This window comes from Spinacia oleracea, chromosome 4, assembly GCF_020520425.1.
Source record: "Spinacia oleracea cultivar Varoflay chromosome 4, BTI_SOV_V1, whole genome shotgun sequence".
NCBI classification, from domain to species: Eukaryota; Viridiplantae; Streptophyta; class Magnoliopsida; order Caryophyllales; family Amaranthaceae; genus Spinacia; species Spinacia oleracea.
Genome location: NC_079490.1, coordinates 179,511,388 through 179,575,852, shown reverse-complemented (window position 1 = coordinate 179,575,852; position 64,465 = coordinate 179,511,388). Strand labels below are relative to the sequence as shown.

General features: G+C 35.2%; 4 protein-coding genes and 1 long non-coding RNA gene across 14 annotated transcripts; 3 read left to right on the top strand and 2 right to left on the bottom strand.

Annotated features, from left to right (window-relative positions):
* The first annotated feature begins 6,855 nt into the window (after positions 1 to 6,855).
* LOC110788012 (L-galactose dehydrogenase) lies at positions 6,856 to 9,789 on the top strand. The gene is made up of 5 exons (XM_021992645.2): positions 6,856 to 7,149; positions 7,672 to 7,900; positions 7,983 to 8,282; positions 8,429 to 8,557; positions 9,461 to 9,789. The coding sequence occupies exons 1-5, from the start codon at positions 6,863 to 6,865 to the stop codon at positions 9,590 to 9,592; spliced, it is 1,077 nt and encodes a 358-aa protein (XP_021848337.2). The 5' UTR covers positions 6,856 to 6,862; the 3' UTR covers positions 9,593 to 9,789.
* Positions 9,790 to 10,979: 1,190 nt separating this feature from the next.
* Positions 10,980 to 22,072, bottom strand: LOC110788011 (probable protein S-acyltransferase 23). Of its 2 annotated transcripts, none has more exons than XM_021992643.2 (13): positions 21,595 to 22,072; positions 21,111 to 21,251; positions 19,773 to 19,885; positions 17,894 to 17,973; positions 16,670 to 16,833; positions 16,069 to 16,207; positions 15,882 to 15,981; positions 15,322 to 15,379; positions 14,807 to 14,884; positions 14,590 to 14,688; positions 13,172 to 13,250; positions 12,919 to 13,067; positions 10,980 to 11,437 (listed from the first exon to the last, which is right to left on the bottom strand). In XM_021992643.2, the coding sequence occupies exons 1-13, from the start codon at positions 21,841 to 21,843 to the stop codon at positions 11,249 to 11,251; spliced, it is 1,638 nt and encodes a 545-aa protein (XP_021848335.2). In that variant the 5' UTR covers positions 21,844 to 22,072; the 3' UTR covers positions 10,980 to 11,248. The 2 variants fall into 2 exon arrangements, 1 of the variants encoding a protein (XP_021848335.2); XR_008932521.1 differs by having other exon boundaries at positions 11,300 to 11,437; positions 13,168 to 13,250; positions 21,595 to 22,060.
* A 4,780-nt stretch (positions 22,073 to 26,852) lies between these two features.
* On the top strand, positions 26,853 to 30,870 carry LOC130472377 (uncharacterized). Of its 7 annotated transcripts, none has more exons than XR_008932517.1 (5): positions 26,853 to 27,311; positions 28,249 to 28,445; positions 28,599 to 28,738; positions 28,916 to 30,333; positions 30,412 to 30,870. It is a non-coding gene; the product is annotated as an uncharacterized lncRNA (long non-coding RNA). The 7 variants fall into 7 exon arrangements; XR_008932515.1 differs by having other exon boundaries at positions 26,855 to 27,311; positions 28,599 to 30,097; positions 30,218 to 30,333; XR_008932519.1 differs by having other exon boundaries at positions 26,855 to 27,124; positions 28,599 to 30,333.
* Positions 30,871 to 37,450: 6,580 nt separating this feature from the next.
* On the top strand, positions 37,451 to 43,258 carry LOC110788009 (nucleobase-ascorbate transporter 1). Of its 2 annotated transcripts, none has more exons than XM_056843102.1 (14): positions 37,451 to 37,839; positions 39,101 to 39,198; positions 39,626 to 39,802; positions 40,060 to 40,160; positions 40,268 to 40,343; positions 40,521 to 40,580; positions 40,664 to 40,842; positions 40,932 to 41,028; positions 41,238 to 41,324; positions 41,772 to 41,830; positions 41,924 to 42,015; positions 42,176 to 42,253; positions 42,341 to 42,495; positions 42,597 to 43,258. In XM_056843102.1, exons 1-14 carry the CDS (start codon positions 37,764 to 37,766, stop codon positions 42,807 to 42,809), a joined length of 1,548 nt encoding a protein of 515 aa, XP_056699080.1. In that variant the 5' UTR covers positions 37,451 to 37,763; the 3' UTR covers positions 42,810 to 43,258. The 2 variants fall into 2 exon arrangements, with proteins under 2 accessions (XP_056699080.1, XP_021848334.1); XM_021992642.2 differs by having other exon boundaries at positions 37,452 to 37,839; positions 40,655 to 40,842.
* Positions 43,259 to 43,548: 290 nt separating this feature from the next.
* LOC110788008 (probable sphingolipid transporter spinster homolog 2) lies at positions 43,549 to 52,816 on the bottom strand. 2 transcript variants are annotated; one of them, XM_021992640.2, is made up of 17 exons: positions 52,669 to 52,816; positions 52,314 to 52,506; positions 51,697 to 51,825; positions 50,783 to 50,884; positions 50,429 to 50,533; positions 50,273 to 50,348; positions 49,791 to 49,865; positions 48,904 to 49,006; positions 48,761 to 48,823; positions 47,667 to 47,730; positions 46,706 to 46,785; positions 46,197 to 46,273; positions 45,915 to 46,028; positions 45,632 to 45,751; positions 45,323 to 45,451; positions 44,872 to 44,950; positions 43,549 to 44,170 (listed from the first exon to the last, which is right to left on the bottom strand). In XM_021992640.2, the coding sequence occupies exons 2-17, from the start codon at positions 52,487 to 52,489 to the stop codon at positions 44,058 to 44,060; spliced, it is 1,605 nt and encodes a 534-aa protein (XP_021848332.2). In that variant the 5' UTR covers positions 52,490 to 52,506; positions 52,669 to 52,816; the 3' UTR covers positions 43,549 to 44,057. The 2 variants fall into 2 exon arrangements, with proteins under 2 accessions (XP_021848332.2, XP_021848333.2); XM_021992641.2 differs by having other exon boundaries at positions 52,314 to 52,509; positions 52,669 to 52,683.
* Positions 52,817 to 64,465: the final 11,649 nt, after the last annotated feature.

The window sequence follows — 64,465 nt, the reverse complement described above, 5'->3', positions numbered from 1 at the left end:
TGTTCTTTGGGTGAATTCGGGACAAAAAGGGGATATTTGAAGCGATTTCGATCTCACCCCCAATTCATCAATGGCAGATTCACCTCAAATTACTCAGAAACACAAGGCTCCATGAGGGTTCGATCTCACCCCCAATTCATCAACAGCCATTGATCTTCTTCCAGTGATTTGGTGGTGCAAGTGGTGCGAAGTCCGACGAATCCACCATTGTCGCCGACGAAGGTTGAAGGCTGGCCAATTCCGCAAACTCCAAGAAGAGGAAGGAACCCGAGAAGTTGCAGAAGGTTGAAGAAGTGGGTCCTGTTTGGTGGGTTGAAACCTCCAAGAACATCTCCCTTCATTTTCAATTCGATCCAGATGGTCAATTCTCTGCTAATCTCTCTTTTTCTCTTTCTCTTGGTTTCGCGTTTGTAATTGTGGTTGCAAATTTGCAGGGAATAAAAAATTTAGGGGTACTTGAGATGCAAATTGCTTTTATTATTTTGTATATTTATTGAGATTGGTGGGATTATTGGAAATTTGAAGTTTAGTTTTTGAGAATGAGATTTTTGGGTTGTGTTACTTTGAGATGAATTTTTGTGGAAATTTAATTCAATTTAACATGATAATTTGATTTTGTCTATTTTTCCTTCCTTTTAATGATAGATTCCAGAAATGAATTTGTTGTCTACAGATCCCTTAATATTGATATTGTGGATTGTGGATTAAGCCTAATTAGTAATTTACTTGTGAGTTATCAGGAGTTCGTATTAATGTTTGTTTATTCAGAGGTTTAATTGGTTATTTTGAGGCCTCTAAACATGGAGGATCTGAGGCAAGCAAAGAATCAAGTAATGAATTGTAAAATCCAAGAATATGAACTTGAAAATTTATTTCAAACACTATATAAAATGTTAAATCTTACAACTTTGCACTCCTGTACTGCAGTTTCTGATAGTTTTGCTTATGAGGGTGCAGTACTGAACGAACTAAAGCAGTGGAAGGAGCTCTATGGAGAAGGAGGGTCAAGAAATGAGCAACTTACTTACTTCTTATAGGAAGGTGGTATGGAGAAGGCGGGTCAAGAAAGAAGGATCAGTTGTAAGAGAACTCTGAGTCCTCTTTGGCAATAGATACATATCATAAGGCACTGAAGGAAGCTTATGTAATTTGTATTTCTTGTTAAACATTTTTGGCGGGCGAGTGGGAAAAATCGAGTTTTAGATATAGATGCAACGAGGGCTTACATATATCTACTTATACCGTATTCTGTATTAAGAGTTTGCTCATGTTGTATAAGAAAAATAAAGCCTAATTTAACTTACAATTAATTTATGTACTACCAGTTACTGTGGCAGTAGCCATTTGTATATTATGTCTTATTTAACTTACAATTAATACTTGTTCTATCTCTTCTAAGTACTTGAATTTGAAACTGAGTGTCTAATGGTTAATTAAAGTTGGTTTGCATTGCAAACTTCTTCTGTTTATTAATGGAAATTTGTTACAAACTGCTCTACTTCATTGTTACTTTGCTAGGAAAATTAGAAATGCAAAATAGCCGTTAGATTCAAATTCTGCAGTTTAAAAGCAGTTTGGGTATTTGGTGCAAACAACTTTATAAATAGGTGTATACTATGCAAAAACTTTATATGTAGGTGTATTTTATGAATTTTAAACATGACTTAACGGAGGACTAACGGAAAGTCATAATAGGGATATTTGGTGAACAGTTTTGAAAAAATAGGGGTATTCTATGAATTTTGAAACGCGCAGAGGTATTTGGTGCATTATTGCAAACCTCAGGGGCATTTCATGAAAAAACCGTTTATTTTTCTAACTTAAGATTGAACCATGTAAATATTTAGTTTAGTTCTCTCAATTTTTAGGGTTCTTCATTAGTCTTAGTTTTTGAGAGAAAAAGTGAGGAAAATTCAATGAAAAATTAGGGCTTTTCAATTTCAAGGGGTGACAACTTGTTTTGGAAACCAACCATCAATCAATGAGCATTTCTTACTCTTCTCTCTTCATTTATTGTTTTATTTATTGCTTTATTAGTTTAATTGTTTTTGCTTAATTTCACGTTCATGTTTTAATTAGTTATTTCAATCTTTAGATTAGTGACTAGAATCATGCTTTTATTTGTTAAAGTATTCAAATTTATTGTTTTTATGTTTATGGAGTAGTTTATTGGTTAGGGTTAGGGTGAAGCTTGGAATTAGTTAGGGTTTTTGAAGTGAATTCATGAAGATGTTGTGATTAAATTGAGATTTGGTAATTAGGATTTCCATGACTAGTTGAATTGGTAGTTGCAAATGCTAGTTCTACTAGGATTGATTGGAGTGCTTCATGTTAATTTGGCAAGAGATTGTGAATTAGTGTGAGCATGTAGATGAACTAGTTCTAATCGGTAGTCACTTAGTCTAGGGGTCATGCGAAAGCTCTCCCACGGATTAGGCAACTCAATGCATTCTATCCGAGAGGTGGTGAATGCAACATTTTCGGTTCTTCCCCTAATTGTCATGTCTTTGCAATATCAAAGTGTTTGGACCTTCGTCCTTCCCTAATAAACCCAAGCCGAACCCCAATTCCCCTAGCTCTTTCCCTATTGTTTAACTTGTTAATTAGCGTAGAATTGTTAGATAGTATAATCCAATTTACTCTCCTTTTCTAAGCTAGCTTGATCTTGTTAAACTCGTTCTCACCGTTCTCTTGGGACGATCCCGAACTTACCGCTATAATCAATATAGTTGGTTAGTTAGGTGTTCTTATAAATTTTGTTTGATTAGGTGGTTTTCGTATAACGACGCGAAAATCGCTTGTCAGTAGTCTCAACTATGGACGTTCATCTTTGAAAGGTCCCAAGTACGGATTATTACTGGCTGGTCCCAACTAGGGGGGTGTTGACTTTGCGTGGACCTTTCCCAAAAATGACCGGTTTGGTAAGTAAATACTGATGACGTGTCATGTTGTTAAAAAAATTAGGTGCCACTTAACAATCGACCCGTTTAATAAAAACCCGCCCATTTAATAAAACCCACCCTCTTAAAATACCCACCCACCCCTTTAAATTAGAACCCAGACCCCCACTTCTTCTTCTTCTTCCAAATTCGACATGTTGTTGCTGCCAACTGCTCTGTTCTCTCTTTCCTCTTCTTCCCTAGCTTCTCTAAATTCTTTTAGTCTTTTCACTCATTTTCGACCATTGCTGCTGCTTCTCTGTTCTTTCCTTTCTCTAATTTTTTTTGTCTTTTCACTCATTTTATGTCTGTAATTTTGATTTTGTTGATTTGTTTGATTTGTTGGGTTCGTTTGATTTGTTGATTTGTTAGGTTCGTTTGATTTGTTTTATATGCTGGGTTCGTTTGATTTGTTTTATATGCTGGGTTCGTTTGATTTGTTTGATTTGTTGGGTTCGTTTGATTTTTTGATTCGTTGGGTTCGTTTGATTTGTTTGATTTGCTGGGTTCGTTTGATTTGTTGGGTTCATTGAATTTGTTGGGATCATTTAATTTTGATTTGTTGATTTGTTGGGTTCGTTTGATTTGTTGGTGGGCTGTGAATTGGCGAAGTAGAGGAGAAGCAGAAGACGAGAGGATGTGAAGTAGGAGAGCAGCAGAAGACGAGAGAATGTGCACGAGAAGCTTTGAAGCACGGGAGTTGCTCCCATGGTGAATTAAAGCGAAGACGGTCGAAGGAGGACGAAGAGAAGTGGCATTCTATTATTTGTTAATTATTTTTATTTTCTCTTTCTTTTCTCCTTTTTAATTTTTTTTTAAATTTTTTTTTATTTTCCTTTACTTTTTATTTTCTCTCTCATATTAAGTGAAGGGTTGGATGGGTGAGTAATGAAGGTAGGTAAAGAAGGTGGGTGAGTTGGAGAAATAATTTGGGGAAAAAAAAGATAAATTAAAAAAAGGAAAAACTTTGACTTATACAACCGGTCACCAGTAAAAAGGCCCACGCAAAGTCAACACCCCTCTTAGTTGGGACCAGCCAGTAATAATCCGTACTTGGGACCTTTAAAAGATGAACGTTCATAGTTAAGACTGTCTTTATCAATTTTTCCTAAAGTTTTTACCACTAAACTATTTCATATTTCATGTTATCATTAACAAAAAATATATAATTAAATATAAACGTTATTAATATAGTAATCCGAGGCATTGCATGGACATAAAAGCTAGATATTTGATCATAAAGGGTAATGGACTCTTATGCCCCTTGAAAGGATAGTTTTAATTAAAATTCTCTGAATTGCTCCATATATTACACCGTCAACAAATGATGACATGACACAATAAGAATTTGTGATTTGTCATCATGAATTTGATAATTTGACCTAATTATACTACTTCGTACGGAGTTTTATATTCCCTCTATTCTTAAATATTTTCCCCTTTTTTTTGACATATTTGCCAATGCACATTTTATATATCGTTAATATCTCTAATTTTGTGTTATTCAAAATTATAAAATTTTCATATTGTTAAAGTACTAATTGAGACGAATCAAACAAGACCTCGTATGACAATATTCTTTGTTATATGAAGTATATTGGAAAGAATTTTAAAGATTCTCTTCCACTATGAATTAAATAGTGTCAATATTCCAAATGAGAAGAATATTAAAAAATGGAGGGAGTAGTTTCCAATTTCTACCCCCGTAGCTAGCTGATTCTGTGTGATAGTGTCCGCTCTAGCTCACGCAAGGATGATGATTGACAATCAATACACACATACTAGTAGATAATACGAAATGGGCTTAATTAGGCAATCCAATAAGGAGGAATAGAGTTCGGTACACTTAAAAGCTCAACGAAGATTCCACACTAAACTAATTGGTAATAATGGAAGTAACTCCTCAAACTTATATAAGTTGTTATTTTCTCTTCTCTTTTTGTCCAATGTGAGACTACTCACGTGTGGATGGTGCAGGTGTGTGCACGATTAGCACCGTGTACCGGGAACAAAACGACATAAGAAATATACAAAACGCGCGTGTTTCATTACCGAGAAAAAAAAACAATTTCCCTTGAACAAAAGAACATTGAAGGCTTTGTTCTTTTCAGCTTTGTTTTTTGCGTTTTTATTTGATTCCCTGTTCTTTTTTCTCTTTTTGCGGGTATATATATACTGATGAATTTTATGTTTTTGAATTCAAACTGTGAAGGGGAGAGTAAAAGTGTGAACTAGGTTTTCTAAATTGGTTTTTAGAGAGAGAAATTAATGGGAAATTCGCAAATATTCGTTGATTTTTTTGCTTCAACATCAAATTCAATTGATTCTTCTTCAAATTGATAATCGGATTTTGGAAGGTAATTTTTCAATTTTGTAATAATAATTGCATGTTTTTGATGATTTTGATTTTGTGACATCGTTTTTTTTTTATGATTTTGATTATTTTGATTTTGTAATAATCGTGTGTTTGATGATTTTAATGAACTTGATTATGTAATAACAAGTTGATTTCATTGATTTTGAAGATTATAATTATATAATTACGCTTTTTTTTTTTACAGAAAAGCACAATTTAACGTATTTAAAGAACATATGGAAAAGAACAATTTTATTATAGTAGAAAAATAGACCATTTGTGTTTCATAATTTGTTCTTTTACTTTATTGTGTTATTTTTCGTGTTGTTTTCTATTTATTTTTTTGTTCTTTTGATTGTGTTTTTTTCTTTAATTATATATGTTAACTTATAATTTTTCAGATATTATGAATAATGTGCTTGATAATTCAAAACAAAATGATGCTAATGATGATCCAGAATCATATGTTGTTGTGGGTCAAGGTACTTGACTGGTTCTTTTAGTCTCTCTATTTGTTTCTTTAGTCTTTCAATTTGTTCTTTTTATAATATTCTGTTAAAAAAACAATTAAATAAATAAAACAAAAACACGTGCACAGTTCTCATGATGCACTCTTTAAGAATTTTTCGTTTCTCCTTCTCTGTTCTTCTTTCATTTTAATTCCTATGTTCTTTTATTTTATTTTATTTATTCTTTTCTTCTTTTTTTTCATTTTTTCATTTTCATTTTTTTTTCTTCTTGTTCCTTTTGTTTTATAAGTATAGAGAAAAACATTGCTTTTGTTCTTTTTATAAATTAGTATTTTAGTTTTTTTTTTAAAATAAAAATTAACAATATTTCAATAGTTGATTTTTTTTTTGTTGTTCTTTTGCATTTTTTCACATGATTTTCTTTTTAAAAAAGCGTTGTTCTTTTATCTGTTTATCAGGAGGGATTTAACATTGTGTTTCAACACTCCTCCTAAAAGTATTATATCCTCATTGAGAATGAACATCCAATTAATTTGTTTCATAAAACATAATTCATGTCCATCCTAATTCCAATAATAAAAAAAAACATGTAGGGGTAAAATCGATTATAAATCAATATAGAATAATATTTTAGAATTAACTGCTATTTCAAGAAAGAAGAATTTCCACAATAATATTTTAGAGTTGATTCATACGAGTCCAACCTAAAATAACCTTGAGTTTTGGATGTACGTACTTCTCAGGCTGGACTTGCATGTATTGTCAAATACAATTATACAAAGTGAGATGTTTTACCATCTTAACCAATTATGTATTATTCTCTTTATTACACATATAAATCGGAGTTCGAAGTATGTAACATGTAACATCAAATTGCATATATAGTTTATACTAACATTTTAAGTACTGCGACCACACTATAATATTCAAACTTCAAAGTAGTAACATGGGATATCGATCGGACCAAACACTAGGTCACTAGTTTATTTGTTTATTTGTTCTAAATATATGTCTTGCTCAGGAAACTGAGTTAGGCCCGACCTATTGTTATCTTTTGTCTTTATTTAAGGAAACTAACTTCAGATAAAGGGATTAGGATGAATGTAGCCCGGGAACTTAACTTCCTCCACCGTTACTATTTCCAACTCAAATATCCTTCATCATCCCCCAAAACTTCTCTTCCAAAAACCCAGATTTTAGCAACGATGAACACCCATCAAAAATTAGAGCGCCGAGAATTGGGAAACACTGGCCTTAACCTCAGTTGTGTGGGTTTCGGCGCCTCTCCTCTTGGCAACGTTTTCGGTGATGTTTCTGAGGAACAATCCATTGCCACTGTTATTGAAGCTTTTAATCAGGGTATCAACTTCTTTGACACTTCTCCGTAAGTTCATCATCTTCCTCAAATTTGATGACCCCTTTATGTATTTCTCCCCAATTTTATTGTTATTTAGATGTGTATTTTGTGGAATTTAATTTGTTACTGTATTTTAATTGTTGTTGTACAAAAATTGAATTATTTGTGACCCATTTTGGGTTAGATCAGTATTTGTTATACTGAAATCTAATGAATTATCTATATCCACGATTTTATCAAATGCTCACTGTGAATTGTCCCGCATTGGAGACTATTAGAGTGATCGCAGAGTTACTCCTCATATAGCCAATTGATTTAGGGATGGAAGGAGTTACAAGTGTTCCTACTTGCATTGCGGCCAACCCCATTTTCCAAAGTTAACATTATATACTGTAAAAGTGTAAAGATGCTGCCTTTGTCATTTGAATGGATTGATTTTGGATTTGGATTTGATTGGTCACGATGACGTTTGGGACTTTGTTGTTGTTGTTGTTGTTGTTGTTGTTGTGATGTTGTGTTGTGAGAATTTATTTTGTGGATTTTGTTTAGGTACTATGGTGCCACATTGTCGGAGAAAGTGCTTGGGAAGTGTTTGAAAGCACTTGGTGCATCTAGAGATGAATACATTGTTGCAACGAAATGCGGCCGTTATGCCGAAGGCTTTGATTTTAGTGCTGAAAGAGTGACTAAGAGCATTGATGAAAGCCTAGAAAGGTTGCAACTTGAGTATGTTGATATACTACAATGTCATGATATTGAATTTGGTTCTCTTGATCAGGTTCACTTACTCTTTCGTTTGCTAAATTGCTTGGTTTGCGGATGTTATCTACATTCTCTTCATGCTTGTTTGCCTCTTGCAGATTGTCAATGAGACTATTCCCGCCCTGCAGAAAATTAAGGAATCAGGGAAGACTAGATTCATTGGTATAACTGGACTTCCATTGGAAGTGTACACGTATGTTCTTGACCGTGTTCCCCCTGGGACAATTGATGTTGTTCTGTCATATTGCCACTATTGTATCAATGACTCAACCTTGGAAGACATGCTACCGTATTTCAAGAGCAAAGGCGTTGGTGTGATCAATGCTTCTCCACTTTCAATGGGGCTTCATACAGAAAATGGCCCCCCAGAGTGGCATCCAGCTTCATCTGAGATTAAGGTATGAAGTATATCTTTTTCATCAATAATTGATGAGAAACTGTAATTATGCCATAGCAATATTTGTAGCTTTCGAATTTGGTTGTGTTTGTTGTCATTGAAATTTTCCATTAATTGTGCTTTCTTGTTTTTTTTTCCTGCTTGCAGGCTGCATGCAAAGCTGCTGCAGATTACTGTAAGAAGAATGGGAAGAATATCTCAAAATTAGCTCTGCAGTACAGCTTGTCAAACAAAGACATTTCCACTACTCTTGTTGGCATGAACTCTGTTAAGCAGGTCAGTGATCTTATATCTGCCTTATTGCTCTTATCTTTTTCTTAACTAGAGAAGTTTCCTACATTTGTAGTGTTGATCTATAAATCATTAAACACCCTCGAATCTCCTAATTGTTTCTCAAACTCTTGGAACATTTAGACTAAGGTTCTGATAATTGTTTAGAAATTGTATCTACTCACATTCTGCTTGAAGGAGTTCAATTTCATCATTATCATTATCATTACCCATTGCCTCAAAGAGGCTCCCGCAAGAAGCGGGGTAAGGGGGGACGGGTTTACGCAACCTAACCCCTGCAATTGCAGAGAGGTTGTTTCCAATTGACCCAAAAGCGACGGGACGACAACTGGAAGACCATCTTCTACTTCATGGAAAGAAGGCGAAGAGGTTTTAAAAGCCATTTTGATTTAGTCCATTACATCCCACAGCCAAAAGAACATATGAATCTTTGGCTCCATCGGAAATGGACATGTTGAAGAAGTTCAATTTATAGCAAAGAATTTGTCAAGAATCGTCTAGCATATAGTGCGTGTTTTGTGTAATTCCTTGAGAATTTTTCAGGAAGCACATACACATTCCACAAAAACCACTGGAGGGGAGCTGAGTGAGTATTACTTCTGACCTTATCATAGGAAAGGAGGTATTCGGTTTCTCAGACATACTGGTAGCTTTCTGTTTTCCAAGTAACTTGAGTATTGAGTCTGTTGAAAAAAAACTAATCTTATAGACTTTGTACATCACAACCAATTTAGATGTCCTAAAATATCAATATGGTCTGTAAATTTTACGAGTAAAGACACTTCAGAAGAATACAGAGTAGCTCACATGATGATATTCTCTTTGAGTTTTAACATTTCAGGAAAATGTCGTTCAGATTTTAACTTCGATTTCCTTGAAACATTTCAGGTGGAGGAAAATGTTGGTGCCGCTTTAGAACTTGAAACTGCAGGAAAGGATGAGAAAACATTTGCAGAAATTGAGAACATCCTAAAGCCTATAAAGAATCAAAGTTGGCCTAGTGGTATACAACAAACCTGAGACGTTTTGCAGGTACTAGATGTGTTCTTTTTTACCGCCATCCAAAACGAAGGCAATGTGTAAATCTATAGACTATAGTGAAAATATTTCATGTAAAAGTTCATGTTTGAACTGGAGACAACTGTTGTGGCTTTCTGAGCTCATATGTATGTAACTACATACCCAAGCAATTTCAAGAGGCTGTTTGGATTCTTTGATGTCTTTGGTGTCAGGTGTAGCCGTATAGCTCATGATCTATACTTGGGCAGTAATCTTTTGTTTTTGCTTTCGTTTTCATTTGTAGATATTTTTTTCATTGAGAATTTGATTCTACCATAATGGAATTACATAACTCGGGCATGAACTATATCCAGGATTACACGATTTGATCTTAACCCAAAACGAAAGTGATGTGCAATTTGAACTGAACTGAATAACTATTAACTAGTATGCTGTATGCCATATCTATTTCAAGGGTTTCACAACTACTGTAGTACCGACTAACTGGGGTTGGCGTGAGTAGTTAAGGATCTCTTGCTCCTTAATCAAGGTTTCGGCTTCGAACCTTCCAATGGTCAATGTGGCTAATACTAGCCCACGCCGAAAAGTTCACTGGTTGAAAATGTTAGTTTATTTGTTGTGACATGACGCAGAAAGGCTCCATACATTCCGTCCCCGGTCCCTGAAAGGCTCTTAGGAGTTCTCAAGTCGTCTTCACTTTCGATCTTTGTGTTTTTGGAGAGTTGAGATTTTCCTTTTAAGTCATCTCCCAAGTATAATTTACTGTCTTTCTCAGGAATATCTTTAATTTGGTATACTACACATGGACATCAGGCAACTCTGTATTTTCCATGAGCAATTTTCCAGTCTGTGCTTCATACTTTCATTATTATTCCTTGAAACAAGAAGCATGAACCTTGATTATACCCGAAAAGGCATCGAGTGACGGGGTTTGAATCAATTTCACCTTGAGTACCCAACGTGTATGAGAAAAGTAAAATGAGTAATATAGGCTACACAGTGCACAGACGAGTGGGCGATACAAGGATATATTTGGGTTAGATGGCTTAGACCCTTCTCGATCCTTGGGCGATGTGCCAACACAGCATGAAAAAATAAGGTTTTTGAGCTGGAACTTGTGTGCATAGTGGACTAGTGGTACACTGCACTTTCCTCTTAGCAGCTAAAGCCTGTTTTAAGCTTTGATCTTTTATCAAGAATATATCCTTTTGGTCTGGCAAAATGAAGAGAGTATAATAAATCACCAATTACAGTACAAGGGAATGTAGTGAAGCAAAGACCTGTACCGTCATAAAAAAACTCCCAGCACCCGTTTTTGTACTTGCTTTACAGCTTACAAGTTATACAACCCCCCGGCTCTTCCCCACCCAAAACGACAAAAAAATACTTGTAGAATCAAATTTCATGCTACCTTTTTTTTTTTGATAGGAATCAAATTTCATGCTACCTCTTGGATGACATGATTGTAAACTAAACTGTACAATGGATCAACTGTAGGGAAAAAAAAAGAAGCAATTGAATGAATCATGAGAAAGTTGCAGGAGATGAATATGCAGCGATATCTTGGTTAGCGCAAACAAGTATCTTATGCAGGAATGGTATAGTGCTTGGTGAATCACCAATTGATTTCCCTATGACACTCACCGGCGAGTTGTTTTACCGAGAAATTGCTTGCAATGGAAGCCATGCAATCTCATTATCATCGGTGTAGCCTTGACTAAGAAAATCACCACAGTTCTTTCTGCATCCATGATTGTAGGGATTACGGAACTTGTCATTCGGACCACGAAGATACGAATAGCGCGAGGCATTTGCCAATTCGTTTGTGGTGATATTCCGAGCTATCTGCAGAGAGAGGGAAAGGATGTTCATGATATATATATTAGCACCAACAAATATATTTTTTTTAGTCCATAAATGTTTAGTTGATTCAATACCAAACACAGCACTAAATGGTAGAAGTAAAAGAACTGATAAAATCTCAACATCAATATAAAGAAGAAATCACACCTTTACATGTACTTAACATCAACGAAATAAATACTGATGATACATTACCGCACTTCTTGGCATACAAAAATCACTTGAAAGAATTATTTCACCTCTGTTTTTTTAACTTTCTGAAACAATATTCCAATAATCCTATCAAACATCACATATTTACAAGGTACTCTCTTAAAAATTACTTTGTAATCGATAATCAGGTTTTTGACTTGTAATACTCCCTCCGTACCTTATGTTCTACTTACTGCCAACTCTTGCTTCTAGGAAAATTAGAAAAAACTTGAATAGGTGAAAAAACAAAATGTGGACAAGAGTAAAAGAAATGTAGTAACAACTAACTAGATGGGTGGGTGGGTGGGTGGGTGGGTGTAAGAAAAATGTGGATAATGTAAGAGAGAGTGTGTGGCGGCAGTGTGGGAATGTATAAATAATATGGGGTAAATGGAAATGTAAAAGATGTTTGTAAAAAATAGAATAAAGTAGAAGTGAATAAAACATTATGAAACACAACGGAAAGTGACCATAACATTAAGGAACGGAGGGAGTATATGCAATTATCCTTCAAAGCTATATATACTCAGCAGATCCAATAATGTGAACAATAATTACAAGTAAATATTCAGGCCTCCATAACCTCTGACAACTTTCTTTTCATATTATGATCAGCTAAAAGGTATACCCGGAATTCCGAAAAGGTCCACATTTCCAAATGTCTGGATGGTCTACTCACCAAAATTACACTTAATTCACCACAGCATTCCAATTTCCAGGATACTGCCCTGAGGACAGATACTAGATAGCCTCTTCCTTTGTTTATGAGAAAGTGAGCGAGTCTTCAAGGCTCACAGTTCTTTTTTTTTTGGAGGAACCCATAAAAGGGAGATTAAATTATTAAATCGGAAGTAACATCATCCATCTCACTATTTGGAAACTCATCCTCACACAATCGTTGCCCAATTTCCAAAGGTTGGAAATGAGCTAAATTATGAGCAGCCTTGTTCCCACTACGTTTAACAAAAGACTAAACATTATGAAAATCTGCAATATCCTCCAAAATAAGATGTAGAGTACTAGTGCCCCTCTTGCCTTCTCGTAGCCCAGTAATGACAGCCAAGCAATCACTTTTCAAAATAAGAAGGCTCACAGTTTTAGATCAGTAATGAGAAAGATTGCACGTCTTTGTCAAATTGAGAACAAAGAAAAGGACACTACTAATATCATACATTTCTAAGGCCACCTAATTGGGTCAACAGTTTGCAATCCACAAGTTCTTAAGTATATTTTTTAACAACTTGCTTAGGAATTTTACGACTTCACCATACCTGGCTTGCTTGTGCGACTCCCAGAGTTGTCGCAGATACGAATATTAGAAAATTCATCACTGAAAAGACAATGACGCCAGGATGATGAGCTATCACATAATGCATCCATGTTTCACTAGTTGGAATTGCTGGTAAAGCAGTCCAAATTCCTGTAATACTAACATACATCTGTAATCCATTTCAAAGGAGTGTTGTAACATCATAATGTAAGACATAGAAAGATCAAAGCTCATTATATTAGCAACTCACATACTTAGAACAGCTATTACTCCACTAATAGACGATGTTGCCGTTCCAAGACACAGAAAAACAAAGAAATCCCATTTGTTCCTCTGCAACACACACACAGACAACAATAAATCAAAATGCAGAAGATTGGGCAAAAGAAAAGAGAACCCCATATGCACTTGTCAAATTGCAGGAAATGGTAAAAACCAAAGCATAAAAAAAGGTACTTGAAAAGAGGACTAAAGCGCCTTCCTCGCCCTTTTGAAACATTACACTTAATTTCCTATACAGGTTCCCACACAATCAAACAAGGCCATGCATTCCAAATTTCCAATGAGAGCATATTTTAAAGTTATGGCACTGAACTGAGGTATATAATATTTAGTAAAATAACCATCAAAAAAATATATCTATTAAAATAAATTTGCGCACACAACTCATTCTTCTGTAGGAAGCATGAATGTAAATTGTGCCATCCTGCATTTACACCATAAGATTCTAAGTCTGAAACAGGTGCAAAGAGAGGCCAATAACTGAAAGTACGATGGAACTTCGATCAGAAATGACATTAAGATAATGGAGTACCCCGTAACTTATGTAAGAACAGATGAGAGTAATGAATTTATGTTACTCGGACTCCTCATTTTACCTCAAGTACCCGTGCCAGATCCTCGACACTCGAACATGGGTATAGACACTCCGACAATTCACTTTGGTCTCAGATCATGGAAATTTTCAAAAATTAACCGAGTCGGACACTTGGACACCGAGTCCCTACGAACATAATTATGGATCGCAACTCAAAACACAAGAAACAGTAGTGAGGAACACCTTTTCTAATATCAGGATACTTGAGCATTAACTAAATTGTTTCTTTCTCCTGTACAGGTGTTCTTTCTTTTAATCGATCATGACTTCTGACATTATGCATAAGTTATCTCTGACCCGTTCCAAACTTTGAATTATATATTCCCCTCCTCTCCCTCAACAAATAGTAACATCCTAATTGGGAAAAGAGAACCCTTCACATCAAAAGATCCTTATTTGAACATGAGCTGAAGGAGAAAAGTGAGCAAGTGTACCCAATCAGATGACTCTATAGCAATGACAACTTGCTGCACCTTTTCCATTTAAGAAAGTGAGCAGTTACCTTCTCCGACAACTTTATATGGAGGACATAGATTGATCCACTACGTTTAATCAAAATAGCAACTTTGGCTATCCTAAAACACCAGGGCTTGACATTAGCTAACAGTGACAGTTCAACGACTGTTTGAACGAATCATTACGAAGTCAATATTGAAACAAATGTGTTACCCAATGACTCACAACTTTTCAAGACTTTTTCAACCAGAACACGTAACAGGTGAGCATAAAACAATAACAGTGTCCAATGCCTCAAATAATCAAACTAAAATTGACAAAACCAGCATCTGTACTGACCTTTCCCACACAATTCGAAATCCAAGGGCAATGGTGATCAAATTGTTCAATACAGTGTTTACATGTAGGGCAGTGCTTTGAGCGGAGTGGTCTAATTATCTGTTGAATAAAATGAGACACTGGACGTATTAGCAGAAACTTAACAAACAAAATAAAATCAAATCAAATTCCATAGTTATCAAACTTAAGTATATATGTAAAGAACGCTGGAATTTACCTTGCATGTTGGACAAAGCTGAGACCAGTTCCCTGTCCAAACAGAAGAATCGTTCATATCAAGATTCAATAAAGGATCCTGAACATTACCAAAGAAAAAAAGAAAATAGGTGTCAGAAGCCTACACGACACAACTAAAGTAACATGCAAAAACTGTTATGGATAAGGCCTCAAAGGCAAGCCACTGCAACCACACACAAAAAAAAATACATCAATACTTTTATACCAAGAAGCGATAGAGAATAAGATGAAATTTGATGTAACTCTATTTAAATGCACAGTATGTGGTCATTAAAACACATATTTTCTTCACCTCATTAAGTACCGGTTCATTTCGGAAAGATTCTAGGAAATTAAAATTACGTTTCTCCGGTGCCTTTTTTCACTTGAATTTTTTTGCTTTGACAGAAAGATATTGTACTTTTTCAAGGACTTCAGTTTTTGTAATAAATCGAACTTCTACAATTATTTGAAGAAAATGACCGTTTTGGAATTGTATAAAAACAGGTACCGTACCTGTACTTTCCTAAGATCACCAGAATCATCAGATCTTTTGATGTAACCTGGATCTTTACTGCAACAACAAAGGAACTATCAAATACCAATTTTATTTTATTTTTTAAAAAAAGAGTATAACAAAAACGGTAACATAATCTGCCGCATATCTAGCAAACACCCAGCAAAGTCATTTTTTCCAAGGCAAAGACATCATCTATCAGGAAGCTACCGCTTCACCCCTACTCCTTTTTTCAAGAGCATTTGTGTTTAGTAATATTTCAAGCCAAAACAAAGGAAGTTGCTAGATTCTTGAAGACTCTCAAACTTCTCAAGTTTTGTGCTAAGAAAACAGTCCAATTACATGGCCATGCCATTAGCAAAGCTTGCTGAACTCAAGTAAGCAATACTGGCATACAGATAGTAATCTGTAAGCAAGAAACATGGACAATAAATTGCAGCCTAACCATTTCGATTAAAGAGTAAAATTAAAACCTTCTTAACTATATTCCATTCATCTTTAAAAGTATTAAAACCGTAAACCCAAAAAAAAGGTCAAATTTTATGGAGCAAGATTATACCTGCTACAACGATAAAACATTATCAATGCGCCAATACATAGAGATACTGCAGTCCATCCCCAAAGTGCAACAGCAGCAGTCACTTTGGCAAGACTTGGATCTAGCATGATTTATTAATAGTCAGACATAATAAGCAAGACCATCTTGAACTCGATTAGTGCGGGAGAAAAAGATGGATAATACCCACCTAAGAGAACTGAGTTTATGAAAAGGATTGTCAGACAGAAGATGGTGCAAAACAAGAACGGGGCATAGCCAACTCCATTTATCTTTCCAGCACAAGATGTACCTTTTAGACGCTTGCTATGAGCCTTCTGAATATTAGACTGAATACAAACAACAAAAATATCACCACATTAACAGAACAGTCATCAATAAATTCTAGTAATTCTACAAAAGAAAAGTGGTATTTTTCCAATTGACAAGTTTCTCAGAGAAAGATGCAATTATTTGTTTTACCTTCTGTCGGCCCTAAACATAATTAATAAAAAAAGCAAGGGGAAATCATAATGGACATTAGTAAGATTTCTGTTATCAGGAAATGAGGGAAATGAACACTACGGCCATCTTAGCCCTCTCAATGACTCGTGTGGTTTCAATTTTGACAAAAATAACTGGCCACATCAAACAGAATATGAAATCTTTTCTAGAAGCCTATTACGAAGGATAACAGGAAAGAGAGAAGGGCGCAGGGGGGGGGGGGGGGGGATAACAGCAACACAATTGCTTTAGCTCTACAAATACAGTGACAGACACGTTTGTAAAATTGTTATTAGTCTTATACTTACAAGCAAAAGGGCGACATGCCGATGCCCTTTATCTAATGCCAGCTGAACTGGGGTAAATCCAGCTCTATCTTTCACCATTAATTCTTCTTTTGTGCCAGCATGCACAAGTATACTGCATGCCTCAACGTGTCCTCTTAAAACAGCCCAATGCAAAGGGGTGCAACCTGACAACGCAAAGAGTTAAGGTCATGAAATTAGACATTATAAAGTCCACAGAAATTATACAAAAAAGACGACTAAGAACTGACAGTTTTCTTTTACGTATGGTTGTAAGATCATTATCATCTTTTTCATCACATAAATAGGAAAGTTTATTAGTGTTGAGAACCAGATGGCAGAGGGAAGAACAATGGAGAGGATGGGGCACTTTTGGAAAGATATACAACGTAAATGTAAAATAGAAAAGAATCAGAAAACCAGAAAATAGTGAAGCTTCCTTTTCTTTACAAGAATAGTTTATGTAGACAAGACACTAAAGGGGTGTAAAGACATGAAAGGGTTAGGGCAAAAAAGTATTCAAATTTTAAGCTCTTTTTGATGCTTATATAAGAAAAGACATAAACTATTCTAAAGGTCATGTCATACAATTTCAAATGCACATCCCAAGAACAAGCCATTGATTTTTAAAGATAGCCCTCTTGAAAAATTAGGGCATGCCAGAAGGCCAAGAAGCAAAATTTTCAAGATTGACAGCTATGCCAATATCCTCCTCAAGGAAGTTCACTGACACCTAACAATTACACAGCTACACTAATAGATTTTTTAGAGAGATATTCATCAGAATTTACAACTAATTGAGTTCCACAAATGTCTACAGTTACACAAGATAACCAACTAAATTGCACTTTCACCAGTGAGTACAATATTATTAGGCATCTATATAGCGAGAAAAATGTAGAACACTAATGTCTCTCTGAAGTCCGACTATTTCTCTTCTTCAAAAGAAGTTGCACCACTACAGCTACAACAAATGCTACGTACATCTAAGTGATCTCCTACTATCCAGTGACTTATTCCAGTCTAATAAGCGTCTTGTTAGAGGTACTAGACTAATTAAATAGTGATATATGTAAAACAGAAACCATTACATATAAGTACTGATATAAAAAACGGGAGGCATTTGTACTCCATATAGTACGACTAATCTAACACGAGTTAAGGGTAGGACGACATTCAAGCTGCAAAAGAAAGAACAAAAACAGGTTCTGAATGAGAAAGACATACCTTCTTTATCTTGCCTCCCTTGGTTGGCATCTCTAAATAAAAGTAATCTGATTGTATCCGCAAATCCCTTATAACCAGCCCTGGTAAAAGGATATCTTATCAGATTACTAGTTGTAACCTTGAGTAAAATTGAAGGATTGTTAAAACACAATAGTCAGTGCAATATTAAAGAAAGATGGATCATGGAAACCAAAAAAAAAAATCTAAAGCAAGCTAGATCAAATGAAACGCCACTCCAGCTCCCCTTAATGTAGAAAAATGATATTAAGGCAACAATCACTCAATCAAACTCACCAGAAGTTGAACTAAAGCTGGGCAGTAGCTATGACAAGACACAGAAGCCACAGAACCCACTTGACTCACCAGATAACAGCTTAAGTGAAATAGAAGAAGTTGAACTAAAACTGGGAAGTAGCTATGACAAGACATAGAAGCCAAAGGACCCACTTGACTCACCGTATAACAGCTTCAGTGAAATAGAATTTTACTAAAGGGACAACAAGGGAATTTCTGGCATACACAAAAGGACATTAGCAAATTTCTTGCCCCCAAACCCATAGATGGATGAACCAAAACAAGTGTCTAACAACCATAAAACCGCATGTCCGCATGCATTGAGTACTTTTAGCATCTATGAAATTGAAGAAAACGTATTAAAGAAGTTGTACGTTTTTTAACCCTACCTTATCACTAATATTAATATACTTCCCAAAAATCTGAAAATGCCCATGAGAATCAAAACTCCGAGTCTCCAACCCTTAAAAACTAGCTCCATCAGTCCATCGCCTCCAGGCTTTACCAAACCCCAAAGAACTTCACCCATTAACCATAATTTTCTCGAAATTTCAACTTCCAAGACATTGTTGCATTATGTGGGGGCCATGACATATACTCCCTCCGTCCCTAAAGATTGCCCCATTTGACTTTTCACGATCTCCAAGACACGACTTAAAACATAAATATCTATAATTCTACATGGGTAAAAATTATAAAAGTTGATATTCCAAAATTATATAGTGAAACGAATCTAACAAGACCCCACATGACTATATTATTTCGTATAGGCTAATGAGAATTCATGGTCAAAGTTTTCAAAGTTTGACACAAAGAATTGCAATGGAGCAATCTTTTAGGGATTGGGGGAGTACACCCATAAATCCATTAAAGAGAACTTCAGGGGCAGTGACAAACTTAATGGCCTAGAATCAGATGTTTACTTTACTGTTATTTTGTTGGAGAAAATAAGCTATTAAATTTCTTTACTGATTAGAAGATAAATGAAATAGTCTTTTGAAAAGTAAAAGAACGCATAAGAGCCTGTCAGAGTCTCGGCAATTGTACTGGTAAAGCTGCATGCGACCCAACTCTACCCAAGGCTTCTTATAACCGGTAAGGATATTGCACGGTGAACATATTGGATCCTCTCAATTAATAATCAAACTACGGACCATATGAGCCATAAAATTAAGCAAATCTAGAGTGTTAGTCTTACAGATATCTCTCAACAGTTCAAAATTTCCAACATCAAAACTGACAGCAACAAATTTGACCTTGGGTATGTTAAGCATTTTGAGGGGGGTTTTCCTTTTGGAAAAGTGTATAGAATACGTATGTAGGCGAATATCTATATAATTTCTTCCATGTAAAGAATGCTGGAGGCAACATCACCCTCCCGGCCCCTGCCAAACCACCACTTATATGTCTGGTTCCTGCAGAGAGCTTAATCTGATATACATCTCTGACGTTGATGTTGATGTTGATGTTGATGATGTATAGAGTAAACAAATAGGAAGTAAAGTTAAAAGCCACTGTACATTGGTATATCATGCAAATCATCAAAAGTATACTCACAATTATACATCTCAAAGCTCAAACTCACCAATGCAGTGGGCTCCTTCCATCATTATCTGGTGCATCAAAGTCTGCATTGTATTTCGCAATCATGTGGTTCAAGAAGGCTGTTTGTCCATATTGAGCAGCAACATGAACTGCCTGTGAAACATAGATAGCTTCGTAAGTTAGGCTCAAACAGAATAGGACAGTTGATTCATCATGGAACGAAACTTGAGAATATATATTTTGACGACATGAAATCATCAAGGTAATACGTAGCATAAAGAAGGCAGTAGAGGGAAAGGATCATGGTTGACTATCACGGGAGATAAAATTTTGGTTCGTGATTGTTGAGCCCGTGATTGGGATTAAGGCTTTGATATTGTAGTTGTATTGTTGTTTGAAATCATCAAGACTACGAAGAAGTATAGGAAGAAGCCTTTACAAACAAGAAACAACATGTAGGAGCCAAGAAGAAGAAAGATCAATACATATGCATTCTACAATCGCTCATCATGGCATAAGGTTATTGTGAATGCTTAGACTTTTTATAAACAGCAGACCGTTTAATACTAGAACTAAACACTCTTGCCTCGGTGAGCACCTTCACAGTCAGGATTTAGTGATTACAAATCCACTCTTTTATGCAAATAAATATTGAAATTCCGCTAAGATTAGAAATCCTATAAAGAAGTTCAATCATACAAGTGTACACCAGCGTTGCTGCAAAAAGAAGAAAGAAAACTCCGAAGTAGCCCAATGGTAAAAGGTCTAAATGGAGGTGCTAAGACCATTAATTTATGTTCATTTTCTCTTTTTCTGTCTACTGTTAAGCTTTTCAAGGAACCCCCAAGAAAACTGAAGACCTATTTAATTCCACGCTGTAAGTCTTCATGACTGAACTTTCAGGGAAATCTAGGATTCACAATTCCCCATTCTTGAGACCCTGAATTTAATTTTGCATACACATTTCCTTCAACAAATCTAAAGAAAATCCAAGAATACAAGGCAGCAAGTCCAAATATACCTAACATGCTTTCCTATACCGAAGTGAATAATATTTCCATTGAAAACACTTAGAGGGTCTCGAAAAGCAGGCAAAAGGAAATTATCGACGGTCAAAACAGGATTTCGTAACGTATACCATGACATGCATAAGACTCAGATGCAGAGACCTAGCTATGTAAATTTAGATTTTTTTTTTCTAAAGAAGAACTGCCTCATTCTGGACGCAGTTCAACTTAAACCCACAAAAATCCTACTCAAAGTGCCAAATGGCACTCATGAAAATGTTGCTCACAAAAAATGTGTACAGTGGCAATTGGCACTCATGAAAATGTTGCTCACAAAATATGTTTACAAACAAATCTGCAAAAACAATTACCCTATACCCATTAGCATCTGAAGCTTCAACGCGTGCTCCATTCTGCAACAACAGGTCCGCAACCACAGTAGAACCTCTAACGGCAGCCCAATGCAAAGCAGTTTGCTGGCTGAGGTCGGTGGCATTTACATCGCCGCCATGCTTTAATCACACGAAAAAGAGTGATAATCAGGAGTAAGCTCATCAAGAGGCACCCCATTTGCAATAGATATGTAATAAAACAAGCTCGGCTCCAGTTCTACTTCCAAAAATTAACAATTACATTATGTAACCCTGAATCAACACGATCTAAATTAATCAAAATCACAATCAACGCAAATATCCAATCCCAAATTTTACATAAACTCATAAATAATCATCAGAATAAAGCAAATTTTAGTTACAGACACAAAACAGAAAGGGGCGGCAAATTTAAATTCTAGGTATAAATTTCAGCTTCAATCACAAAATAAGCGAAAAAATGACAAAATTAAGCTAAAAGTACCTCAATAATATACTGAACAATATGGGGAAAATTATTGAGAGAAGCCCATTGCAAAGCGTAGTAACCATTAGCGTCGGGAAGGGAGAGAGAAGCGCCGTCTTCTTCGACGAATTTGCGGAGTTTAAGCAAGTCGCCATGAACTGAAGCTGTAAAAACATCACTGATAACAATCACTGGGTGTTGTTGCTGCTGTTGATAGTTGTGATTCGATGGGATTGAATCTGAAACAACTTCGATTTCTGATGCCATTTTGGCTTTTCTCACATTTGAATTGGGATTAGGTTTGAATGCATCGAAAATTAAATTAGGGATTTGAGTTTTCTGGGGAGTTCAATTGGGAATTTGGGATTTAGCGGGTCGGTTGGTTAGTTAGAAGGTCCTGGGAAATGTCGGCGAGTACAAATGGCGCAGCCAAAATGGAGAAGTGATGGATCATGGATGAATGAATAATGATTTAGTTTTGGACTTTGGGGGGAACAAAAAAAGGTTGTCAAATAATAAACGATTTTATTTGAAATTTTCGAATTTGGTAGGTTTCCTCCGTTTCTTTTTGTTTGTTACGTTTGTACTTTTACACGTTTATTAACGTATAATAAAGATTCTTTTTCTTTTTCATTAAAAAAATAAAACCAAGTAAAACCTCAATCCACTAATCACTACAACAACCAATAAGATTGTTTATAAAAGGAAAGATTCTCTCACGTAATAAACATTGTGAAACACCATAAAAGAAATACGTAACAAATTAAACAAAAAGAAACGGAGGGAGTAGTAGTGTAGTACTTGCGTATTGAGGTGTAAGGTGAATTGAGAAAAGTTCAAAGGTTAATTCAGTACAGTTTAAATTTGTCGGATTGGATCGGAGTTGAAAAAGTTTATATTTGACTCGTACTCAACTTCTCAAGTTTAATTGTTTTTGGATTGGACTTGGACTCAATCTTTTGGAGTCCGAAAATTCAATAGTCCAAAGTTTTAAATTTATTTATATATAAACTAGGTCAGGTCCCGTGCAATACACGATGTTATTAAATAATTTGTTTATTTTAAATTTTACACTAATTATTAAAAAGAAATTTTTCATTAAGTAAAAAAATCAGATTTTGTCAAGTGTTAATGGGAAAATAAGAGAAATTACCATTTATTTAAATGATAAAGTGATTAGTACAAATTACTATATTAGAAGTTTAAAATTTTAACAAAAATATTTAAGATGGAAAAAAAGAAGAAAGAAGCTTATCACTATCAGCAATTACCCGTTAATCGTTCTTAGAATAATATTTTTTACCGTCCTCGATATCCATATCTTTGGATCAAGCATCAACATCTGATATGGTACCCATATTCGTCCAGGTACCCTATTTTATAAACCGACTATGTGTAGGGGTGTTCATCGGTCCAAACCCGGACTAGACCGGGCCGAAGACCGAAATTATGATAATTCAAGACCCAAAGACCGGACCGATTATGCTTGGACCGAACCTGGACCAGACCGAAAAATCGGTCCAAAACCCGGACCGGACCGATTTGGACAGGTTGTAGACCTATTTCTATATATTTATTTTTTAAAAAAATTATGATAAAAGAGAAAAAATATATATAAAAAACTAGTTGTTTGAGGCCTTACTTGGAAGCTAAAATAAAATATATCACAATATAGTAATATTTACTACATATTAAAGGAGAGAGTTAAATTTTAAATAGGTTATATTATATTTTATTAAAGAAAAATCGGTCCGGTCCAAAATCGCGCTTTGGACCGGACCGGACAGGACCGAAGACCGGAGATTGATATTTTCTCGACCCGAAGACCGGACCGATTGCCTTCGGTCCGCTCCGATCCGGTCTGGGTCGATCCGGTCCGGTCCGGTCCATTTTTTCGGTCCGGACCAATTTTTGCACACCCCTAACTATGTGATCGAGTTTCGGATTTTAAATAATTTTGATGTTCCCGCTTTTTAATACTTATTAAATGCATACAATATAATAAAACACAATACAAAATCTCTCAAAATTTGGAATCATACCCGAACCTGACTAGAAGTAAAAGTGACCCGAAATTACCTGATTCGAATGCGATTTAAACGACCTGTTTTCTATATTAAACAAAAAGGAATGATAAAATTCTTTAAAAAAGAAAGAAAAAAGGAAAAAAATACCAAGGATTCACCAGGATGTGACACGTGTCATTCCTGGTGTGTCTTTTAGTATATAGTAATAGATAGATAGATTGTCGGGCTGGATCGGACTTGAAAAAGTTTAGATCGGACTCGTACTCAACTTCTCAAGATTAATTTTTTTTTGATTGGACTTGGACTCAACCTTTTGGAGTCCAAAGTTTAAAATTTTATTTATATATAAACTAGGTTAGGTCCCGTGCAACGCACGATGTTATTAAATAATTTGTTTATTTTTAATTTTACACTAATTTATCAAAAAGAATTTTTTCATCAAGTAAAAAAATCATATTTTGTCAAGTGTTAATGGGAACATTAGAGAAAATTACCATTTATTTGAATGATAAAGTGATTAGTACAAATTACTATTTTAGAAGTTTAAGATTTCAACAAAAATATTTAAGATGGAAAAAAAGAAGAAAGAAGCTTATCACTTATCAGCAATTACCCGTTAATCGTTCTTAGAATAATATTTTTTACCGTCCTCGATATCCATATTTTTGGATCAAGCATCAACATCTGATTTGGTACTCATATTCGTCCAGGTACCCTATTTTATAAACCAACTATATGACCGAGTTTCGGATTTTAAATAATTTTGTTGTGCCCGCTTTTTAATACTTATTAAATGCATACAATATAATAAAACACAATACAAAATCTCTCAAAATTTTGAATCATACCCGAACCCGACCAGAAGTAAAAGTGACCCGAAATTACCTGATTCGAATGCGATTTAAACGACATGTTTTCTATATTAAACAAAAAGGAATGATAAAATTCTTTAAAAAATAAAGATAAAAAAGGGAAAAAAATTACCAAGGATTCACCATGATATGACACGTGTCATTCCTGGTGTGTCTTTTAGTGTATAGTAATAGATTGTCGGACGGGATCGGACTTGAAAAAGTTAAGATCGGACTCGTACTCAACTTCTCAAGTTTAATTGTTTTTGGATTGGACTTGGACTCAACTTATGGAATGTCAACCTTTGGGATAAGTATAAGGAATGTTTTATTAAGGTTCTCTAGGAAATCCATGCCGTTTACAACATCAAGCACTAGTTTAATCACATTAGAACTCACCAAATCCCAATATATTTGATATAAAAAAGTGGTTGAAATCTGTCTGGTCCGGGTGATTTGAAGGCTTCCATATCTTTGATCGCACAAACCACTTCGCAACTAGCATATGGTCTGGTCAACAATATTTTATCTCTTAGCTCGACAGAACTGGGAAGCACCTCAGGCATGACATTAGTGCTTCTTAAATTAGGATGTTCTTCTGTAAATAATCCTTGCTAATATCTCACTACCAAACTTTTGACTTCATCGATCTGTTTCTTTGACCCAACTACCATCATTCTATTGTATGCATTTTAATACGATTGTGATTATGTCGAATAATGGCGGATAGGTGAAAGAACTTGGTATTACGATCCCCGTCTTTAATGGCTTCTAACCGAGATTTTTGGAATCGAATCATCTATTCCTCGTGTAAAACATCATCAAGCTCACGTCTTAATTTGCTTTCAAGTTTAATTAATCCTCTATCCCATCGAACGGTTATACACCTTCAATTCTTGCCTATAACTCAGACTTTTTTCGAAGAACATTATGAAATTCCTCTTTATTCCATCTCTTTAATTTCAAAGTAATTCCTCTTGAAAGGGAACTACAGGTATGTTCTGGATCCAAACTCATCGAAGGTTTGGTGGCTTAACCATGTCTCTTGGAATCGAAATGGCCTTGTCGAGGTTGGAACTGGCGCAAACCCACTTGAGCTTACTATAATAGGGAAATGACCCGATTTGCTTTTAGGTAAATGTATCATTGCCCCTTCTTCGAATCGTAATATTCATTATTCATTGCTCAAAAATCTATCCAGCCGAGTCGAGTCGAGTCGTACGTGTCATAGACCATGTGTGGTTAGGTCCCAATAACATGAGGTCAATAAGACAATTAGTTTCGATCCAACTCGCAAAGTTCCTACATCTACGTTGCATTGTTGCCCCTCTTATGCCAATTCTTTCCTCCATATTGATGGTGTCATTAAAGTCCCCTCCAATTAACCAAGGCCCAATAAATTCTTTTAACCTCTTCCGGGGCATCCCATAATTTTCTACGCAATACCGAGTACGAGCTTGCATAGACGGCAAAAAAAGATCCATGGAGTTGTACCATTTTTTTATATCTCGACTGTGATATGTTTTGTCGGGCAACCAATACTTTGACCATGATATCCTCCTCCTTCTAAAACAACCAAATACCCCCACTAAATCCTTAGGCATCTTCACGAAATTGGCCAAAAATCCTATCCGATCACACACTTTTTGAGTCGTTTAACCACTAATATGAGTTTCTACAAGCGCTAGCACCATAGGCTTATTGATTCTCACTAACTCGCGTATCATACTCGTGTTATTGAATGAAAGAGGAAATTACGTAAATAGCTTTTTGTGGAAAATATTAATGCATGAAAGAGGAAAATAAAAAGTATTATTTCCTTGAATTCAAGAGTTCGACCACCGTCAAATTATATAGAAAGCTAATTGCGTAATTGTATGCTAGATTATAGGTAACGTCTAATCTTCTATATAATTAATAAGCTTCACTAATTAACGTTATTTCTATATGTTGCTCTATTATCCTACTATATGATTGATTCCACATTTACCAAAGTAAGGATTCAGGACATGATCATATAGTAGTGCAAAAATCAAGTGACACACTACTTTATATTATTAATTATTTTCTTAACTTTGGTATTACATTCTTGCAAAATTTAAGAGTTTTCTATAGAGAGATCAACGGTGGAAAAATTTTTTAGAGGAACTTTGTGAACAATTTTTCTCACCCCGTTATTTAAGGTTATTAGATTTTATAACACAATTGGCATTAATTTTTATTTTTGCACGTATCGCATTCTTATAAGAGTAGTTAATAATGAAAGCTAGTGACAATAGTCGTTTTCCTAAAAATCCTAACACTTATAAAGCTTCATACTTTGATTACTATTCACCCAATAGTGTAATTACGTGCATTCCCCTCATTTCCTTCTTTGTTTTTAGAACTTATAAGTTTCACGTTCTAATTTGAATTGAATAAATTTCATCAAATTTTCATATTCATTCTTAAATGTTGTTTCAACATTTTTATTTCATTTATCATGTTTTTTTCCGCGTAAAAAATCAATTTTTTTTATTATGTTAGGTACCTGAGGTGTTAATTTCTATTGTTGATGATTACAATGGATTCATATTGATTATTGGAGAGAAAAATACAGGGGCAGCAAGAGGGTGTTATATGTTTGGCAAAATAGAAGATGTTGAACAGACTACATAACAGGAATGAGACGTTAGTTACCTTTGTCCATTTGGTCATTGCTTTGAGGTCCTTATTGATAATATCAAAGACTTCGCTCCTATTATATATACTCCAACTGTAGGACTGGTATGTCAAAATTATTGCACATGGAATGTATTTCATCGCCAAGGATAAGAGAGGGATGATGTCCATGATTTATAACTGACCTATTGAACATGTATGTCCTTTACTGAATTCATTGTCTATCAACTATTAGTTCTGAAAATGTGTTGTTAAAGAGGAAGTTAGAGGTTTTGGTTTAGAGGTTTTGGTTGATAGAGTTAATTATTATGATCATATTAGCTTCATACAGAGGAGATTTATTAATGGTAAATTTTTTGTGCAATTTATCCATTGTTAAGATGGAAACCCTTGTAGTTGTAGCACATCACAAGGTACTAATACTAAAGTTGTAGAGGAAAGGGTAGGCAAACATGTGTTTCATCACATTATGGAGGTTTTAGGGACATCAATAGTTCAATAGCAGGGCTTCTAACTCTTGGACAAACTTACTTTATAAGCCTCTTAAGGGTTGTGACTAAGAACTTTCTTTGAGAGACAACTCATAGAGCTGGCATGAATCTCATACATCACTATTTGTTCAAGGCCAAGACATGTTCCTGTTTTCTTGTGCATAATTGAGTAGGCGGGAGTTACTTTCACGAGAGGGCCAGCTAAAACAAAGATATAAATAGAAATATGCAGCTACTGATTCTTAGTCTTCCTTGTAACAAAGTGTGTATGAATTCATCACTATTTATAATTTTCAGTCATTGTCTTTGTATTGTATTTCTTTTTTTAACTTTTTCTTATTATTCTCTATTTTTTAATACTTTAATCTCATTATTACTCCTTATGGTGTTAGTTCTATTGCATGTTTTAAATTGAGGGAAATAATTTTGGGTAAGAAAAGTACAGGTTTTCACATTTGACCATTGTGTAGCATAATTACGAAGGCGGCTATATATTAACATAGTGTCATATTGAAATAGAACATATGTCAATTGAGGCAGGTGTTTTTGGGTTCTTAATTTTAATAGTTTGATAAGATGTTCGGAATTTCATGCCCCCGAGACTGCATACCCCTTGTTCTAAGACTTGTATAAAATGTACAGGCTTGTGTAAACGTCGGTGAGGAGTAGCTCGGTCCTTATTAAGCTTGAAGGGGACACCGTCAGGGGAAGGTGTGTCTTTCTCGGAGCTGTTGACTGGTCCTCTTTTAGTCCTCAATAATTTTAGGTTAATTAGGCAGAAGAGGAGAAGACGACTTAAGCTAGCGAATCATTGAGAATAAGACAACTTTTGTCTCAGTGTATGCCTTGCTTCATGTAGTAATTATGACAATTTCATCATTATGAGAATTCCATTTCGTTGTATATGTTATTTTTGTTTGAATTTATAGTGTCTATTTGACAAGTTCATCGAACCTAACCACATTTCTTTGTATCTGTTATCATGCTTACAGGGTGCCATATGGCTAGGAAGATTAATCTCTTGTTGGAACTGCAAAAGGATAGGTTTATGCCTATATATTACATAGCTGCACCTACTAATAATATGAGTCTGTAGAAAGCTCGATCATTTGAGAGGTCCTCGAGTAATATGGTAATTTATTTCTGCTGACCACTTTTTCCTGCTTCCTACACTAAACTGATGGGTTAAACTTGTGTTGGAGCATATTCGAGACTTGTATTTTAATCATTAGTTGTTTCTTTTTTATGTACTAATACAGCTGTTAAATCATTACTCCATTAAGATAGATTTATCCTATTGCTCTAACAGGATGTTGATTTGGTCTACTTTACTCTTGAATGAAAAGAACTCCTGGATTAAATTTTCTTTTTCCGCAAGCACTTCAACTCTACTGAACTGAATGTCTGAGTTACTCGGGCAGTGTTATGTTTTTCCCTTTTCCTTATGGTATTGGCAATAGTGGTTTTGTAGGGTGGGTGGGCAGTGTGGGGCTTGATTCCTCCTTTTGGAAAGTAAGCATCAAGGGAACTGTAATTCTTCCTCTTAGTTACAATACTCATCTCTTGTGACTGTCATCCTTTCCAGGCTTTAAAATCATTCATCCATGTCAATGGCTACTTGCAGCTTTTGTTTTATTTGATATGGTGCTCAGATTGTTTTAAAATTATACTCCATAATAACTAGACGAGTTTAACACGCCTTCGCTTTCTTAATAGAGTATAGGGTCTTTTATCGTCAGTGTCATATGGCTTGGCAATTAGAGTCGTTTAAATTTATTCAGTTTGAGTTTAACACGCCTTCTCTTTCTTAATAGAGTATAGGGTCTTTTATCGTCAGTGTCATATGACTTGGAAATTAGAGTCGTTTAAATTTAGTCAGTTTGCACAAATTCGTTAGAGGTTATATAATTTATACTTCGTAATTGTTTAAATGGAGGAAGTTAGTTTGAAAATTTTAGATTTATTAAGTGGCAAGAGGCTGCAAAAAATTCAAGTATGAGTACATCTATTTGAGATTTATTTGTATAAATTGGCTATGCTATACACAATCACCATTTGAAAGCCGAAAGATCTTCAATCCATTTATTCGGTGCAAGGTCTTCAATCCTTATATTCTGCGCCCGTAACAATTTTGATTGCGTAGCTTGTGCAAAAAGATAATTCTAGCTGTTTTGTGCTTCTATTTTTGGAGTCTCTTCAGGAGAGCTTAATTGTTGAAGCATTGGACGAAAATTAGGAAGCTATTAGGCTATTTATAACCAAGGAACAAAAGGTGTTGTAGGATTTAGTATTCCATGGGTCAGCTCTTTGTTAGTTGTCTCATTTGTCTGCTTATCGGCTTAAGGCCCTTGCATCTAACTTATTTTGTTATTTGTCCACTGTCTTTGGGATCAAACTGCCTTTGGGAGCAGAATTAGTGGTTGTCTCGGTTAATCGGGGGTAACACATTAGCAGAAGATTATAGGAGATATTTACTGGAAGAAGGATGTTGGTAAGCGTAAGCCTATTCATTTCAAACAACTTATGATTCCAAAGTAAACTCATACTTATGATAAATTAACATGAACAAATAGACTGAGACTAATCTATAATATTTATGAACATGGTCAAGAACACATTGCACTTTGTTAGTGGATGGGGTGGTTGATGCATAGCTGCTACTTACATGGGTGGGCGGATTTCTCAGATCGCTTAGAATGCGAGACATTATATTTCTCCTAATGCAAGGTCAATAAATCATTTCATATCAAACAGGTGCAGCCGTAACTGGCTTATGTATTCATGATTTAACCTTTTTGTATGTAGGAGCGTTAACTTCCAGTACTTTTGGTTGGTGGCAGCTTTGGACAGTCAAATTCTGGAGGAAGTAGAGTTGCTAACTACATGCCGATTTTAGAAGCATATGTTGGTTCTGGTAATCAAGCTGAAAAGTTGGAATCAATAACTACAATCGGACTTTACACCTGATTGATATGAATGATGATTTTGTATTGACAATATGTATCTTTTACGTAGACTTATTTACATAATATATTTTTATATCTTGGGGGATCGTGCGCGCTAGCGCACGGGCCAACAACTAGTAAAACTAAAAAGACTCGAATGATACATTGAGACGTATCAATAGTTTGGGCTTGGGCTGCTTCCTAATGTTTGCAACAGTGAACAAGAACAAACTTTGGGCCTTGAATGGAGAAATGACGGCCCAATGGGCTTATATGATTCTACTAATATGTCTAAATAATCGCCTTTGAAAATAATGATTCCTCGGAGACAGTTATGAGGAACAAAAATAGTGTCGTAACTCGGTAACCATTCTCAAGTAATCAAGAATGAATGTTTTTACTTTTGCATTACATTATCAAAAAGCAAAACATAAATAATGGTGTTAATTATCTAAATTTGTAAGACCATGGTGCTATTTTTTTTTTTAGAAAAAAACAACTTTGTCCTCTATTTAGTTATCACATTTTTTAATAATAAGATGCCAAACACCAAATACTACGTAATTTGTATTTTAGACTACTAGTTAAAGAGACCTATGTTGCACGTCACTAAAATACTAAAATGTTTACATATGTAGAATATAATTAGAATATTTACATACATTTCATTGTTTGTATGAAGTAATAATATATCTAATTACATAGAGTTTGTTTTTTCTTACATCCAAATTTAGAAATGTACTCCTGTAGACTACCTTCGTAAATATGTACATTAGTCAAAAGAAGCTAATAGTTCAAAGAAGCTTAGTGAACTTGTACATAATCAGAAAAAATGTATAGTCAAAACAAGTTTAGTGAACATATACATAGTCAAAATAAGCTTAGTAAAGCTCATTGAAGCTCATTGAAGCTATACATCATCAAAATAATGCTTGTGACTACTAAGCAAAGCGGCATGTTGAACCAAACACAAAGACCTGTTGGTTTCCCCTTCATGCACCCATTGATTCAGTTTAGTAATCTGAAGTAAAATGATTCGTATAAGAAATTGAACATCATTATTATTCGGATGGAACGGAAAGCTCCATTGATAGACACTTGATATACAATGTAATTTCGAAACAGGAAACACAATTATAAGATTATGAGTCATAGGAATAAGACCTACATTATTTGATGAAATTAGAAAAGCTGAAATGGAGGATGAAGAGCTTATAAATATAGGAACGAGATACAAAAAGGAAAGTTACAAGAATTTAAAGTCTACGAAGATGATAAATTAATTTTTAAGATAGAACATGAGTACATAGAAACAATAGTTTGAAGGAAACTTAAAAACAAACAAATTACTAAACACAAAATGATAATTTATTAAAAAGCAGAAATTCATAGTTCCTCTGTTCCTTAATCATGGTTAACTTACGCTTCCCAACACATACTTTGACTCTTAATATCTCGAATTATATATAAGTAAAATTTACAAATATTTTATATTTAGAAAATATATATCGATACGAGTCTAACAAGATCTCACATGAGTATAATTTTTCTTAGGTATGAATCACCAAAAAATAAACGAAGGTATAGTGTGAATAGTGTAAAAAACAAGATGGTGCGATATTTATGGAATGGAGGAAGTATTAAAATTCCAGGAATGTGAAAGTAATTGGTACATGCTATTCATGAGATTTTTAGCACCAATGACAAGACTTTAAATGTAGAATGGGGTCACCACCTAACCAGTATATTGACTACAAAGAAGCTCTAAACCTCAATCTTAAAAGGTCGTCGTTCTCGCCTCTTGCGTGTGTCCTATATACATACACTCGTAATGGCAAATCTTTCGGATAACGTCGTTTATATGAACTCATAGAATGGAAGGAGTAGTTTAGTTTATTACTATAGTTAACTATATCAAAACCATAGTTTTAATTTGCATGTAACACAAGTTTCATTAGAGTGGATATTGAGCCCATCTTTATAATAAGAATATAAATACGAATCATAGAGAATGATGATGTTGATAAAGTTAAGAGTTTTAGGTGTATATCTACAAAGTTGATGGTGATCGAGTTCATAAAGCTCTCGATTTGGCTCAGGAGGCCGTCAACAATCTTTGCTTCTACATCCTTCGTGTTTTCGTTCTTGTAGTTTTTGACCGGGTACCCGGTCCCGCTCACCCTTATATATTTTATTGTTAAAAAACATAAAAAAAGAAATTTATTAACGATATTTTAAGTGGGCATGGCAATACGGTAAATAATGAATAAAATTGGAGGCATAATGGGCAGGAAAAATGATGTAAAACATGGAGGCATGTTCCGTTTTTTTTTATTAAGTAGAGGATTCACTATGGTGGTGATTAAACGGGATAAACGCCACAATGTTTTTACCATATACCCTCATATGTAAATGTACACCAATTACTATTAGTAACATTGACATCAATTTTTTTTCAAAAGAGGGGAACACATCTAAACAACTTAGTACCAAGCATGCCTTATCATATTGAAAAAGATTTCGCCTTCCAACCAAAAGGTTGGGGGTTCAATCCCCACTAGGGGCACTTTGAGAGAGGATTTCCCTCATCATTTCCCCTACTTTCAAAATGTCTAACATGCTAATCCAAACGGGTTAACCCATGCGAGATTCCGACCTGGTAGAACACTTCCTAATAATTTTTTTTTTTTTTAAACTAAACAACTTAGTTTCTCAGTTGAGTACATGCATGCAACTCAAATACTCAATGCATCAAATTGGCTTTGAAAATTTACCTCAACTATTTACCATCCTAATAAGGTGCCCATATATTCTCTATATATCTTTTGTTTTTGTTATAATTTTCCATTTAAGTAATTTGTAAAGAAGTAATCCGTACGCAGTAAAAGCTCACAACTCAAAAGTATGGAATTTAGGGATAAAGTTTTTTACACGTATAAGGTATACAATAAATTTGTTATACATCGAGATAACTTTTACTTGTTTTGTGTGCTTTTAACATGTTTTGATTAACTTTTATATTTTGAGAAAATACTTGATGGATATAACATTTTAAAGGGTTAAATAGTTATATTTATACATTATTATTGATTTTGATGGAATAATTTTTATTAAAATAAAAAAAATTATCAACTAAACTATAAAAAACTTTTAAATGCGTCGTGATAAACATTTTGAGTAAACATTTTAATTTACAATATTGGTTATATATCACCTTTAACTAAGAATTAATGATACGAAAATGATAAAGGTCGCATGCGACCTTTAAGCCGTGTTACAATGATGACATGGTATGCTTATGTGTCATGATTTAAATTGGAATCTAAAATATTTAATTTATATATCTTATTATACATGTTTAAAATAAAGGTAGGAAAATCTTAATATTCTAATTTGGTTCTTTCTTTATACCGAATACCTTATTTACATATTTTCATAGTAAAAAATTTGCATTAATAGTAAAAATATTATGATGACTCATAGCCTACGTGGCGCCTATATGCACCAATTAAATTCCGACACGTAAGATTGCGACAACTTAATGTTATCGCAACTTGCGACTTTTATCATCAGCCTGATTGATATCGGAAAGCGTATTTGGAGGTTGCCCCAGCATAGTCGCATAGGCGAGCTGCGAGCATATATTCTTTGCGCTTTTTCCCGAAATACGGAGTATAAACAAAGGAGCCCTACAATGCTGCACACAAAGAATCGTGACAATTCCTATTCCCCATTTACCTTTAACAATAGAGTAAAATCCTGTAAAATAAAAAAAAAGACGAAAGAACATACTTTCTCCGTTCTTTTTTAAATGACACAATTATTTAGGCATGTTTGCTAATGCACGATTTCAAACATTATCTCCAATTTTGGAAAAGAAAAAATTATAAAAAGTTGATATTTAAAAAATATTTATTGAGACGAATCTAATAAGACCCCATACGGCTATGTTTTTTCTTAAGTATAAACCACAAAATCAAGTCAAATGAGTTTGTGTGAATAGTGTCCAAAATCCAATTGTGTCATATAAATAAGAACAGAGGAAGTATATTCATCATCTAAACTCTGCGGTTAGAGCGTAGCTAGATCCAATAAGAAATGACGAACCCTCGTATATTCCCCTTTATACACTAATTATAAGTTCTAATTGTTGATGTAACTCGCTATTTTATCCCCCCTCGTACACTTCTAAGTTCTAACCGTTGATCCAACTTACTATTTTCTCCCTATTCCGCTATTCGTACACTTCTGGCTATCATCCAACGTTTCTCTTCAAATTTACAGCTAACTTACTACTTCCTTTACTAATGAGGTCTTAACCTAGTGATCAAAATTAAGGACCAGTATGATAGGTCCCAGATTCGAATTTCCCACACACATTTGTAATTTATATTGCATTTGTGGTTCATTTGCACCAAAAAGAAAAAAACTACTCCATTCATTTCTAAATAATGGTTAAACTTTAACTTTGACACTATTCACAAATTTTAATTTGGCTCTCATTTGTAGTTTATATGTAAGAAAAAATATAGTCGTGTCGAATCTTGTTTGACTTAATTCGAAGCAATATTACTTTCATAATATCAACTTTTTATAATTTTTATAAATACAAAATTAGAGATATTAATCTTCAAACATTTACCTGACAAGAAAGTAATGTGTAAACGGAGGGGAAGGAGTAATTTTCCAGTCCTAAAAATACGGAGTACTGGAAATGATCATGAGCAATTGGATGGACAAGATAGATTTGATATGATCTGTTACAAAGAATCTGAGTTAACAGTCAAGCGTACAAAAAATGAGGTCATGATAATGAGATACTCTCTACAAATGTTGACTCCACAACACAAGCCTGTGATTTCTGATGATGTTTTGCTGACTCTTTGCGTGCTTTGTTTTTTACCATTTTAGAATACTCCTCCGTCTCCTCAGTCCTCACCTTTTCTGGTCCCATCCTTTTAATACTCTAATCATGAGTAGAGCTGTCAAAAACTGACCCGACCCGAAAACCCGACCTGAACCGATCGAACCCGTAACCGACCATGACCCGAAATTACGGTAAAACAGGTAACCCGAAATCCGACCTGTACCCGACCCGAAAAAATCGATAACCGATTTTAACCCGATGTTGTAACACCCGAACCCGAACCCGACCCGAAAATGACCGATAACCGAACTGACCCGACCGAACAATGACCCGAACCCGATTTGATACCCGACCCGATGTCAACCCGAAACCGATTGTAACTCGATGAAACCTGCTATTGACCCGACCTGTGAGAACTCGCTACTCGATTTACCCGAGTTATCAATGACACGACCAAATATTAACTTCATTGATATATCTATTTTAATTATTTATTGCTAAATATTGAAAAATTTAACTCTAAAATAAGTTAAACAAAATTTTTTAGAATATAAAATCCTTAAAATGTATAGGTTAATTATCAGACCCGAGTTTGACCCGTCCCTGAGAGTGACCCGATCTGAATTCTATTTGATCTGATTATTATCCGATCCAAACTAAGACCCGAACCCGAAAATAACTGTGTTGCAAACCGATTTAAACCAGACTCGATAAGACCCGAACCCGAAATTATCTGCTACAAACCGACTTAAACCCGACCCGATAAGACCCGAACCCGAAATCAAACCTGATCGAAATGTGACCCGACTCGAACCCGACCTGAACCCGGGATAGGAAAAAACCCGATATGACCCGACCCGAAATCGACCCGACCGAGCCCGAACTCAACCCGAATGAAGTATTGACCCGACACGACCCGACCTGATCATGACCCGAAACCTGAGATGACCCGACCCGATGACCTGTTTTGACAGCTCTAATCATGAGTTTTGTATTTGAGTTCTACTAATTATTTCCCCAAAAATACACCAAATTATCAATGAAAGTGTGTTTTGTACTCACATTAGATTACTCTACATCAAACAACCTACAGACGATAAAGGGAAAGGGAATGATCGAAAGAAGAAGAACCACAATGACATACAAAGACTAGTGTGACATGAGTTTTTCTTTTGACGCTGTGAATTTCGTCGTTTGATTAGCCTCCCTGTAGCAATGATTGATGGAGAACGCGACAAAGATTGATATTTGACAAATCCGTCTTTGCATCGTCAAGGAGTCCATTATTCTCTTATTGGACCTGTCAAAATAACGACCGAATTACTTCTTTCACCTATCAAATTTAATTAGTCCCTACCTGATAAAATACTACTCCGTAGATTTTATTTTAGATTATGTAGAGTTTCCATAAAGGGAGTACTCCGTAAGTAAAATATTGAATTATATAAAGGTTATAGATTTTTTTTCAATTTTTGAATTATGATAAAATAAAATACGAAGTATAAACATTGAACATATATTTGGAATAAAAATTACCATTTAGATGACATTTGATCAGATCATACATATACAATACTTCTATTTTTTTACCACCGTAAAACATATGGTCAAATCATTAGGAAAAAAAAATCTCATAAATGACTTTTTATACAAACAATATCGGACAATACCCAAATTTCAAATACCTATGCAAAAAATTAAAATTTAATTAGCATAATTCATGTATTACCTAGTTAATTAATTATACACACTCCTATAATCCTATAAGCTTCTCAAGGCCTTCAGTCCTTCAACATAGACGTCGACAAGTTGATATAAAATGGTACCATGAACTGAAACACTAACATCAAACATCATAATTCATAAACCCTGCTAACACCTGACCACCAGGGTCACTGTCGTAGTTATTGTATACAACAAAGGTTACTCCTGTAAAATCCAAAATTCAAAAATACTCAATATTCCCAAATAAAAAAAAAAGAAAAAAAAAGTTGCTACAATTTTTGAGTTTATCACTGGAACTTCGCGCAGAAAGAGCAACAAAACCCAAAATCCAAAGAATAAAATTTCCACACTTTTTCTTACTCTTTCTCTCTCTAACTTTCTATCTTTTTTTGTTTTTCTTTTATTTAAATTCTAACTTTCTATCTGTTAAATTATTTCCACTTTAATTCTTCAAGAAAAAAAAGATATTCTCTCTTCCATTTCACACTTCTGTCTCTCAGTGTTTCTCTCTCTTCAGTTGGGTTTTTGTCTTTCTCTCTCTTCAGTTGGGTTTTTGTCTTTCTCTCTCTAAACACAGAGTGAAGAAAACAGGGGAACTCTGTTTTTGAAGCTCATTAACAATGGCAGACATTAGTCATCCTCCCATGGAACAACTTCAAGACCTTGAATATTGCATAGACTCTAATCCTCCTTGGGGTAATTCTACTATATCCTCTTTATTTATCTCTAATTTTGTCATTATTGCATAGTTACTTTATTAATGAAAATTCTTATTGGTTTTCATCAATGTCCCACCACCATTGAAAAGCTTCTAAAAGACTCTTCCTTTTTTGGTTTATTTTCATGGGTTTTTTGAAAGAATAAAAGGGTTCATTTCAATTTTCATTTCTTTCAATTTAATTTGAGTTTTTATATTTATAAATATCATTAATTTTGAAATTGTTCTCTTTTTGTGTTTTAGTTTGTTTGTTTGAATATCTGCCACATTAATTATGATGAAAGTTAAAGTATATGTTTCAGGTGGTCCTAATATTGTGGAAAATGGAATGAAATTTAATTGTATTTATTAGGTCTTTGAAAGTTCATGCTTAATTTTGGTATTAGTAGGTGTTTTTAAGTCGAATGTCATAGTCCTGCTCTCAGTTATCTGTTTGTTTCTATTAATATTAGGGTATCCATTTATCAAAGCACCACATTTGTAATTATCGTAGTTTGAATTTTTTCGACATTTATTTTCTCTTTCTTTTTTGTTAATTTGTTTGTTAATTATCTTAAGAACTCTCCTATTCTTTTGGGGTTTTTTGTATTTTAAATAGTTTTGTGATTGAATTGGTTATCGGTTTGTTCAATTCAAAATCAGTCTATAACTTACTAATTGTAATTGATCAACAGTGTTGAATTTCAATTGTAGTTGTGACAATAATTGAGTTGTTATTTGTAATGTGCTTCCTAAGTAAGGACATGATATTGCATTGCTCTAAACCATACATGATATGTTGGTTTGCAATGCAAAGGCATTCAAATTGAAGTTTGAATGATTATCGTGTGATCGAGCGAACGAGTGTCCATTGAGATTTAGGAGTTTGTTTGGTCATGAGATTGGGATGAGTCATTAACATTTTGGCTTATTCATGAAATTATGAATGTCTTCAATTATACGAATAAGAGGATCCGATATGGAGGATTCTAACTTCACTCAACATGTGAAGAAGTTATAAATTTTATTGTGTGAAAACCCGATGAAATTCGACCAAATTGTTAAATGTGTCTTAAAATCAAGTCCTTTTTCACATTATAAATTTGAAATTGCATACTTTTCCTACTACATCCAACAGTATTAGGGTTTAGAATAACTAAGTTGCTTATTTTTTATTTATTTATTTTAAAGTTCATATTGCATTTACGGTAGAGTTGTAGATTCTTGTATTTGGTTATAACTAGAAGCAATATCATGCAGCCGAAACCATCCTTCTAGCATTTCAGAACTACATTTTGATGCTGGGTACAAGTGTGATGATTCCTACAATGATTGTCCCTGCAATGGGTGGATCTGATGTAAGTTCTTTTTAATAAGTTTCTAGATTTCCTTTTCTCTCGAGATTCACTTACATGTTAGATGAAGTTTGGGTGATACATATCAATTACGGAGTAAAATTTGTAAGACTGAGGATTTGCTCATGTTCTCCTACTTATGAATTATGATCCGAGTGTTTATCCATAAAAGTAATGCACTGCTCCACTAAGAGCTATTCTTATTCTGTTCAAGATGAAAGTAGGCAAAGATATTGGCAAATTATAGGGCACCAGCTTAATTATTGGAAAATCATATGTAGGACTTTTCTTCATTATTCAAGATTTAATGTATTTCAAGAGATAATTAAACCATGTTGATTGTCGATTTATGTCTCTTGAGCTATGTGATTATGGTACTATAGGACTACTATGCATTGTGCACACTGTGATACCTTGTTAACATGGCCAGGGTGAGAAGGCACGGGTCATACAAACTCTCCTATTTGTGGCAGGGATTAACACACTCTTGCAAGCATTGTTTGGGACCAGACTACCCGCTGTAGTTGGAGGATCCTTTGCTTACCTTATTCCTGTAGCATACATAATAAACGACTCATCACTACAGCGCATTCAGGATAATCATGATGTAAGTTCATCTTTCATATACTTTGGCTTCAACGAAAACACAAGTAGAGCTAAAACTGAGTGCAAAATGTTCATGATAATGCAAGCCTTTCTTTTGTGAGGTCTTAAAGTGCTATCCCTTTTCCCCACGGATAAAAATCTTCCTTGTTTTAATTGGTACCTGTAATTGAATGTTCTCTGTATTATGTCGAGAATATAGATGTGAAGGTTGCTACACTGTTGAACTTACACTTTTTCCCTTGCTAATTTTTTTCTCAGAGATTTATTCAAACTATGAGGGCTATTCAAGGAGCTCTAATTGTTTCTTCTAGTATACAAATCATTTTAGGTTACAGCCAGCTTTGGGGCCTCTTTTCACGGTATGTCTTGGTTCTTTTGAGTTCCTGATTAGCTTAGTGATTGACTAGTGTTATTTCCTGTTAGTTGGCATTTTGTGCTGATTATGTACAATTGCATGTTTTTACAGATTCTTTAGTCCTCTTGGCATGGCGCCAGTTGTTGGATTAGTCGGATTAGGGTTGTTTCAGCGAGGATTTCCGGCGGTAGGTACCAATTGTAGTTTCTGATTGACTAAAACCTTTGTTTCTTATGGTTGGACCTAAAGTATGGTACTTTATATGTTACTCGGACTCGGACATTGTACGAGTAAGTAGTAACACCTTTTTTTTGCTTTCACTGGCTATTACAGTTGACTATTTTAAGCTCCTTTTTCATTTCAGCTAGGGAACTGTGTAGAAATCGGGCTCCCAATGCTGTTGCTCGTGATTGGATTATCTCAAGTGAGTAACTTGTTTAATGTACTCAACTAGTTTTCTTAAACAAATCTTGAGTATTCTGGTATTATTCTTTGTAGTATCTGAAGCATATCAAACCTTTGAGGGATATCCCGATATTCGAGCGATTTCCTGTCATTATTTGTGTTGCGATTGTATGGGTTTATGCCATTGTCTTGACGGCCGCTGGGGCATACAGACATAAGTCCGGACACACTCAGATCAGTTGTCGTACAGATAGGTCAAACCTTATATCAACTGCCCCATGGTAATTATCTTTATAGCAGTCACAAGAATTTTGAGGGGGTGAGATATTTTGGTGTGTTTAATTGGTGTTATTGTTGAACTTTATCGCAGGTTCAAATTCCCATATCCTTTGCAATGGGGCCCTCCTACTTTTGCAGCCGGCCATTCTGTAGCTATGATGGCATCTGTTTTAGTTTCGATGATTGAGGTACCAACCTTGTATTTGAATGTTGAACCTCTTTCACCTTGTATTATAATTACTAAATTCACAATTCATTCTTTGAACTTTGACAGTCCTCTCACCATGTGCCTTTCCAAAGAACTTAACTTTTTTTGAACAAAAGTTCAATTATACTTGCGTTTTATCCTTAGCATGATATACTCCTTTTTTTTTGTTCTTGTTTGTAAATTATGCAGTCAACTGCTGCTTATAAGGCAGCATCCAGGCTTGCGATTGCTACCCCCCCTCCAGCTTATGTTTTGAGTCGAGGCATAGGATGGCAGGTAAACTGCCGATGACTTTAGATTTTGTCTTTGTTTGATCATTGTGAACTCTAGATTTTGTCTTTGAGAATCAGCTGATGACCTGTGAAAATGTGATTTGTTGAGCTTGTACTCCTCTGTCCCACAAAAAATTGCATGATTTCTTTTGGCATGGAGATTAAGAAATTGTTACCTTAAATAAAAATTTAGAATCGGTTAAAAGGTGAGACAGTGTTGGGAGGTCAATGATACTATTTGTAGCCAAATTGCTGAAGCAAGGTGAACGCCTGTAATATGGATTTATTACTTTATCTATGTCGAATAAGTGAAATTACAATAGGTCAGGCCTCTATTTTTGTTCTCTCTTGCATTATCGGAATAATCTTTCACTGATGATACAGATCGAATGCTTTTTTTTGTTTTGTTAAGATAATCTGTTAAGCATGAAGGTATTTGTTCTTCTTATAGGGGATCGGAGTATTGCTTGATGGTCTCTTTGGAACTGGCACGGGTTCTACTGTCTCTGTGTAAGTACCATGATGCTATTGCTATATGGTTGTCTTGACTTGTTTTACTCTCCTTGATGCATGCTAAAATGACCTTACACTGCATTGTTGCAGGGAAAATGTCGGATTGCTGGGGCTCACTCGAGTTGGAAGTCGGAGAGTTGTTCAAATCTCAGCTGGTTTTATGATATTTTTCTCCACTTTAGGTTGGTGTTTTTTTCTTATTACTTTATTACTAAGCCGTAACTAATAACCTTTTACTACGTATATGAAATCTAACCCCAGCACCGCCCTCTAAAAGAGAAAGAGTACGTTTGAGGGAAATATGTAACTGATATGTATTGAATTATCATTTTTCTGTGGCAGGAAAATTTGGAGCTGTTTTTGCATCCATACCGTTCCCTATATTTTCTGCGCTATACTGTGTTCTCTTTGGCCTTGTGGGTATGTGCCACACCGTCATCTATAAACTTTTCATGCCCCTCAAATTAAACGAGTCTACTTACTAAACTAACCTTGTTTGGTTTGTAGCTTCAGTTGGTCTGTCATTTCTACAATTTACAAACTTGAACTCTATGAGGAATCTTTTTATTATCGGGGTTTCTCTTTTTCTCGGGATATCTATACCTCAATTCTTCGATGACTATTTACCCCATCATGGACTTGTCCGGACTAATGCAGGATGGGTTAGTTCACTTATTCAAAAAGCTTTACTATTTTGTTTATATAAATTCATTTCATTATCTAATTAAGTTGAAATCTGCCTTTTTTTTTTCTTTTTCTGAAGTTCAATGCATTCGTGACAACCATATTCATATCATCACCGACAGTGAGCTTGATCATATCGGTGTTCCTGGACAACACACTAGATGTAGAAAGGTCGAAGAAAGATAGAGGGATGCCGTGGTGGGTGAAGTTTAGAAGTTTTAGAGGAGATAACAGGAATGAAGAATTTTACACACTGCCGTTCAATCTCAACAGATTCTTTCCTCCTACGTAGATTTTGCTGTTGGAAGTTTAAAAATGAATGAGAGCAGCAGACACTTTTACAATCGGCTCTGGTAGTTGTAACTAACCATGCTGATTTCAGATTGTCGAATGGATGGAGATTCAGCAACAACTCAACTGGATATATTCTGATCGTAAGAACGCTAAACCTTCTAACTTATCTGGTGTAATTTTTGGCGGACCGTGTGCAGCAAGGTCCTGGAGGAGTTAGGATAGTATATCATTCTTCTCAACGCCTTATCAGGTGTTAAACTGTTAATGGCATGCAATAAAATTATACGGAGTAGCATTTTAGCTTTAGCTAGGCATGTTTAGCTTTTTGCAATATCTATTTTAAAATTATCTAGTTTCCGGCTTGTCGGAAAGATGCACAATTGTAATTTGTAACTGATAATTTTAGCTTAACCTAATTCAATTAAGATAATTCAATTGATTGATTGATGTTCTTTTCCCCTTGTTTTTTTTTGTTTACTTGGGTCTTTCGAAAGAGTTGTAAGCATGTTTTTATTTTTTTTAGTCTAAACTCCGATTCTTGTTTATACTAGTAGACTTGCAAGCAGCATTGTGATTCGGTTTCTGCAGATGATATTGAACTAGACAACAAGTATATGATTCTAGTTCCAAAGACACTTTAACAGAAAAATGTCCTTGTTTACTTGTACAAAAAGAAAGAACAAATCCATAGGAAGAATTGTCATCAAAATCAACATAGATTCCTGCCGCAAAACAAATTACTCCGTAAAGATTTCCTGATTGCTTGATATTCCAGATAAGCACGATTCTAGGTAACTTTAGAATGATGATTCATGAACCATACAGTAACGGTTGAATCCTACTTTACTTTAATGGTTAACTATACAGGCAAGTAGCAGAACAGAAAAAGTTAAACGATGATCCTCTCCTCTCCTCTACTAGTGAAAAGTGAAAAGTGAAAAGTGAAAAGTGAAAAGTGAAAAGTGAAAAGTGAAAAGCGAAAATGAATGAATTGATCGCCTACAAAAACCAAGGCATATTCCTAACATTTACTCACAAAAGAGAAAGAATATATACAATTGACGCCAGATTCTATGAGAATTATAGGTGAAGGCTGAAGCCTATGTTGAGTTATATGGTGTCAGAACATGAAAATTCCATTCCAAAAAGAAGAGGCAAGAGTCAACTCCGGCTCCGGCTCCGGCTCCGGCTCCTGCTCCTGTTGGAGTGAGTGAGGAGTGCTAAGGATCCAGAAACATAGGCTGAACTATGCAGTATTTGCCTCCTCGTCTAATAGTGGTGCTTTGTTTGTGTTGTTAAGTTCGCTAGTTTTATGTTCACTCTCTTCATTGAATTTGTCTGGACTGCGCAAAAAGATCCCTGCCACCATAAAAAAGTTTTGTGAATTTCATGCTAAGCAACACATAACAAAGCTACTGAAACTAAACAAGTTCCTTATGGAATTACTAGTGTAATATACAAGATACAACCCATTAATATATAGTTAAACAATTAAACTCCGAGGGGTAAAAACTAAAAAGTTGGGCAAGGGAAGAGAATAAGAGATAAAGTTTACCGTATTACGACTCATTATGATGACTTGGGCTCTAGGGTCAACAAATCTTCTTTACCCGACCCAGAACCCACCAATTTTTTTAACCAAAAACCTGAAAATTGATTTAACCCAAAAGCCAAACAAAAACCGACCTGTACCAAATCCAAACTTACCTAACCTGAAACCCTAACTCACCGATTGATTTCAGAAGGTCTAGTTCTAGCTAACCTACTAAAGGCAATTGACACACACTAACATGGATATGGATCGTTCTAGAGGATATCCTTCCACATAGAAGCAATTTAGATGTGTGTTAAAGTCTTTCTTAGACTAGGAAAAAGGTAAGTGCAGGATTTACCACATTTTGTGCAGTGGACAGTGTCTTAACATGCATGCCTTGTTTTCTTTTTTCCAGGGGAAGGGAGCAGGAGGAAAGGTTGGGCTCAGAAATCAAAGGTCATAAAAATAAAAATAAATATAAAAATAAATATAAAAATAAAAATAAAAATGCAGACGATACTCTTACCTATAAACCATATCGCAGCTGCTAGAAACAGAATAGAAGTCAAACTTAGAGTCGTCTTCCTCCAATTATGAATATGATCCTGCAGCATGTATTAAACATTTCAGTATCCTCCAATTATGAATATTTTGGTATAATTAGCATATTAAGCATATAAAATATGCAATATGTAATAGGACTGAAATCGCAAGATGGTTAAGTGAGTAATGTTCAAGATTTATTAATTATGTAGTAACTTAGGAGAGAAATATTTTTAGTCAAATATATTATAGAAAACTGGCTAAATAATTTTAGAAAATCCGTGCGTGCACGGGACCTAATCTAGTATGTACTATAAAAACATGTGTGCTTTCCATCTTAGAACACTATAATCAAGTTTAAGATGTGAACCATGTGGTTAACCTGTCATGACTATAAAAACATCATTACAGCAGAAGATAAAGTAGCACATTACCTGCAGAACACCAACAAGGGGCGAGGAAGGTACATCACCAAACACATGAATTGAAACTGTGGACATGGCCATAGAAAGTGGTCGTAAACTGGGCTTAACAGAGTGTAGACACACATAATTTACAGGGGCCTGCAATTTGGAACAAGATCAATATATCAATACAATAGATAGATAGATAGATATGTTTGATTCTAATTTTCTGTTATCATTTGAATCTCTTCCTGTCATATTATTTTGATATGAATGCCACTTAATGATAACAAAGAAGCCCCAAGGAAACCTTTGAATAGATGACTTTTCTTAATTTACCTGAGTTGCAAAGACTAGCAGTTCACCAATTGCGAAGAAAATGAGGAAATATATCTCTTTCTTGAAACAGAAAGCACTGAAGCAAAACACAGCTCCGAGAAACGTTGATGCAGAGAGAAGCTGCAATTATTCCAAAGGAGTATATTAAAACACACACTATACATGATGAAATAGATCATAGAAATGACTAATATGAAGAGTGTGACAGCATGTATAAAAAGACAGTTGATCAGTGCTAGCCATTATGATATGACCAGAAAATAGCCATCAAGTACTTCCCTACCTTAAAAGCATTGGAAATTGAGGAGTTGACGTAATCAAGAAGGAGACCTCCTCCTATAGTTCCAGCCAATCCACAACCAACTGTGATCCCGCCAAAGACCATATCTGCATTAGCCTATCAATATCACCCACATTGTCAAGTTAGTTACAGTTAATGCATTCATGTTACAAGCACATTGCCACAAGTTACATCTTCTTATGTATGGAAATATTCCTATCCACGGACTGGTTGTAAGCTCTGACCTCTTCACTCTCAACCCCAAGAAAATAAGTGAGAGCTTACCATTTTATAAATATTGTAACCAGCCTTTGGTCCCCAGTATGAGTACGCACCCAAAACAAAGTTGTACGCTATATAACCTGGAGAAACCAATAAATACACATAAATTTTCTAAGCATCTGATCGGCCAAATAATGACCTAAGGAGGCCATCTGTCATAGGCTACGAAAAGCATTTCTTATTTAGTCAATTTTAGAATTTAGAGAGGGAAGAAAAAAAAACTTAGTAAATGCTACAAAAAGAAAATGAAAAAGAAGCCCTTAACAATATGATTAGGGAAATATATCCCCCAAATTAGAATTAGTAAACATTTGTCATCACTTAACAAAGCATGATTTTGTCATAAATTCCTTACTCCGTACCATTTTGAGAAATGTATTTAATTCTTATTCATAACCCTTAGAAAGTACAAACAAAGAAAATAATGTTTACTATTCTCTAAACAATATCAGCTCGGCAACATAAGCCAAGGATGATGATATAAGTCTCATTACAGAAGAATATAGAAGTACCTAGAACGTTGACAACATAAACCTTATCAGAAAGAAGTGCCTTCATGTCACTCAGAAATCTTGTAAACACATTCCCTGAGCTGCAGTAAGTTCAAGATCAAAGGAAATAGGTAAAAATTAGAATAAATCGTGAGACATATCACATATGAACATCACTTGAAAAGATAGGGCATTTCATTGTATTTTTTTAAGAAAAATTAATAATTAAAGGACTTATATTTAAAAACAAAGGTTAGTTGACTATATAACTCTTGCATAAAGTATTTCACATTAAGTTAAATTCTAGAAAAGGGCAAAATTGAAATCATAGCATTGTATAATAAATCGGATTTGTGACTTAACTTAGTATAAATCCCAATTATGAAATGGATAGAATAGCATAATAGCACTATACTAAATAGTGAGGGATGTAGATGGGTAAGAGGAAGAGAACTAAATTTCCTAAGGCGTTAGTTCAAATCTGTAGTTAGATAGTATTTAAGAGGTGGGCGAGAGCGGGTTCTAACTTTAGAGATAAAGTTGAAAGAAAAAAAAAAACTAATATAGAATGTTCACATAGAATGGGGACAGCTTTTTTTGGTATATGTTGATTCAGAATTGAGATGAAGGGAGTATACTAAAAAATATGTCAATTCCCTCCAAAAGCCTCTCTCCAACCTTCATTGTCTCAATTGCGTCTACTTCGGGAAACGCCGCAACTTCGGCATATCTAACTTTGAAGCAAACTATGCAGTCCATATGGATCAAATCAGGAAGATGTTAATATCATTTCTACATCTGGCCTCAAGAACCTTTTCGTCCGTAATTCGTTAAGTTACTTCTTTACAGGTTGTGCTCTCCTGTTAACTGGTTGCTTTTTTACCCTCATCGAGTCTAATAATGGTAATCCGACTCCACTGGATAAGACATACTTAAGTTATGCACCAAAACATAATTGTGATCACCGGAAGGTTAAACTTACTTGGAAGCTTCATCCATATTATCACCTTTCTCCTCACTGTTATCAGTAACTGGAATCTCCGACTCTGCAAGACAATGCAGACCAAATCATAAAGGACCGTGTAAAAAAAATCGAAGACTAAAAATCTATTGACATTCATAGAAAAAGTGAATTTAGCATCTCGTTCAGAGATTCAGAACAGGAAGAAAAAAAAGGACAGTCACCAAACAAAAGAATTGATCCGCTTCTGTCCTCTACCAACAAATGAGAGTAGACAAGTGTATAAAGTCTATGTACTCCTCAAAATGGAGGAGTTAAGAATGCAGTAAACCCAAAAGGATTACAACTGCCAAAGATAATAGCTGAAGTCAGGGCATCACCAAATAACTGGTGGTAGGTGTTAGCACGAGGCACAAGGAGCGCTTGTATCGAGAAGGTAGGCAGAGACGTGGAAGAATAGAAGATAAATTTGACAGAGCGTCTAAATAGATTCACTTTTCCAGCTAAGCAAATGTAAACTCATAAATTGTTTACTAACATACTACTCCGTATCTGTTTGGTGTAGTAGCTAAGATTTTAGGTTTTCTTTCACACATGCAAATAACGTTTCCTCCCCATATGTTAAACATTCAAATAATTCTACCTGAACTAGCACAGAATATATAACATGGAGAAAGCAGGAACAGTGAGACAAAAAAGGCAAGAGTACAGTATTTGAGCCCATAAAATGCCTTCTCATAATGATTTCAGACAACCCAGCCATGCCCGAAGTAAAACAATGACATGCTTAATATTCTGGAACTGCCTCATGGAGCACATCCTGAAGTCCTGAACAGACATGTATTCACTGAATCTAGATGTCCATAGAGCTAAAAATGATGATTCAGTGCATGTTTTATGAGTGGTCAATCGCAGTGAGAACATCATACATAAAATTACTTCAACACAAGTAAAAGAACATGTACTGTGTACGCCTATGCTGTGTGATCCTTCAAAAGCATATGGAGCCATGTAAACATAAAATTTGAGATACAGAACACAAAACATATGTAAATGCTCGATGATATAGTGTAATATTAAAAACATTTAAAGGGGCACCGAATTTTCATGCACACCTAGCGCATCAGGGGCAAGTGTCTCCACAGACGACGCCTTTTTGGATCCGGCAGGTGCAAATCCTTAAGAAGGAAAGGAAGAAAATAAGTGATAGCAAGCAGCAGTATAAGCTTAAAAACTAGTACATGGAGAAATCACAAACCTTTTAATTGCAGTGGTTTCATAACAAATCCTAAAACAACAAATGGAAGCATCAAGATTGCCTCAAACCAAAAAGCCCACCGCCACGCAAGATGGCTTCCAACCTAGAATATTGAAACAAGTCAGATTGGTGAAAAGGAAATCAGCCTAATAAGTGATTTTAAAGCAAGCACAAGGCACGCTGATATAGTGGATTAATTGGTGATAATGAGACAAACTGAGCTCGAGTTCAGGCTTTCTCAAGTTGACTTACGATTGAGCTCTTGTTGATGAATTATAATTTGCAAACATTAGTGAAGTGATTATTTTGAATATGTTGGAAGTACTTTATATTTGTTGTGATAACTTTATTTCTGTATTTCAACTTTCTAATTTGTACTTGTTATTGTCTTAAGCACATACTACACATAAGTTGTACACATGTCGCAAACTACAAAAACAAATTAAAAAGTTATGATTTAAGGTTTATTAAAAAAAAGAGCTCAATAACTACTCCCTCCGTCGCAGTTTACTCGCTCCATTTTGACCAAAAAACTCTCACGAAAATTGGTCAAATGGAGCAAGTAAAATGAGATGTAGGGAATATATATAAATACACCGCATATAATATACAGCAAATATTTAATGTAAGCTGAGCTTTTTGAAGCTACTCAAGAAACCTAGAATAAGTTGAGCTAATATCATACTGTTTGATCGAGTTGAGGCAAAAACCCGACCAAGCAGAAAACCAAAAGATTTCACAAGGACAATACTGCAGAGACAAACATATGAACCCAGGATTACTTAAGGACAACAACTACGGACATTGGCAAATGGAAACATTTTAAAGATGCATAAAAGTTGGCTCTAAGCATGATCTTCAATGACAGCTAAGTTCAGCGAACGTACCAAACCGCCAAAAATGTAGCCAACTGCATATCCAACCGGTATACACATGTAAAAGAATCCGAGCCATGCTGTTCTCTGAAACAACAAAATACAAAGTATCAAATATGCAGCTTGGTTGATCATGTTGCATGGTCAGTGCAAAAATACCCCAGCACATTTATGTACGGGCACTTGGGTAGCAGGAAGAAAGTCAAGAAACACAAAAAGTTTGGAATTGTCAGGCCATGAGGGCAATGAACTCACAACTCTACAGTAGTCCACTGGTAAATTGACCACAGTCATTCAGGATTTTTGAATATAAAGGTTGCAGCATGAATGTGAGAGTGATAGCAGGAGATAAAGACTGGAGTACTTCATTAATGATACCCATTATAGAATTAAACTAATATTGCATTCATTTTCAGAATACAAGATGTAAGATGGTACAATTTTAAGCTGTCCCCTACACCTCAAGAAACAGGTTAAAGAGGATAAACAGGTACCTGAGTATCAGGGGCATTATCATCAATGAAGGGTGCTGCAAGGCTGATAAATGACGCCTCACCTACACCAACAAGCCTGAGAAAGAAAGAAAGAAAATCCTATGAGTAAGATCAGAAAAATACGCAGAACAGTGAACAGACTCAGATTGGACTTACATCCGGAAAACGGATATGGACCAGAAATCCCACGAGCACCCACAGCCAATTACAGCAATAGTCCAGACTAACAATCCAACTCCAATTAATCTAAACGGATTCACACTGCAAAGCCAAAAAAAGAGCCATTTACACTGTCATCAGTCTCATCACACAGCTTTGTGCACACCAACAGTAAATAATCACATCCCCTCGCAGTTACTTTGAGGTTTTCTTTTCCGTTGAAGTTTCCAGCTCAAAACATAAAAGATAGCTTTAGGCATGCTTCCTCTTCAATCAGTCCAAAACAAAGTCTTTGCGAGAAGGGGGAAAAAGCAGAATTCTGACGTTAAAGCAGAACGCGTAACTACCCACCTCTTTGCTAATGTAGCAAATACCGGGGAGGCCAATAGGAGTCCAACCATGAAAGCGGATGATAGCACACCATCTTCAAAATTGCTCAAATTAAATTCTCCCCTAGATAAATTAAGCACAACAATAAGATCAAATCTTGAGGAGAAACACAAAAAAGGTTAGTAGAGATGGCTAGCAAATATCCTTCACGAACAGGATAAGTCCCAAAGATACACAGTGAATAAGTAAACACCAGCAAGAAAACAAAAATAGCCCGTATATTCCAGTCCATCTATACTTTAAAAAAATTATGTACTTTTGTATCATGTGAAAGGACAAAATACACAGGGGAGAGTTGACAATGAGTTTAATTGAAAAACTGACAGTGAAAAATAATTATTGATCAGAAAAATTCCTAAATAGACATTGTACTAAAGGATTCATGTGCGTACAAGTGCAGCTAAATATGACTGTGCCTGTCCCATGTTCATATTGTGTGTGTTCCCTGTCACATGTTCATATTTTCCATCTGTCAGTACATTATCAAGAACCAGAGTGTGGATTACAGGAAAATTAATCATTTGTGCAGCTCTTTGGGCAGTAATAGGGATCCAATAGGTTTCCAAACACTATAATTTACAATATAATTTGATTTCAATATTGGCCGCCAGCGTCCCTAACTTCGCTCCTAATACGGGCAAGTAATCACAAGGATATTTCAGCAAAACAACATGTAAAAAGGAACAGTCATCCCAACAGATTGCCACAATTTCTCTCACAAAAGTCCCAAACATCTGTCAATATTGACTGGTACTTATGAGTTAAATATTAACCATGCCTCACCATAAATATTATTAATTTCAGTGACACTGAGTCCTAATATCACAACCCTGAAGCAATAATGAAGTTACAAGTATTCAGTTTATAGAGCTTACTGAATACCACTGCCACTAGAGCAAATGCCATCCTCACAAGTCTTGCGTTCACCATTAATACCATTGCTAGCAATTGTTCCTCGATCCAAATAATTTATCATATTAATCACACAAAACAATGCCAATAACCTGCAAAAAAAAATGCACACAATGAGCTCTCACACGTCCAAATCCGCAATCCGCACAATAATCAAAGACCAAAAAGGATGACAATCCAAACAACAAAAGTCCAATTCTGGAGAAGCAGCATAAAAACTAAAACCTAACTTCAAGCAAAGGTTCGCGGTGATCAGACTTTCCACTCTACACCAATTCCACTTTAAATTCTCATAACCCATCTCTTATTAACACCCAAAATGTAGTAGAAAACCACTCTAAATTATACAGAATGATCAACAAAAAAAACCTCAATTATGCAAACACCCATCAAAGTAAACATAAAATTCAACCTTTAAAAATCAACAAAAGAATACCCAATTACCCATACTTCAAATCTTCCAAACAAATCAAATCAGAAACCCAAAATTTTGACACAAAATTGCAACTTTTTAAAACCCCAGAATTATAAGTATCATAAACAACCAAAAGTCAAACACCCAGAAAAAAAGAGGAGATACCTTTTGGGGGTAAACCATGAAGGCTGAGGGGCAGAATTCCTGATCTTTGAAACCACCATTTTCTGTTCTTGAGTTTTTGGTTCTCCTTCCGAAGTGACAGCAACAACAACAACAACGGGAACTGAAGAATCCTTTGAATCTTCTGCTGCTGGTTTTGGCTGTTCTTCAACTCCCATCTATAAAATGAGCCCACCTACTTAAAAAAAAAAAAAAAAAAAAAAAACAAAAAAAGAGTAAAATTTATTTTTGATTTTTTCTGGTAATTCGAATTGACACCAGTCTTTCTGATTTCAGAATTACGGAATGTGATGTTGAATGGTAGGTTGAAGAAATCAGCAAAGCAAAGAAATATCACCTTCTTTTTCAATTTTCAATTTTCAATTTTCAATTTTTTGCAATTAAGGTTAAAAAAATGGAAATTTATTAATCTTTGAAAATGTTACCAAGATTAGATCAAAAGAATTTGATTTTCTATTGACTCTAATGTCGCTGTTGGTGCCCACATTTGGCGTCAAAAAAGTTGATTAAATTCATTTTTTTTAGGACCATCTTTTGGAAAAAAAAACCAATAATCTTTTGAAAATCCGATAATAATAAGGAAAATTGGTGTGGGTCAAATTTTTTTTAAAAAAAACAAATATGATAAGAGATTAAATGATTTGGTGATGAAGGATATTGCGGGAGTTGCGATATTTTTGGATTCTTTTCCGAATCATACTCAAACCTCGTCATTTGGGTTTATTATTTGCATTCACGTCATAACGAATTCACGGTTCACATGGAGTATAAGTTTAGTTTTATGAGACGCATGGTCAGTCCTTACCCGATTAACTCTATCAATTATGCGACTCAACGCTCGTGATTAAACCTTGTATGATTAACTCGTATCGATTACACATTTACATGACTCAACTCAAAATTTCGAAATTTTATCCAATTCATGGTCAAGCATTGCAACTTGTTGTCCGATTAACGTTCGATATTTCATGATTTGAGTTTTCATTCAAATGGAAATTATTGCTTGGAAGTTATGGGAATTAATGTTTTAAATTTATACATAGTATTTAAAAAGCAAAACTATATAAATGACATGTGCCATTTTCTTTTTTCATCCATCAATTTTTTTTCCAATTGTTTCTTCTGTTGTTTGTTATAATTTAGAGATATCCAAAGAGCTCTATTTTTTTAGGAAAATAACCACTTGAGCTATACTAGACATGTGCTAAAAGAGCATATTTAATACTTAAACAGTTAAACATATCATGGCCTCATGGGGGAACCATGGCTCCCGCCGGCCCCCTCTAATTCCGCCCCTGATTCTTCCAACCTTCAAATTTCACCTCTATTTAAATCATGTATTCCCACCAAAATCACAAACTAGTCATAAAAAAAAAATAGAACTTTAAAAGACTATTAAACAATTACTAATTATTTTATTATATATACACGGAGTATTTTATAAATATAGTACTTGTGATATTTAATGGACAACTAATTTGGCTTGACTAGAACAAAATTAATTAGTACCAACTATCAAGTGGAATGCAATAGTGTAAACGGGATTCAATTCCAGGTCTTGGGTAGCGCCTTCACAATACTTTACCGATCAACTAAACTAGTTTACATAATTACATCCACGCGTCACACAAGTACTTTTTTAGAAGTTTCATTTTTTTCGCGACAAAAAGTCCCTATTCCATTTTTCTCTTTTATTTTTATGAAAATCTTACTAGACAACGCAAAAGGTGGCGGCTCCTCCTCATCCCAGTGCTGGGCCGGCGAGTTGCAGCCTGCAATCCGAACTGAGGACGGGTTTTTGGGGCTAGGCCTTGATGAGATGGCTTGGGAAAAGAACTTCGCTTTAAAGGAAAAATAATTTCTATCTCTATTATAAGTGAAGAGGTGGGGTTATTTTAGTAAATCCACTTTTAGTGTCCCCATTGGATTACTAAAATACCCTCCACACGTATAGAATAGAGAATATAATGATAACATATCCAATAGGAAAAGTCCAAAGAAGCATTTTAATCAATCTAGCCCCTTAAATAAATTCTTACCATTTTAATCAATCTACTTATATGTGTTCGACTCTATCATTCGCACGCATTGCATTTATATTATATTTTTTACATGTTATTTCAGGTTTCAATGTAATAACACAAATTTGTTTTTTTTATATTCGCACGCATCGCGTGCATATAAAACTAGTATTTTATAAGGGAACACATGAGTTCAATTTAGTAATTGCACTTTTGATCGATGTCCCCTATGAAATAGACTAAACTACCCTTCACATATTATAATTAAATTCAATTAAAAAGCTTATTAAAGGCTGATTACTTATTGATTTAAAAAGCTGAAAATTTATTCATTTCAAAAGCTGAAAATTTAACAAATCGGAAAAATTCATTTTACCGAAAATTTTAATTAAAAAGAAAAATTTATTTGATCCATCGCTATGCTCGTGCAAAGTCAACAACCATTGTGAAAACTGACTATATAGAAAACTGACTATTTAATGCTAATCATCAATCACGAAATTCTAACGTATATACTCAATCAATTGTGAAAATTTACAGCAAAGAAGTCAACAACAATTAATCCCTACATCTAACTGACGTTTTTTAATCAAATTGAATTTTAGAAAATTGACTATTTAATGCTAATCATCAATCACGATCTAACGTATATAATCAATCAATTATGAAAATTTACACCAAAGATGTCAACAACAATTCATCCCCGCGGCTACAATAAACTAGTTTGAAAAAGGATTATTGGCTATTTGGAAACACAGGAACGACATCATATTTAGAGGAGCCGAGCCGAACGAAATTGGGAAAATATTTGCGTTGAAGCAATCAAAAATTGACTGCAAATCCAAGACATCAAACGAAAGAATGAAGCTAAACCTCAACAGATCTCCATCTCAATTGGGAAAAATAAAAACCAATTGTCAACTTTATCAACTATATTCTATAAGGAACATCCGAGGTTAATTTCGTAATTATACTTTTGGTGTCGTGCTATGATAGATTAAAAAGTGATACCGCAAGTGCACGGTGTCTGTTGTTAGCAGATACTTAGCAAATACGGGTCGATCCCACAGGGAGACAAGTTCTATTAGTTTTTGCCCAATTATACGAACTATTTCAATAACGAAAGTTGAGTTTGAGTATTAACTACTAAAGCTAAAACAATAATAAAAATGCGTAATTTATCAATGAATTAAAGGTCTAGGGCGTCTGTTCGGTTCACCATGCTTATACCAATCCAATAACACAATTCAATTCGACAACGAATAAACTAGGCCGAGTAATTAAAGTACATGCTAATCCTACGGTCGGGTCTTAACACTTTCAATTCAACACATGCAGTACGATCGCTAACATAATCAGAATTGCCAATTGTACAAAGCCTCTAAAAACACGATCTTTCGATTCTAATTCCTATTAGCTAGATAATTAATCCATGAAATTGGCCGATAACATGAATCAACGATTAAGAACAAATCAATTGGAATTACTCGAGCAATAATCTATAGATTAGCAAACTTTATTGCATAACAATCATGGTATAAACATGGCTTCCCTAACTTAGCCCTAGAATAAAACTACTCGCTCATAATTGAATTACAAAGCGTGAAATAAATAATAAAAACAAGATTCATAATCATAGGACGAATTAATCTAAGAAACGAAAATAATAGGAAAGAATTAAAGCAAAAGAAATTATGAAAAATACCTTAGATTGATGAATTGAATTGATGAAAAGCTAGGGTTCAACAATGGAAAACAAAAGGGAAGAATAGAAAAAACTCAACTGGCGTCCAAGTGTTCTGGGAATTTTTAAAACGTAAAAAAAAAATAAAAGCATAAGGGAATACATTAATTCCCTTGAGGTATTTTAGTCTTTCTTAAATTCTAAACAAAATAGGAATAAATAACAATTACATAAGCTATGATTTAATTGGACGACCAACAAGACGAAAGCATGAACCCGCGTGTGGAAGTAGTTGTGCGGAGAAACCAGCGGGCCCGCTGGTGGGTCGCTGGTTTTCGCGCCCAAGGGGAAGATTGGGCCATCGTTTTGGGCTTCGGGCGAATCGGATAGTCGAGCCATCTTGTTTATGTCATAACTCTTGTTCTACAATGCCTATAAGGACGTGTGACCTGTCGTTGGAAAGCTCTTGAAGTCTACTTTCTAGGCCAATAAAAATCGCCTCATTCCGACATGTAGAACTTGAGATATCATCAAAAGAGTGAACGCTTGTCCGTTTTGATGCTTAGAAAAATAGCGTTTAGCTTCGTTATTGACTCAAAATTATCCCTAGAGATATGCAATGATCCTCGAGTCAACATTCCATCCGTTCATCATCCAAATCAACTCATAACACTCCGAAAGCATCCAAATGACCGTAAAATCACCTGAAACATTAAGAAAACACAAACGGGGCGTAATAGAGTACGACAACGATAACTTATGCAAATGTGATCCTAAATGCAACTAAAATGATATAAATGCCTAATAATGCAACCTAAATGCGCCTAAAATACCCTATACAAATATGACTCATCAAATTCCCCCAAGCTAGACTGTTGCTTGTCCCCAAGCAACACTAAACCAAAGATAGAGAAGCAAGACGCACTTGACTTTCATAAAACCATGGTAAGACCAACCTAACTCTCGAGCAAACAATCAAACAGAGTTATTGAGACGGAAATCTAGCTCAGATACAAATAGAACCACAAAGCATCGTGATCCACAATCGAAACAACCAAGCTTAGCCATAAACTATTCTCAATCAAGCTAGTCGTCGCCGCATACCTTGTAGAATATAAATATATGATGCAACATAGGGTAAGATGACAATAGCAAGAAACGATTTTCATTCAATCACGAAACAAACATGCAGATCAAGAGGTCTTTATAATAAGCTTGTAATGGGGCTAGGTGAAAAGGAAGGGTAGGGTATAATTTGGGAAAAAGTGAGAGTAAGGTCCAACTTGGGGAGCAAATGTGAACTATATGCGTCGGCGTGATAATGCCGCAAATCCAACTCCATCGAACCATGAAACCCGAACAATCAACCAAGTTACAACCAAGGGAAAACATAATATAATGTCAATGATCTTTCTTCATTCCCCTTTCCTTGCCTTCAAATTACATACAAAAACGAAAAACATATTTTTTTTTATTTTTCTTTGATTTTTCTCTCTTTTTTTTTCTTTTTTTTTCTGTTTATTTTGGTATGAAAATGAAACTAGATAATGAAATCGAAAGTACATAAATAAATCTAATGCTAACTGTTACAAGCTTGGGTGCCAACAATAATATACACCATTTCCGAACCACAAATCCAAACATAGCCTCGAACCACGAACTATTGGCTTAGTGTGCCAATCAATCAACATCAATGAAACCATTACGAACACCGAAGCTCCCCCAAGCTAGACTCGGGACAAGTAACCAACGGGGCTAATAGGGCTCAATTTTGTGGAGTTAAAACAATAAACGGACAAGGCTACAACATGGGTATGAAAGGCAGGAACTGATGTTTCTAAGTTCGTCTGAAGGCTTCCTAAGAGAATGGCCTCTGTCATACGCGGCATGCGTGAGTTGCAACTAAACTACTAATGAATCTCAAGCCAAAATCATACGATAACAAGTCACATCAATCACACAAACACATAGTAAGGTGACCTACAAGATAATTGGCTAGCTATTCTTGACACGAGACCAACATCTTACCGCATACCATTCAATTGGTTCACACAATGCCAAGCAGTTATCAATGTATAGCATGACCGACTGAATTTCAGAATCATAACTAAGTTCAAAAGAAGCTCAAGCGAGTCAAATAAAGCCCGAACATAGTTTGAAAGTCAATTGCACAATGCAGGGTATAAAGACATATGAATGCAAAAAATGCAACTAAATTGAACAATAACACTAGGAAAGCAGTACATTTTTTTTCGTTGCACGTAAACTCCCACCCCTAATGGATGGTACAAAGCGTACAACACCTAAAAAAGCAATAAAACTGTACTAGAAAGCAATAAAGATAGATATCCTTCCCCCAAGCTAAACAAAACACAGTGCCCTCACTGTGAAAATAGCAACAATATAACTCAAACAAGGGAGAGAGATGGAAAGTGCTCACTCGTGATGAGCCTCGTCTGTCGAGTATCACTCGATAGGACTGTCGATACTAGAAGCGGTGTGGCCACAAGCTTCAAACTGATGACGCAAAGAGCCAATCTCCATGATGTGGTGGATTTAGGTGAGGGCTAGTTGGTTTAGTTGCTTTCATGATGCAACAACCACGATTTAAAGTACTCCAATCAACCAAGATGGTGCATAATTCAAGATTCCACGATCAATCCCAACGAATAGTTCAAGCAATAATTAGTTATCTCCCAATGCTAACAATTTGAACTCAAACAATCAACAAACGTTAACCAATCTCAATAAATAATTCATATAATATTCACAACGATAACCATTTGAATTCAACAACCAATATTGTCATCAAAATTCCAAATTTCTTTTCAAAATGTGATTCAAGTGAATAAACTTTAGAAAAATTGAAATTTTAATATCTTTTGTGCACCACAAAGACCATAATTTAGTTGTGAATTCCGCAAACGAGCCACAATACTACACAATTTACCAATATCCACAAAGAACCAAAAACCCCCAAATTGATTTCAAAAGTTAGGGTTTTAATTCATGAACCAAATAATGGTGAAGGAGGGAGATTTGAGAGGTGAAGAAGGGGGTGGGAAGGTGGCGGATGGTGGCTGGTGTGAGGCGGTGCGCCGACCACCGTATTGCAGGCGGCCGGCGGCGGTTATGGTTGGAGGGGTGCGACGGGTGATGGTGGTTGGGTGGGGGGTTGTTTGCTGTTTCGTGCTTGAGTGAGAACCGCACACGAGGGAGAGAGGTACGACGGGGGTGTTGGCTGGGCGAGTTGCAAGCGACGGTTCGGCGCCGGCGTAACGCCAGTGAGGTGATGGCCGACCGTAGGGTGGTGCGAGATAGAGGGAAGTTCGAAGGTTTTTGCGTGGGTGGTGAAAGAGAGCGGAGAGGGGAATTTGCGGACTGGGGGTGAACGTGTCCGGGTTGCAGGTGGAGGGTGGTGGCGTCGTCCGCCGGTGGTGCGGGTGGCGCGCCGGTGATGGAGGCTGCAGTTTATGCGTGGGTGTGGTCGTGGGCTGGAGAGTTGATTTTTTTTATTTATTATTATTTGAATTGGGATAGGCGGCAAACCAGCGTGGCAGCAGGATGGCCAGCGGGCAAGGCAGGGACTTTGATTTTGGAACGTTTACAGGCCAGCGGGCCCGCTGCGCATGCGCTGGATTTCGCGTGCAAGAGAGCAGCGATCAAGCTGATTGAGCGCTGGGTGGGCGTGCACACGATGGATTAGCGATACAGCAGCATAATGGCAATGAGTGAGCGAACCGAAGCTTGTTAATGCATCAAAATTTTGGAATTAACTTATTGCACCTATACATCCTAAAAAAAAAATCAAGCACCACTAAACTCAAAAATTAGAATCGTTAGTAAATATTAAACACATAAAAATAAATAAATTAATACGATTGAAGAAAAATTAATCTAAAATGAAATAAAAATATGAATTCAAGCGAACTCAAAAGAAAACAAATCGTTAGTAAAATTAAACGCAATATAAATAAATAAATACGATTAACGAAAACTAATCTAAAAAAAATTATGAATTCAAGTGAACTCAAAGGAAAATATTTTTGTGTTTTTGTTGTTTCCTTTTTTTATTTTATTTTTTTCAATAAATTAAGCAATTAGAAATGAAATACTAAATTAAAATGGAAATAAATGAAGAAAATTGAAATGAAGGAAAGTTAGGAATCGGGTTGCCTCCCGATAAGCGCTCGTTTTAAGTCATTAGCTTGACTTCACTCAAATTGTTAATCAGAAGAATCCAACGCCTTGAGTAACTTATCAAATGCCCCTGCAAACATGTCATTGAGCACTACGTATGGCTTGAGTAAAACCACATTCATCCTCGCAAATAGGGTATTAGATAAATAAGCAGAAACAATAAAACCAAAAGAAAAAGAATCAGAAGTAGAAGAAAAATCAAAAGGAGAATATTTACAACTTCCTTCTAATTTCTCCTCGGGCAATGTAAACGTTTTAGAATGAGCATCAAGGTCGACGAGGTCAATTGTATCATGGAATGGAGGCCTATTGATAAAGTACGAAAGACTTAACATGGGCGATGAAGGAACAAGATCATGCCTCCGCGAGAGCGGGACATAGGCGGGAGGAGATATAGGCTCAACATTAATGCTTTTACCTACAATTTCACCCTCGTGAATAAACTTGTCACTAAAATCTTCAACCAAAAGTTTCGCAACCAATGGTTTCTCAATCATCGATTCTACAACCATTAGTGATTCTTTATCCTGCAAAGTCTCCGTTATATCCAACTTTTCCTCATCAGTATGGAGAGTCAAATGATAACCTTCCTCTAATGAACTAACATTCTCAACAAATCCACCATCATTATCATCATCATTATAAAGGATTTTCATGTCACAATAAGATGGTTTGAGTTGGAAATTTTGCATATCAAATCGAAGGAAAGGGTTGACAGTACTAACATATGACTCGTTATAGGGACAAAGAGAAGTATCATGGTCATGACAAGGACAACAAGAACAATAATACGGGGGAGGGGTGTGAGTTTGAGGAATAGGAAAAGAGAAATTTTGCAGAGTAGGTTCAACATGCATTGTCATCTCCCACTCATATGTATCTCTACCTAATTTCTCGATCAAATCCCAACACTCTTCTGGAGTCTTCTCCACAAATATATAACTACTCATGGAATCCAACACCAATCTTGTATCTTCATTCAATCCCTCATAAATCACCATACATAGTTCCCATTGTTCAAAAAGATGATTTGGACCAAGAAAATCTCCGAGCCTATAATAATATCTCCAAAACACTTCATTCTCGAATTGAGGAAAACAAAAAGAAGTCATTTTATATATTTTTTTAAAAAAGGAATTTTATACACAAACCGAAAAAAATATATACAATGTAGCCTCACCAAAAATAAAAGCTAAAAAGAAAAATAGAACCGTCTCCCCGGCAACGGCGCCAAAAACTTGATAGATTAAAAAGTGATACCGCAAGTGCACGGTGTCTGTTGTTAGCAGATACTTAGCAAATACGGGTCGATCCCACAGGGAGACAAGTTCTATTAGTTTTTTCCCAATTATACGAACTATTTCAATAACGAAAGTTGAGTTTGAGTATTAACTACTAAAGCTAAAACAATAATAAAAATGCGTAATTTATCAATGAATTAAAGGTCTAGGGCGTCTGTTCGGTTCACCATGCTTATACCAATCCAATAACACAATTCAATTCGACAACGAATAAACTAGGCCGAGTAATTAAAGTACATGCTAATCCTACGGTCGGGTCTTAACACTTTCAATTCAACATATGCAGTACGATCGCTAACATAATCAGAATTGCCAATTGTACAAAGCCTCTAAAAACACGATCTTTCGATTCTAATTCCTATTAGCTAGATAATTAATCCATGAAATTGGCCGATAACATGAATCAACGATTAAGAACAAATCAATTGGAATTACTCGAGCAATAATCTATAGATTAGCAAACTTTATTGCATAACAATCATGGTATAAACATGGCTTCCCTAACTTAGCCCTAGAATAAAACTACTCGCTCATAATTGAATTACAAAGCGTGAAATAAATAATAAAAACAAGATTCATAATCATAGGACGAATTAATCTAAGAAACGAAAATAATAGGAAAGAATTAAAGCAAAAGAAATTATGAAAAATACCTTAGATTGATGAATTGAATTGATGAAAAGCTAGGGTTCAACAATGGAAAACAAAAGGGAAGAATAGAAAAAACTCAACTGGCGTCCAAGTGTTCTGGGAATTTTTAAAACGTAAAAAAAAATAAAAGCATAAGGGAATACATTAATTCCCTTGAGGTATTTTAGTCTTTCTTAAATTCTAAACAAAATAGGAATAAATAACAATTACATAAGCTATGATTTAATTGGACGATCAACAAGACGAAAGCATGAACCCGCGTGTGGAAGTAGTTGGGCGGAGAAACCAGCGGGCCCGCTGGTGGGTCGCTGGTTTTCGCGCCCAAGGGGAAGATTGGGCCATCGTTTTGGGCTTCGGGCGAATCGGATAGTCGAGCCATCTTGTTTATGTCATAACTCTTGTTCTATAATGCCTATAAGGACGTGTGACCTGTCGTTGGAAAGCTCTTGAAGTCTACTTTCTAGGCCAATAAAAATCGCCTCATTCCGACATGTAGAACTTGAGATATCATCAAAAGAGTGAACGCTTGTCCGTTTTGATGCTTAGAAAAATAGCGTTTAGCTTCGTTATTGACTCAAAATTATCCCTAGAGATATGCAATGATCCTCGAGTCAACATTCCATCCGTTCATCATCCAAATCAACTCATAACACTCCGAAAGCATCCAAATGACCGTAAAATCACCTGAAACATTAAGAAAACACAAACGGGGCGTAATAGAGTACGACAACGATAACTTATGCAAATGTGATCCTAAATGCAACTAAAATGATATAAATGCCTAATAATGCAACCTAAATGCGCCTAAAATACCCTATACGAATATGACTCATCATGCTATAGAAAAGTCCATTATATTCTTGGTAATTGAAAAAAAACATTAATAAATAAATTAATTAATTACACCAGCAATCAATCCAGCAAAGAAGAATCAAACGGAAGACGACAAATTAGGGGACCCGCTCACGCATAAATTTTCTGTTTAATCAACAAAATATGTCAAATTAATCTCCCACTTATCTCACGCACCAAATCTTCTACAACAAGGAAAGAATTCTAATTTTCTATCTCATTTCTCCACAAAGTCAGTCAATAAAAGTCAACAATACAGAAAAAAAGGAATAATATTACAAATTATTACAATTGCCAAAATTAACGTAATTGACTTATTATATTCTGTAACGCCTAAAATCAAAGAGCAGTAAAGGCCTTAACAAAACGCCTAAAATCAAGGAGCAGTAAATGCCTCCATAATAACAAAACGCCTAAAATTAAAGAGCTATAAAACTCAATCATTTTCCGCAAACAATTAACGAGTTGGACAAACAGATACAAGAAGAACTCACTGAAAATCTCGAAATAATCGCCATGGCCGAGGGAGATCCAACGGCTACTGTTCAGCAATCTACTCCGGCAACAAAAAAAGAGCAGCATATCAATGATAATCCAACACAACTTACACCTTAATCAGAAGATAATATCACTCTTCTTAGCTTAAACAGCGCAAAATCACTTCAATTTGGAGAAATACCCGTAGTAGAATAATTGAGATGATTCTAGAGATTTCCAGTGACGATAGGCGGCTCAGATGAGCGGAGGTACACGGAGCGGAGAGAGAAAATGGGAGTGACGCTGCCGTCGAGTCAGAGAAGAGAGAGAGAATGGTGACCGCAAAAGGATGGGAAAGTCGGAGAAGGTGGAGGAGTTGAAGAGAGAGAAAACGCGATCGGAAGTGAACCGAGGAATGCCTTGGATTCTGCGTATTTGACGGAGTATTAAAAGAAATCTCAAGTTTTCTAGGTACCACAACAAATAAATGAGCGGAGTTTTCTAGGTGCCAGGAAGATTTGTATATATTTTGATGTATAGGTGAACCAGAAAACATCATCTACACTTTTAAAAATAAAATTTTGATAATGGTGATTTGTGCCACATTAATTAAACATGCTTCTCATAAAAAAGTGAATAAGGTAATGTTATGATAATATTTAATTTAAAAAAGTTACAATAATATTAATAGACTAATATGTGTAGTTTTAGAGTTATAATGACGAAAATAAAGATCAAAATACTATAAATCGAAGGTCGAAATGGTGGGATAAACAAAGACGATAAAGACAATCACTCACCCCATTTTTAGAATTTATATAATTTTGCACGCATCGCATGCATATAAGACTAGTACATTAATAAAGAGCACTCGTCACACACACGTATTAGTTACACCAAACTTGATCCAAACGATCTTATTATCACCTCTAAGTCATTACTTTCACG

Bases quoted from the DNA above. Each gene is read 5' to 3' on its own strand.
- LOC110788011 (XM_021992643.2), bottom strand. From the start codon at position 21,843: ATGGCATCAGAAATCGAAGTTGTTTCAGATTCAATCCCATCGAATCAC. The intron at 21,252-21,594 runs GTACTTTTAGCT...GTGTGATTAAAG, and splicing joins TTGTTCAGTATATTATTGAG to CATGGCGGCGATGTAAATGC. The intron at 15,982-16,068 runs GTGGGTATTATC...AAATCATGCTAG, and splicing joins CATAAACTCAGTTCTCTTAG to ATCCAAGTCTTGCCAAAGTG.
- LOC110788008 (XM_021992640.2), bottom strand. From the start codon at position 52,489: ATGGGAGTTGAAGAACAGCCAAAACCAGCAGCAGAAGATTCAAAGGAT. The intron at 46,274-46,705 runs GTACTTCTATAT...TGGTTTCTCCAG, and splicing joins TTATGTTGTCAACGTTCTAG to GTTATATAGCGTACAACTTT. The intron at 45,752-45,914 runs GTAGGGAAGTAC...GAATAATTGCAG, and splicing joins CAATTTCCAATGCTTTTAAG to CTTCTCTCTGCATCAACGTT.
- LOC110788012 (XM_021992645.2), top strand. From the start codon at position 6,863: ATGAATGTAGCCCGGGAACTTAACTTCCTCCACCGTTACTATTTCCAA. The intron at 7,901-7,982 runs GTTCACTTACTC...TGCCTCTTGCAG, and splicing joins AATTTGGTTCTCTTGATCAG to ATTGTCAATGAGACTATTCC. The intron at 8,558-9,460 runs GTCAGTGATCTT...GAAACATTTCAG, and splicing joins GCATGAACTCTGTTAAGCAG to GTGGAGGAAAATGTTGGTGC.
- LOC110788009 (XM_021992642.2), top strand. From the start codon at position 37,764: ATGGCAGACATTAGTCATCCTCCCATGGAACAACTTCAAGACCTTGAA. The intron at 39,199-39,625 runs GTAAGTTCTTTT...TAACATGGCCAG, and splicing joins CTGCAATGGGTGGATCTGAT to GGTGAGAAGGCACGGGTCAT. The intron at 42,496-42,596 runs GTTAGTTCACTT...CTTTTTCTGAAG, and splicing joins TCCGGACTAATGCAGGATGG to TTCAATGCATTCGTGACAAC.